The 60948-nt window shown below is 37.2% G+C and overlaps 1 protein-coding gene and 3 pseudogenes across 1 annotated transcript; all 4 read right to left on the bottom strand.

Annotated features, from left to right (window-relative positions):
• Positions 1-10317: 10317 nt before the first annotated feature.
• LOC110348308 (olfactory receptor 4C11-like) lies at positions 10318-11208 on the bottom strand (annotated as a pseudogene).
• A 9422-nt stretch (positions 11209-20630) lies between these two features.
• Positions 20631-21583, bottom strand: LOC101718344 (olfactory receptor 4C15-like). Its single transcript, XM_004852588.3, is given in 2 exon segments — positions 20631-21223; positions 21226-21583. Coding segments are annotated over 2 exon segments (933 nt in total). The 5' UTR covers positions 21566-21583.
• Positions 21584-38123: 16540 nt separating this feature from the next.
• LOC101719674 (olfactory receptor 4C15-like) lies at positions 38124-39071 on the bottom strand (annotated as a pseudogene).
• A 14594-nt stretch (positions 39072-53665) lies between these two features.
• LOC101720029 (olfactory receptor 4C15-like) lies at positions 53666-54623 on the bottom strand (annotated as a pseudogene).
• Between the last annotated feature and the right edge of the window lie 6325 nt (positions 54624-60948).

The raw sequence follows: 60948 nt of genomic DNA, 5'->3' as shown, positions 1-60948 counted from the left end.
CCAGAGAGAACAGCCCAAAACAAAACAAAATTGAGCAGAGATTGATTTGAAATAACTTGAATCAGCATCGGGATCTGGAGTGAAGACATGCTCTGTATAGCACCACACACCACACAAGACATGAGACTACACCTATAATATATTTTTAGCAAGCATTTATTAAAACATCCATGAATCCCTAGCCATTAATGCTTGCAAAGAGAACCTTCACATTTTCATATCCTCCTGCCATGTCACACAGTTTTGTGGGTGTCTGTGTGTATGACTCTATCTTAATTTTTTTCTCTAGAAAAGTAATTACAACTTTCATCAGATTCTCAAAGGAATCAAACACAAAAAAAGGGATTATAATGATCTGGAGACAAAGACAGCACCTGTGATACAGCACATGTCCTGGCAACTACTGTACTTACTTAAATTTCCCAAACATGAGGAGCCCCCTGTACAATGGCTACAATGGAGGAAACAATAATGAACAATATGTTGGTGTTGGAGCCAATAGAGAGGAGCTGCAAGAAAAGAAACAGATGGAAATAGATGAGTATCAGGTGGCTCCTTCTCTGCTTCTATGTTATGTTTCAGAAGATTTCCCCTTCCAGACTCTCCTTTACAGGACCCAGATCTCCTTAAGTCAGTTACACTACACTTACACTCCCGGAGGAATCACTACTTCCATGTCATTTCTACGTAGACGTTTCCATGCTCAGGGCTGTACCTCGGAAAAGATTAAAGAGAGAGATAATCAACCCTTGTTGAGCTCTTCACTGCATGCAGCTGCATGTCTCAGGTCCCACAAACTGGTCAAACACTGGAAAACAGACTAGAATGAGAACATAATCATTGTTATAAAACATGTCTGTTTATTTCACTTAATACTATGGTCTCAAGGAGCATCTATATACCTGTAAATGCCTCAAGTTTATCTTTTTTTATGGCAGAGGAGTACTCTATTGTTTGTAAATAGATTTTCTTTATATATAAATCTGTTGATGAGCATATAGATCATTTCCAAGATTTAACTCTTATAAACTGTGCTGCTACAAATATGGGTATGCATACATCACTGGAATTTCAGGTCTTTAATTCTTTTAGGGCAGTACCTAGAAGGTAAATAGATGGGTCAAATGAAAGTTCTTTTTCTAATTTTTTTTTTTATCAATCGCCATACTTTTTCTATAGTGGTTGATATTTCCTCCAACAATATATAAAGGTTTCATTTTCCTCTCAGCCTCAGCAGCAGCACTTATGATCATTTGATTTCTCTATGGTAACCATTGGTTCTGAAGCAAGAAGGAATCTCATTGATGTTTTAATTGGCATTTATCCAATGACCAGTGATGCTGAACATTTTTTTCATGTATTTATTGGCTATTTGTACTTCTAAGAAGTGATCATTCATTTTGGGTGCCAATTTTTATTGGGTCTTTTATTTTGAGGAGGTATCATTTTTTGAATTCTTTATATATACTACATGGTAGGGCTCTGCTAGAGGATAGCATGCAAAAAATATTTTCCCATTCTGTAGGTTGTCTCTTCACTCTGGTAGTTATTCCTTTTTTATTAAAAATAAAAGAAACCTTTAAGGTTTCTATGTAATACACTAAATTATTTAAAATTCAAAACCGGTAAAACTAGAAGTATACATAGAGGGAAAAGATATTTTTCTTTTCAGAAGCAAGATAATTGTATTCACTTCTAAAGTCAGAATAGTGTTTACTCTTGCAGGTGTGAGGATAGGGAAAATGTTAGAATGAATTTAATTATTGATAATCATTTATTCTTGATATGAATAGTACATTTACATTTTTGTTTTGTTTAATTTTAGAAAACAATAATATAAAGTAAAATTTAAAATGATGATAAAATGGTTTGGAAATCTATGAATTGCAAGTATATAATTTCATTGTAAGAAGAAACCTCTATGTGAAAAGAATGCATATACTCTTGTTATGGGACACAATAAAAGCTTTTAAGAGGTAATTTTATAGATGTGAATGCTCTTCTTAATAAAACAGAGCAAGCCCACATAAACTAAATGTGCCCCTCAAGGTCCTAGGAAAGCATGAACAGTCTAAATCCAGAGCTAATACAAGGAAGGAAATTATAAAGATCAGATCCAAAATCAATGAAATGCAGACTTAAAAATCAATACAAATAATATTGAATTGAAGAGCTGGTTCTCTGAAAGAATAAACAAAATAGACAACCCCTAGACAATCTAACAAGAGAAAGGAAAGAAAAGAGATAAATCAATGTAATTATAATTATTATACAGTGCTATTGTCATTGGTATTGTCTCTCTAATTTCTTTCACAGTGAGTTCATTGTTGGTGTTGATTTTGTATTCTGTTATAGTACTGAACTTGGATAATAATTCTAGGAAATTTTTGGTAGAACTTTTGGTTCTTAAATGTAGAGGATCATGTCCTCTCCAAATAATGTTGTTTTGACTTGTTCTTTTTATACACATATCTCTTTTATTTCTTTTTCTTTCCTGGTTGTTCTGGCTAGAATTTGCAGCATTATATGAAACAGGAGGGGTTAGAGTATCATCCTTGTCTTGTTCCCAAATTTAAGGGAAAAATTTCAGCTATTCCCCAATTAATGTCATGTTGGGAGTCGGATTGACATGAAAAACTTCTATCTAGTTGAGGTAAGATCTTACTATACCTATTACAGTACAGTTTTTGTAATGAACAGAAGCACTGGGAAGTGGTTTCCACAGGTTTTGGAAAGACTTGCCACCTACAGAAGCCCTAGAATGCTCTATGCTGCACTTGATTGGAGATTCTGGCTGGAGCTCAATAGACCAAAGTACTGAAAGAAATACAGATGGTAAAAGTCAGACTCAGGAGGTTTTACTTGGGAACAAGAACTCCATTGGCCAGTGGATTAGAGGTCATGTGTGTCATGGCAGAATAATTTGTCTGTATTTTGCCCATGACATGCCCTGCTATTTTCCAGGAGATTTAGATTAAGGACAGTGGAATAATGAATCAAGGAAAGGCAACCCAATATTCTGGCTGTTCATGGGTACTGCTGGCAGTATTTAGACAGATTTGCCATGAAAAAATTGCCTGTGAAGTTGGAGCACAGGTGAGCAAAGGTTGGAGGAAAGGTTGCTGACAAGATTAACATTTTTAAAAAGTCAAGTACTTTGAATAAGGAGTAGGAGAGATGGTTTGAAAGCATCTCAGAATTCAGCATGACCCAACCCTTTGCAGGTTCAAGGGTTTAAAACTATAAACTTTTATTTGAGAGAAGATGCCCCATCCTCCTTTCTAGAGAGGGCCTACCTAGTTTCATTTCACAGGGCTCAGCCATTTCAGCACTCAGAGGCCTCTGCAATTATGACTTAAGGCAGTCTGGCTACTGCTTGACCTTGTCATAGACCTTGCTGTCATCCATCTAATGCTGACTTCTCAGACATGCAGACTGCAGGGCTTATGGGATCATGGAAGCATTCACACAAATGTCAGAAAACAGCCTGTGAAGGAGTATGCCCCTGAGAGGGCAGTGTTTGAAGCTGTGAGGCTGAAACTGAAAACACAGTGAAGAATCTAGGAATTTGGAGATGCCAGGAATGTGGATGTATGCTGAGGAAATTTGCAGAAAGTGAGTGAAGCCACCATGGAAAAGAGGCCATGAAGGCTGCAACTGGTAACCCTGTGGGAGTAGATCTACCCAACCTCTTTGTAGTTCAGAACTCACCACAACTTCCCTTGGGTACTAGACATGACATAGGATTGAATGTTTCCCCTGAGGTTTTGCTTTCATCTCACTACTTCCTATCCCATTTCTCCCTTTTGAAATGGGATTGTCTACCCTGTGCCATTGTAGGTTGGGAGTATTTAACTTTTATTTTGATTTTTACAGGGGATCAGTGCTCTGAGTTTGCCTTGAATCTCAGAGGAGACTTTGACCTTGGACTTTTCAGCAATGTTGGAACTTTAAAGACGTAGGTAACTCTTAGAGAAAAACTCAGTTAACTTTTCATAATGACATAGACATCAGTATTTGGCACTAAGGAATGGAATGTTACAGTTTACATCCAAAAATCCTGTCAAAATCTCATATGTATGGAAATTGATTGGATCCCAAGGTCACTATACTCATCTGTTGATTCACCCAGGGATGAATTCAATTCATAAATGTGCCCTTAGGTGGTGAGGCCTGATTGGCAGTGGGTCCGTAAGTGCAGGATCTTGAAGGGTTTATTTTCATCTCCAGCTCTTCTCGTCAGTCTCTTCTTGCTGCCTGACATAGGTGAGCACCTTTTCCTTGACCATCTCCCTCTGCCAAGGTTTTTCTGTCTTAGAGCTGGCCCACCACAGACTGAAACTGTGACCCAAAATTATCTAAAACAAGAAAAGTCTCAGGCCATGAGCAAAATATAGACAACCTCTTTGCCAAAATATAAAATGCATTGCTTCTAGTCCAGTTCCCAAGAGTCCCTCTCTTTTTCTCTCTCTCTGAAACCTCCCGAGTATTGAATTAACTAAGTATATTTTATCAGCATTCTGGTATTCTGACCAATCAAAAATATCTGTTAGATCTTGGAGGCAGTACATATATGTCTACCATCAGATGACTAGATGGGGAAAATGTAGTATTTATGCACAATGGAATACTATACTGCCATAAAGAAAAATAAACTTGCAGCATTCATAGGTAAATGGATGCAACTTGAAAACATAATGTTAAGTAAAATAAGTCAGACACATGAGCTCAAGTATCATTTCTCTTATATGAGAAATTTTATGTAGAGAGAATTTACATATATATATGTACAAATGATGAGCAAAATAGAAGAGAGAAAAGTAGAAAGTAGGAAGTTCATATACTTTTCCAAATTACATTGTTTCAAAAACATTTTAATATATATGCAATTTTCATTTATATTACTAGCTTATCTTCATTCATTGAAAAGAAAGTTTTGTGCTATTATCTGTTTTTCTTCTTCTTAATAAGAAGAAAATGTCAATATTGATTCATTTTGCCTTATCATAAATTGTAAATTTTGTCATAAAATAAAATAATTTCCATCTCAGTATTTTTCATATCCCAAATCTTGGTTCATGTCTTTTACCCTAAGTAACTATGTTGTTATGAGATTTTAATTATTCATAAAATTTTAAAAAAAGAAAAAAAAAAGAAAAAGAAAATCCTACTAAGATTCTGCTTCTCTAGCATTCTAGGGCTTCTCTAGCACTTATCTCCTAATCTTCCCAAATTCCTGCCTCAGAACTGTTCCAAAGGCTTGGAAACAACATGTCAGATATAATTACAGCAAAGACCCCACTTCTCTGGCACCTACTTTCTGTATTAGTTAGCAGGACCAGTTCCGGACACCCACAGCTCACAGCAAGAAAGCCTTGTCTGGCTCTTGGTTTTATAAGACTCAGTCCATGTTTGCCTTGCTCTAACGGAGCAACACCTTAGAACAAGACAGCGGTGGAACAAAGCTGCTTATTTCATGGCAGGTGGGGAGCAGAGGAGGGCAAGAGCGCCAGAGTGGATGGGGCCACTTCAGTGACACACACAGACAACCCCGGAAGTGCGCTTTACTGAGCTCCTAAGCAGTTCTACAGGCAGTCAGGCAGTTGGTTGACAATCCAGCTCACTGCTTGTGGTAATTAGTTAACTGATGGTCAGCAAGCATGGGACGCCCAACTGAACTGTATTAGCTGGTTCTGGGGAATGGAACCAAAGGAGAACAGGAGGCGGGGTTGAATGCTGATTTCCTGTGGAGAGGCTCTATTCTCTTGGAAAGAGCTCCGGTCCTCGCCTTCCCCTGGAGAGTTGTCTTCTGGCCCTGGCACTTCAGCTGGGAGCTCTGGTCTTCACCTCTGCCCTGGATGTCGTTTCCTGGTTCTTAGCACAGATTTTTCGGCATCCAGCATGGGACTTTCAGCCTGCCAGCGCCAGCCCATGGACTTTCCGGTCCAGATCCTCCCGTCTTCCGTGCAGGTTCCTCAGCCTCCTGGTGCAGACTTGCCTGGAACATTGCCTTGGGATGCCGGCCCCTGGAGGATTCCTCGGATCTGTAGCACTCAGATAGATCCCTTGTACTCTTCTACATTTGACCGTGTGGGCAAACATCATAAGCTGCCCTTGTAAATCTGCGGCCTGCGTTGAATCTGTCCTTTTGCAAACACGGACTAGTACACTGGTGTGGTAAAAATTGCAGTGGGGTTCTCACAAGAAACAGTGCAACCCAGGAGAGAGAGGGGCAGCAGCTTCACAGAAACCAAGTCAAACAAATCAGCAGCCTAGAAGCAGTTCTTAGCAAACATATCTTTCATTTTCAAAGACAAAGTCAAGTGATGCTGGCATACAAAACTCAAGGAAATCATGAGCACCAAGTAGCACTATACGAAATGTTTCAATGAGTCCTTTATTAAGAAGAAAAATATTTCCAAAATAGAAAATTGTACTACCAAATGGAATAAAGGACATTGCCAGAATTGAATGAATATGTGCATACAAATATTACAATTTTTATGTGAGCAAATGTCAATATTGATTCATTTTGCCTTATCATAAATTGTAAATTTTGTCATAAAATAAAATAATTTCCGTCTCAGTATTTTTCATATCCCAAATCTTAAAAACCCAAATTAAATATGCTATTCCTTTTAATACAGTCTCAAGCCAGGGTAATTATTGTGCTTATTGTCATTTTAAAATATTTTTTCTTTTAAACTGATGAAGCTATGCTTTGTATATTTATGAGGTATACTGTGATGCATAAATTGTGGAATGATTAAAGCAAGCTAATTAATGTATCTATACCTTTCCTACTTATTTTTTCTCAGTAGTAAGACCATTTAAAATTCATCCTTTTACCAATTTGTTAATACAGTGGGGGTTCACGAACTTAATTTATTCCACAATTCTGGTTGTGTACACTATCCGAGGTGGAGTTCACAAACAGAAACAAAATTTTGTTGAATGCATCTGTTCACTGAGGGTATTGTTGTATAAGCTCTACTAACTAAACTACCACACTGAGCAATAATTGACCAGAATGCTTTCCTCCTGTCTTCTTGAAAATTTCCATCCTTTGTCCATCATCTCCAACTTCACAGACCACTCCTGATCCCCCAGGGGCCCCCCAAACCATCTGCTCTCTGCTTCCGAGTTCAGCTTTTTGGAATTTACTTTTAAGTGAGATTGAGTGATACTTATGTTTTCTAAAGCCTTGTGAAATATTATAAATAGCATCAAATTGTCAAAATGGTATTATCTTTTTTTTTCAGTACCAAGTATTGAACTCAGGACCTTGTGCTTGCTTGTGAGACAGGTAGCAGAAACACTGAGCTAAATCCCTGGCCCTATCTTAAAGAAAGAACAGTAAACTATGAGGAATAGTTCCATACTATAGTAATTAGGAGATCTCCATCAATTTAGATACCCACCCTGGCTGATGAACTTGGAAACATTGTTCTCCATGCACAGAAGCTAATGGGCCAGCCTGCAGTCCTGGAGCTGTAACACGCTCTGAGTGAAGATGATTCCATGAGCATGACTCGAACAATCTGTTCCGTGAAAACTGATGGGAACCACAATTTCAATAATAGGTATGACAGGGAGAAATTTTGTGTTTTGAAATCTATTGGGGATGATGAAGCATAGGCCATTTATATTACTCTCAACTGAAACACAGCACTGTTTGGATATTTCACGGAACAATGGAGACATAGAATGAACCTGAATGGAAAAAGCATTTTATTCAGAAAGCTATCAATTCATTTTTTAAAGGGGAAATTTATCACGTCCGTGGAAATATAAGCTAAGACAATGCTATTGCAAATCCTCAGATTTCGTTTTGTAAGTTGTTACTGGAACAAACCACGCATTCTAATCTCTATCCAATTAGGACCACCCTGTTGACGGCTACTGTTAATTTCCGTATTAACAGCATTTATTATTAATGCAGCCTTTACACGATTGTGCCACTAGTTGGTGCCCAAGTCAAATGCCAGACCAAGTTTTGCCAAATTTCAGCGTGTTCTGGGGATTTTGTTGATTTGCTTATGTACATAGAAAACGTTAATAGACTGTGTATATCTTTACTGCACGGAGTTTAACCCTGTATCTCCCCACTATCACACTAACTGCTCTCAGTTAAATTCATGACCTGACTCTCCTGTGAGCTCTTTAAACTGAGAACATTGCTCTGTAGGTCTAGAATTCTGTTCCTTCTATAAACCTTCTGGAACTGTCTAAAGTCACAAACTCCACTGTGCTCTGTCACATTTCCTCTTGTCTGCAAGAAAGCAACGTTCTGATCATTTCTTCCTCTCATTAGCAACTTTCTCCTTTCTAAAGATTCATCCAGAAAATATCCTATTATTTTCTCCACCTTACATAGTCCTTTCTCTTAACAAAATGTCCAAGATGTTCATCCCTTTTATCTCAGATGACAGAATTGTCTTTTTTCAAGGCTCTCTACTGTATAGTATATAACTATACTCTGTAGTTATATAGATAGTATATAACTATACTATATAGTGTAGTATATAACTACAATACAGTCTTCATCCATCCATCCATGGACATTTAGATTGTTTCCATATCTTGTCTCTTACCAGACAAAATGAACATTGTTATGCTTTGTGTTTAGATGTCACCCCAAAGCCTCATGTGGTCATAAATGGGGCTTTTTCAGAGGTGCCTGGATAGAGAGAGCGTGACGCTGGAACTGATTCATGGTGTAGTGCTAGGGTCAATGGCACTAAGATTAACTAGTTTGGATAAGATAAAAGGGGCAGAAAGACTGTCAAGGTCCCTTGCTTTTGCTACCTTGTGTGTGCCATGAACTGTTTCTCCTTTGCGATGCCTGTCTGCCATCCACCCTGCCTTGGAGCCAGCCAATTATGGACTGAAACTTCTACAAACTGTGAGCTAAATAAACCTTTCCCACTTTAACTTTGAGGAGCCCGAGCTGAGCTGGGGCTGAGCGCTGAGGCCAGAGGCCTGGCCCTTCCTGCCACTTCCCTTCTTGGCGACCCCCCAGCCCTGGCCCCTAGCGGGGTCCCGCAGAGCCCCGGTGTCCGAGGGGGACTGGTCTCCTCTCTGCTCAGCGCCGCCCCACCCCAAGCACCCAACTCGGCCTCTCCAGGGCCCGGAGGAGCCAGCGCGACCACGAGGTGCCGGGCGTGTGGAGGGGTGACGCCAACCGGGGCAGCCCGAGGGGGAGGCTTCACTTAAAATTATTTTAAATGAAAAATAAAAATTAAAAATTTTTGCATAAAAATAAAATACTTTAGAAAAATTTTATTTAAATTTTAAATTTAAAAATTTTAAAAGAAAACATTTTAAAATGTAAAAGCACGTGTATTGAAGCAAAGGCTGGAGGGGGCAGCCGCGGTTCACACCGTGACTCTCGCACCCTGACCTGCACCCTGACCACGCACCCCACCTTGGGTTGTGCCAGCGCCGCGGAGCAGTGCGCTAGCCTCCCCAGCAGAGGGTGCGCGCAGGTGGGCTGGGGTCCTGGGCTGCAGCACCTAGGCCTGTGGGGTTCTAACTTTGGGTCTCAAAAGTAGCGCAAGGACGAGAGTTCGATCCCCGGTAACAAAAAAAAAAAAAGTGAGCTTTCACTGCCCCCCACCCCCCATCACAGACAACTCTTGTGGTCTAAACCCATTAGTTATGTGCATTTGATGAGCAACACATACAAATTGAGAACAACGAAGCACTTATCTTGATCATGGGAAAATAGTCTCAGAAGGAAACTGGAGTATTTGCAGTTTACACCAGCCAGATAGATCAATATTCTGAATGTGTGCATTATAACCAGTGCTGTATTTATGTGAACATAATGAATTCTCTCTCCCTCTCCCTCTCTCCTTCTCCCCCCACCAACATTCATGTGCGTGAGAGGAATATGAAGCCATTTTGTAAGTCTGTTACCAAAAAAGTCGAAGAGGGCTTTGCTAGCTGATATTTATGCTGCTTGGAAAATACACGTCTTAGTTATTGACTGTTGAGCCAGAAAATATATGATACAGATTCAGTAGTGCTGGATCTTATTTACCAAAAAATGAGTGTCATAAATAGATGTTGGGAGGATAAGGATTTAGTTCAGTGGTTCTGCTGCCTGCCCTGCAAGTGCAAGGTTCCAAGTTCGATCCCCGGTACCAATACATAAATAAATAAATAATGTTGGAAAAGAAACATGGAGAAGAAAAATCTCAACCAGAATAGTGTACAAAAGGAGTACAAGTATGAAAAGCCAGGGTCTGGCCCACAAACTTCAGAAAGACGAGGATTATCATCAGCTCTTTTTCATTCTGCTTCCACCTCAGGTCAGAGTTTGTGAAGCCATAACTTTTTGATGGCATTTTTGACTTGTGCATTTCTCATTGTGTAAATCAGAGGTTGAGCGAGGGTGTCCCAAGGGTGTAAAACATGGCCACCATCTTGTCCATGGAGAAGGTGATGGGAGGGTGAGTGTAGTGAATATACAAGGGACAAAGAAAAGGACGAACACAATGACTTGGGAGGAGCAAGTGGAGAGTGCTTTCCTTCTTCCTTTTGCATTCTGGTTCCATGTAAAACAAATGTGTACAAGACAAGAAGGAGTACAAAACTCATGGCTCATATGGCCCCACTATTATTACTACCAGGAGATTGATGACAAGTGTCTATGTAGGAAAGTTTCATCAAGGGCTGCAAATCACAGAAATAGTGATCAACACTGGGGCCACAAAAGGGCAATCTCAAAGCCAGGAAAATCTGTGCTAAGGAATGGATGCAAGACCCCACCCACAGATGCGCTGACTCATGATGGTTGTGTACTGCAGATGGCTACAGATGGTCACATAGCAATCAAACGCCATGAGAATGAGCACAAAGATGTCCATGCACACGAAGAAGTGGGCTGCAAACACCTGCTTTATGCAGTCCTTGTAGGAGATGAATCTTCTGAGACACAGTATCTATAATTAATCTAGGAGCCATGGTTGTCGAAAAGCAGGCATCTGCAAAGGATAAGTAGAAAAGGAAGAAGGACATGGGACCCCTCAGCATCTGACTACATCTAATCGTTATCACAATAAGTGAATTTGCCAACAGAGTTGCAATCTAGAGGACCGAAAAGACCACAAACACTGTTTTCTCTTCCAGAGCATCTTGTGTTAACCCAGATAGAATGAATTCATTCACACTGTTACTCAGCTCCACAGCCACAGGAAACATAGAAAGGACACAGCTGAGAAATGGTTGACCTTCAAAAAAAATTGGAAAAGAGATGATTTGGCAATAGCAGTGGACTTGAACTCAATTAAATCTTGCAGTTGTAAATACATCCACATACAGAAGACAGTGAATCTCAGAGTTTTGCCCTATATAATAATCACTTGGGGAACTTACTCAAAAGCTGCCCATATGTTAACCAGGAACATTGATCCAAAGTCTTCCTGTGTGGAAAACAAATTATTTTGTTGGGATCTGTGGGTGGGAAAATACTAAAAAATGGTGTATCCCTTCTGCCAATGTCTAAGAACCAATGGGTGTTTTACATGATATTAGTCAAGTCAATGTAATGTCTTGAAATTATTCATATGAAAATGAAAGATTCCAGTGGACACTTTTATGTGTATACAAATCTATATATGTGTCAATACTGTATATGCTTCTAAATTATTGCAAAACAATATCCACACATAATTTAGAAGTATGAAATTTTAAAACACCCTTTGAAAAAATACATTTCTTGATTTGGATACCAGTTTCAACTCACTATTTCCCTTTGGTAGCTTGGCTGGATTATGGTTTAAGAAGAAATTATTTCCTCAACTTTTGGCTCAGCTTGGCCATAACTGTACCTTCATTTTTGATATGGACACATGAAACATTTGAATAAATCATTGAAGATGCCCTCATTGAGGAAAATCATTATATATTTGAAACAATCCAGGACTCATGTTAGATCTTTAGCAATGAACCTCATATCTTATGGGTCATATTTAATGTGCCACTTATTATACATCTCTAATCTGAATAATGACTTAACTGATACATGATATTCTTACCCTTTTTCCAGAGGTTTTTGTATTGATCCATTTTTTTGTCTCTTAAAACACATTTTTAAAATTTCATTTCACATTTCAACATGCAGATGTTTTCCCATTGCTCTACACTAGTCCCATTTATGTGCATATATCTATAGAATTTCAATCAACCTGTAATATGTTACCTCTGATTTTCACAGACTATGCATAACACCATTATCAATTTTAGCCACTGTAAATTAACATATCAGCTTTTCATAACTTTTACTATTTTTATTTTTTTTCAAATTTCTATTGTCATAAGAATTTTTGAGTAAATCTTGTCTTTTAATGTTTTTCACTTTAATAATGTCACTAAAATAAGGTATGAGGATTGCTGAAGCAATATATATTTGTATTTTCATAATTTTGACTATTAGCAAATGTACTTTCAATTTCGTTGAGCCAATATTGACTAAAGATACTTTAGTTTTAGAAAAGACATTTTCACAATAAAATTTCCAAAGTTTACAGTGGATTGCAGGGTTATAAAGTAGCCTTCAAAAATACACAATTTTCCAATCTCACTTTCCAGTGGTAACTGCTAATTCCTCACATAGTATCCTAGATTTTTCAGAATTATATATGTACATATGTCTGGTTAAATATCCCTTTTATGTACAAATTGGATTATTATTTCCCATAGTTTCTAAAACTACAATAATATGGAGCATATTTTTAATAAAAATATAACCTGAGTCAATGACTTACTTGCTTGGTTTCTAGAATAAAATTTAGGGCACACATTTCTTTAATTACTAATGACAGTATAAAATTTTTGTTTATTTTTACTTCTTATAAATTATCAGTTTTGAATTAGGTATCTCTTGACAGCTTATTTTTATCTATTTTTTTTTGTTTGTTTTTTTAGTACCTGGGATCAAACTCAGGACCTTGAGAGGCAGGTGTGGTGGCACCAAGCTAAATCCCCAGAAGACAGTTAAATTTTTGATATCTTTACATTTCGAGATCCTTATTGTATATGATCAAATCTATTAATTTTTCCCTTTCCAGTATAATCTATTACTTTAAGTAGTGAGTTATTATCTTTAGTCTATCTCATAGTATTTCTAGAATGTATTTATTTATTTTTGTGTGGATTTGGAAATATTCTACCTTTTTCTGATTAATGAAAATTCCAACAATAAATCAATAGCATTATTATATCAGTTACTATGCATGTACCAGAAACCTACTGAACTATGCAGCCACTAGAATAGGCCATGGAAACATATCCTTAAGTGTTTTACCAGCAAATTGGATGGATTACATATACATAGATAATATTACAAATTCCAGGCCAGATATTTAGCTCAGTGGCGCCATGTGTGCCTTGCAACCACAAAGTCCTGAGTTCGATTGCTGTACCAAAAAAAAAAAAAGTAAAACAAATTCCTCACAACCATATGTGATTATACCAAGTGATTTTCTTTCCCCCAAAGTGCAAAGAGCCCAAGATGAGTCAACTGGTCAATGACATTCCAAAAAATAAGTAAGAGTTCGGCTATAGCTTCTAATGCAGTAAACCAAAGTTTCAAACAAGTTTTTCTGAAACACCCATACACAAGCAAGCTCATGCTAGATTTCTCTAAGTAGAATTAGTACTTCAAAATTAGTAACTTAGTTTGTTTATTTACTTGTAATAATGTTACATAATCTAAATAAACTTTTGTTTCTTTACCATCTAGCTAAAATAGTATTAGTCCAGTATAATAAGCTAGCATTGTTATGAAGAATTCAGACTCCAATTATTACCTTTATCCTAGCTCAATATTTCTAGATTTATTGATTTATTTTTATATGAATCTTGAAATATTCTTCCTTTTTGTCTGATTAATTATCCCTGACAATTCCAATTACCTCTGACAAATACAAAAGAGAAAATGAAATATTGCTTCATTTCAATATACTGGGTGTATTTCAATGCACTGATGAGGGATCAAGAGAAAGAAGGTATAGAGAAAGGAGTTTACTAAAAGTAAGCAATCACAAAGAAGTGGAGATGTAGCTCAACCGTAGAGCACTTATCAGAGTGTCCAAGGCCCTGGGTTCAATCCCCAGAACTGCAAGTAAAATAAAGTAACACTAATGATAATAACAAAAAGGGTGCATTGTTTCAGGTAAACACAGAAACAATTTTCATAAAAACTACATTCTCCATAAAGTAAAATGCTGTAAAACATGAATTCATGGCACATACCAGACTACCATGAAAAACCAGGTCTTACAGTTTTATTTTGTTTCATTTTCCCTAAGCAAAGAAAATACCTGGAGATGTGAAGGCAAGAAAGCAGCAGTTTGACAAGATTCAAACATTAGCCCAGATCAGCACTGCCCCTGAGTTTTTCACTGAATCTAGCCATTGTTTCCTAGCACTTCCAAACTACCCAACCTCACTGATGTGGGGAAGCATTAGGCAGCGATGCATTGTCTGTCCTTTTATTTCCTCTTTAAATTTTATGTTGACCTGTTGGAATTTTAACAGTCCAAATGAGAATTGATCAAAATCATTTCTCTATTCTCTCCAGAATTAAACATCTGTCTCCATTCTCATTGCACCTGATATTACTATATGTTTTATTAATAGTATATAATATATTGTTCTTGAGCTATGATCTTATTTAAAAGGGTGTTTACATTTGTTGTCTCATTTGATGTGAACATTTTCTTGTAAGCTAAGAGTTGCTGTTTAAGTGGCTCTTTTTCATGCACAAAGTTTGACACATAATACAGAAAGAGTTACTTGATACAGTCGGGCCAGAATGACAGTGAATGAAATGCTAAATAACCTCTCTCTCTCTAAATAAACTTTCTCTCTTCCTCCCTACACATCACATAAAATAGCAAATCACAAGCCTCCATTTAGATTTCATCTTAGAAAAGAGAAATTCTGAGTCATCAGAAAAGATGCCTTTTAACTTTCTGAACTGATCCCCAAATCAGGATCTGGACATTTCCCGGAGTGCCAAGTATCAAAGCAGAAAAGTAGACATCTAATGGACAACAGCAGAAGGGCAAATGGCAGAGACTCAATGAGTCCAACAGCAGAGATGAGTCTGATCGTGAGCAGACAGCAGCATGGCTGGGAATAAGAGAGAGAAAGTCCTACAGAGGGAAGGTGAGCATGGAAGGTAGAAGGGACTTGATCCAAGGATTTTATCAGAGTTTAGCCTCTTTAGCCTGACCAGCTGTAAAATCTCCCCAAACCAGACAGGGGATGTGCTATGGATCAGGAACAAGGAATCACCAAGTTTCTGGTAACCCAAATATATAAAGATCACACTTCTACCTTACAACCTGACCCAGAAATATCAGCACTGACCTTACGAGATAAAAACTTCTGGTAGACTGGCCTTGGTTCCGTGGTGTAAGTTCCAACATCTATAAGCAAAGAGACTTTAGAGGGAGGCTAGAGCTTTAAGCTGAGTCCAGGGAAGGCACAGGAGCCCTGGCTACTGCCTCATATGCCTTCTTTAGTGGAAACACTCCAGGAGCTCCAGCGTTTCTAGCAGATGCACGAGGTACACCCTCCCTCAAATCAGTCTCTAGGAAGGAATGTGGAGAAAGTACTTCTGACAGATAAAAAATTGTACCTCTTTTCTTATAAGCAAACAGATGACTTCCTAAGTACTTTCCTATGCATTTACTTGGAAGATGAATCATATGAATCCTAGGTAAAGGACACAAACTCTACTTCATTGAGGTCCATTGAGGGTGTCAGTGCCAGTGGCTATGGGATGTGTGTGGTTTATCTGCAGCAGGAAATGATGTGCATGAACACATTGTGCGTGTTCCTGCAGAAGCACCAAGCTGCACAAGTTCAACACTGGAGGAAAGATGATTGTAAAAAAACACAAGCCACTTAATTTGGTTCTTGTAATCATTACAAAAGGAACTATTCCTGTGCTCTATGAAACACCTCTGAAGCCAGTTCTCTTTCTAGTTGTTCCTTTGTAAAGGTGGAAGAAAAATGTTTTTTCATATTAATACATGGGATATTTATAGTAAAAATTTGAAGGTGCTTATGGCTTTCCACTGCAAGGGTGCTAAAAAAAGCCATCACTCCAAAGCCAGATCCAAAGGAGGTCCAGTGAGCTACCTATGTGACACAGGGTAAGACAGCAAGGTAACCTTAGGGAGAATTAGACTCCAGCTCACTCTGAATTGGAAAGGTGGAAGCAGAGTCCCCTTCTCTGTGTGACTGGCTGAGACCATCTCTCCTAGGAGAGTGAAAGTATCAAAGTGCAAGGAAAGGTATGTGCTGGGGGTGACTGGGGCCCCACTTCTTACCTGCTGTGTGAACTGCTGTGACTGGATTCCTGATCTTTAAATTTCAATTTCCTCTTTTGTAGAAGGAAACTGCTACTGTTAAGTACTCATTCATCCCATTTGGACTCCCACTTATGTTTTCAATAGAAAGGAGGGAGAAGGCAAAAGAAAAGAGACAAGAATTATTAAATTTTTCTTTTATTTTTCAAGATGTATGCTTCTTCATAGTGGAAGGAAAGCTGTATTTTTGCTTTTAAATATGCTTGTAAACTATTAAAAATGGGGCAAATTACCTGACAGATTGTCTTTCCTACCTTGGAAACCGTGCTACTCACTGACACCTGCTAGGTGTGTCATTAGCTTCAAGGTGTCCACAGTGAGGAAGAGGTGGGAGGTCCGGAAGTGGGTAGGGGAGAAAGAAATCGATAGCAGAAAATGCCATGAATAGATTGCACTGGGCCTTACACTTTTGCTGAAGGGCATAAGGGCAACTAACAACCCCAGTGTCTCAGAGAAACATCTTACAAAAAATAACTCCCAAGCCTGTCATGTTGTTGTTGTTGATACAAATAGGCTGGAAAAATCCTGAGAAATACTTTTGTTATCTCTTAAAGTTTTGAACTACAGCTTCCTCATCCCTGAAATAGGAGTATGAAGAGGTTCCATTATAAACACACCAATATAAAACTCTGTAAATTCTAAAGATATGAAAGAAAGAATTCTTGGCACACAGAAAGTACAGAAGAAATGGTTACATGTCTTAGTCCTTTTTAGGCATGAGGATTTGAACTGAGAGAAGTGGAAAAATTCACCTAAATTCACACAGTTGATTAGGAGCAGAACTAGGCCAAGAATATCAATGTACTAATTACAGACTTTTATTTTAATAATGTATTACAGTAATGTCACAATATCTCATGGCTTGGGAAATAGAACAACCAATAAAGCAAGAAGCTGAGCCAGGGCCCTCATGCCTTTCCATCACACTCATTAGCTCAGGAAAACTGTCTTGTGAACTGCGTGGCTGCATTATCCAACCAGACTCCACTGGAGGTGAGTCAGTGCTAGCCAGGGTTTGATGGAAAGCAATTGACTCTGGCCATTCAGTCATGCAAACTATGGAGAGGGGTTAGATGACAAGGCAAGCTATTTTCTTTTGTGTTTGACTCAGCTGTGCCTCGCATGTAACCCCAGGAAGAATTAGGGATTTTCTTTAAACTCTGTCCACATAAAGATATATTTTAACTTGGGTGAGGTTTCCATTGAATAATCATAAAGTTTAATTATATCATATTCAACTAATAAATTAGGAGTTTGAGGCAATAGATGATTTCATTGGGATCTGAAATAACTGCAGAATAAAAGATTGCTGAGAGCTATGTTTATTTTTGCAGGGGTTGGAAGGAATGTATGAAGAACATAAAGTTTCATAGATAAGAATGTCTATTTCCTATTTGAACTTTTAGTTTAGTTATGAGAAATGTAACTAAAATACAAAGTTCATTTCAAATACTCCATTCTGTACTGTTAAAGTTTGAATTGTAATCATTATCAATATCTGTGGGCTGTCATCCATAAATATGTTCACATTGCCAAACAACATTTTAATGGGTTAATAGTAGGGATAGGTAGAAACTTTCCTATGGGAAGATGTATCATGTATTCATTCAATCAACAAATGTTTTTTAAGCAAGTGATATATCAGTGAACCACAGGGGGAAAAATCCCCTGCCTCACAGCTAACAGCCTATAAGAGAAGATGAACAGAAAATGCAAGTGTATAAGTATATAGTAGATCAGAGAGTTGTAAACATTCTAAAAAACATGTGAGGAGTGAGCTTAATGAAAGCCAAGTGAGTGGGGCATTTTTAAAAAATAGGCAAAGTATGGGCCAGGGATTTATCTCAGTGGTTCTGCTGCCTGCTTCACAAGTGCTAGGTCCCAAGTTCGATCCCTGGTACCCCCCCCAAAAAACCCCTCCCAAAACCCCAAGAAACAAAACAAAAAAGGCAAAGTAGGAAGTAGAAAGAAGAGAGTAAACCATGCCCTACGAGGAAAGAAGAAAGGCCTAAGCCCACAAAGATGGGTAAAGACTTTACTCAATGAAAGAAGACCTCAGTGTGACAAGGGATGGAAGGTTAAGAAGCTGTTATCAAGGTCACAGGGACATGAATGTTACCTATTGCCAGTTTATGAAGGGCCACATTTTTATATTACTTATACATTAACACAACAGTATTCCTGGATTATTTTATTCTTTAGTTAGATGTCAGTTATTTTTTATCTTCTTTAAAATATCCAAGGAAAAATTTTTAATTCCCAGTTTTTATATTGACAATGTGTTTCTGTCAATTCTTTGAATAACTACAGTGACTACAAGCTGATTTAGTGTTAACATATGTTACAAAGCCTAATAACCAGAAACACTAGATTGAGCTTCACAATGCTTAAGCAAAATCAAAATTGAAAACACTTGACAGCTAAATTAACGAGCATTATTTTGAGAATTTTGCAAAATTCTGTTCATTAATACAGAGAGAAAAAAAGTTGGTGTAGATATGTTCCAATATTTGTTTAGTTATCTGATGAATATTATAATTTTCTACTTTTACAGAGTTCACAATGAGATATTCAGAGTTCAAATAATGAAAAATGTGTTTTTATTTGAATGTAAGATGCAAGAGACAAGAAACTGTGCTAAACACAACAATCTGACCAGAATACTGTTTCATTTTATTGTATTTCAAATCTTGGATTTGTAGATTCATAAGATGAATGACCCTAATTTCTTTAGCTGGTTCTTAGGAATAAATGATTTACCAAATATCAAAACTCACTGTGTGAAGGGAAAGGACATTAAAAAGTAATTACTGCTTTGAGGACAGACATATGATGGAAATACAAGGAAAAGGAGTGGAAATACTCCCTAGCATGTCTCCATGCTTTTGTTACAAAATTGGCCTTATAAAACATGCACATTTGGGGCAGATTATATTTTAGAACCTAATCTTAATCCGTAATAAATTTCACCAGAGAAGATAATGAAATCTTACCTATTTTCTGCCACAATTGCTCTGAGGAAGAAAACTAATAAAATACACTTGTTAACTTTGCAGTTAGCATGGAAGCAAAGAATATAACATCATTTAGTATTTTGATCCACACTACACAATTGATGGACATTCTATTAGTGTTGATAGAGTAGACAAATTGAAATTTACTATAAATAAATTTATTCCAGAAGTTACTTGCCAATCTGAGGATTACATACCTTAAGTACAGCAATGATGTAGAAAATGTATCTAAATTTAAGTGATCTCTTAAAAATTGATCATTGTTCAAATAGAATTCATTTCAGGTGGGTAGTCAAAGTCAAGAAAAAAAGAAAATCACCAAGTAAATTGAAGTGTGATCCTCTTTTAAAATCTACTTTGTAATGGGACCAGGGATTTAGCTCAGTGGTTCCCCAGCCTGCCTTGAAAGCACAAGGTCCCAAGTTCCATCCCTGGTACCAAAAAAAAAAAAATCTACTTTGTGATTTCTGGTACCTCTGGTTACTCTTTCTTCTATAAGGGGAAAAAGGGTCATTACATGGCAGCTTTAGTGTGGTGCTACTGCTATAATGTGTCTCAAGAGCTCCCTTTTACTGTCCTGGAATAAGAAGTACTGACACCTACTCCCTTATCAAATCTGCACCCACTTCCTCTCCTTTAGTCCATTAGAATGGACAGGAAATTACCCAGCACAAGAGGAATTCATGCATAGCCAGATCACCTTGTGTCTCTAAAGAAATTCAACAAGGAAATCAAAGGTGGTAGCCCAGGATGACTGGTCAGCACTAAAAGTCTCTTCATACAGGAACACTTACAGCTGTCCTGAGTCCTGCTTGCTTTTCCTCAGTCACGGAGATCCCCACCCTCAATCTGGTCACTTTCTCACCTGATGAAGATCAAATCAATTTCCATTTCTAAAGCAAAACTGTTTTAGTCTGCTCACACAAAGCATGGAACAAAAAGTAAGCAGTCTCTTAGGTAATTTACTTTTCAATTCTTTGGATTATAAGTTTCAAAGTAAACAAAAAATTCAATTGTCTTTCATTTAGATATAAGAATATCCACTTACCACCTCAGAAGTAATGCCTAATGTGAAAATAAAAACATTTCCTAACAACCACAGGATGACTGTTTCTCTACACATAGAGTTATACACTCTACACAGAGGAACTCTTATAAAGTTTTTAATCTAAAAATCTTTTGAATGCTTTACACATAACTTCATTATTTGAAAGAGGATTAATTTTTATTTTTCATCAGAAACTACCACCAATCTGTTCCAAACTTTCCTTATAGCATTTTTCACATCCTTATTCCTAAAAGTATAAATCAAAGGGTTGAGCAATGGAGTTAAAATGTTGTAAAAAATGGCCACCACTTTGTCAAAGGAGAAGGCAGAAGGAGGCTGTGCATATATAAATATGCATGGGATGAAGAACAAATCCACAACAGCGATGTGGGACCCACAGGTGGACAGAGCCTTCCCCTGGTCTTCAGAACTGTGCTTCCTCAGAGAGAACAAGATGACACAGTTGGACACAAGCAACAGGGAGAAGATTATAATGCAGATAGACCCACTGTTGGCAACCACCAAAAGGCCAAAGACATGAGTGTTAGTGCAGGCAAGCTTCAGCAACGGGAAAAAGTCACATTTGAAATGGTCAGTGACATTGGGGCCCCAAAAGGGGAGCTGAAAAGTGAAGAGAATTTGGATGATGGGGTGCAGGAAGTCCCCTGTCCAGGCTATGCTCACCAAAACACAGCAGAGCCTCCTGTTCATGATGGAGAAGTAGTGCAAGGGCTTGCAAATGGCCACGTAGCAGTCATAGGCCATGGCATGAGGACAATCACCTCCACCCCAGGAAGGAAGTGTTCAGCAAAGAGATTCATCATGCAGCCTTCAGAGGAAATGGTTTTCCTCTCACAGAATGAGTCAGCAATCATCTTCGGTGTGATGACAGAGGAAAAGGATGCATCAAGGAAGGACAGGAAAGCCAAGAAGAAGTACATGGGGGATTCCAGCAGAGAAGGGCTGCCAATGACGGTCACCACGATCAGCATGTTGCCCCCCATAGTTGCAATGTAGACTGATAAAATCACCACAAATACCATTTTCTGAACTGTTGGATTCTGTGAAAGTCCCAGAAGAACAAATTCAGTCAAAAAGCTCTGGTTTTGCATGATTTTCAAAGGAATGGTGAAAAAAACAATCAAACAATGAACATGTAAACCTTAAATTATGATAAAAATTACTTCAAACAAATGTAAAACTCTACAGTCATCAACAAATTGGTAGAACATTATGCAAACTTTTCTTGAGTGTTTTAATTATAATTGAAAACACAAAATTAGAAGTTTGTTGAAGGCAGTAGCTGGAGATCAGGAAGAATTCAGGTGGAAACGAATTACTGAATACTTGAAAAGAACTAGATTTTCAATATAGGTGGAAGAGAAGAATGCATGTGTGGCTAAAAAGAGAAGAAGGTTTCATTTTAGCCACAAGCTCTGATCATTGCCTAGTGGCCTCCTGATCTCCATTATTGAAAGTCATCCTGAAAGATTGTTACTTATTGAACATGTCTATTGTAGGTGTGGAATGCATTGGGGATAACCAGTCTGCCCTCCTTTTTCAGAGCACTGTCTTACCTAGCTACCAACAGAAGAAAAAGTAACAGGTACTTTAAGAAGCACTAGAAAATTATGTCTACTTTTCACAAATTTCTTTAAAGCATTGAAAAGGGTTGGGCCTTTAAATGTATTCATTCATTCTTTACAAAAAAGGAAGGCCTATGGGAAGACTTGGTGCTTGCTTGATGCCAAGGTGCATGCACATTATTGACTTTCTATTTCTTAGTCATCATTTAAGAAGTGAACAGAAGTTAATAAAAACATCTCTGTCTTGATGGCTAAGAGAAGTAATAGCAGGAAAACAGTTGCTTGGGACCCACTGCTTCCAGAACAGTCTGTAATAGTTCTTATTATCTCTATTATGTTGGTGGGAATTTTATACTTCAAACCATCAGAAGATGCTTGAGATTTTAACACAGAGCTTCCTGTGTCAGCAATCATGTCCTTTCTACTGGCCCAACAAGGAAAGGAGTTGAGATTTTTCTTTTCCAGTAGGAATTTGAGAGGAGAGGTGGTCCTTCTTCAGTCTCCATCCATCTATAAGAAGTCGAGGCTCTGGTTCTTTGGTTCATGTGTAAATGAGGCCACTGGATGTAGGTAAGAGAGCCAATGACATGGAATCAGAACCGATGGTCACTCACCAGCACATGAAAATTGGCAACAACTACACTATATGGGAGAGGTAGAAAGACAACAGGTTAAACATACTTTAGCATCTTCAGACTTCATTCTTCCAAATTAGTTATACAATATGACCCAGTCTGAACAAATACAACTCATAAAAGTATGTACTATATTATTATAAAGTCATATTTATTTGATTTTAAGGTGAAAGAGAAATGTCCATTAATGGTGTCACTGTCTCTCAAGATTATATAAGGGTCTTATTTTAAAATGTGAGAATATTACTCATGATAAAATGCCCTTAGCAATTGTAGTTTTAATTCACTTACTTAAAAGCCCAGCTACCTTACAAATGGAAAGCTTTTCTATGAGTCCTCCAGACAAGTTCTCCAACTTTGAGTTAATTTTCCACAGATAGACACAGCTTCAAAAAGTGGTTGTCCCCTCACCGGTTATATGAAATACACCAGTCAAATAGTGTTTTTGTGTGTATTTTATGGGAAAACAAGTGTGTGTGTATTTCTTGTTAAAACAGGTAAATAAAAGAATAATCAGGTTTATTATGAGAATAAAAATAGGCTGACTTTTCATGACTGTCGCTTAGAATTAACAGAACAACTTTACATGTTAAGAAAATTAATATATACAAATGTATACATTAGTATCTGTCCTTTTTCTACTTTTTTTTTTATTAGTTTTTTGGAAACAGAGTCTCACTATGTATCTCAGACTGGCCTCAAACTCTCACTGTCCCTCCTACCTCAGCCTCCTGAGTGCTGGAATTATTACAGCTCTGTGCCACCACACCCGGCTTTCCTTTTGGTTGCTTTCAAACAACCACTTCCATTATATTTTCAGGTTCATCACTTGCAATGTCTGCACCATGCACAATGTATCCACTCACAAGCTATCACCGAGGACACCAGACTAAGCACAAACCCTGTAAGGTCATTCTGTCACACAAGAACTATTTATTTTAAAGAAGATCCTTGTATACTGCAGCAGCAGACAACTTAGGATACAGTCGGGGCAGGCAACACAAACAAGGAAAAAAGAGTAAGAACTTGGGCTTCAGATGCAACCTCTGGTAGATATTCCACAGCATGGAGCTGGTTATATAAGGTTCTTAAGATTTTCATATTTTCTGGGTTCACTTTGCAAAGGCTGTGGGAAGGGCTCTCAATCAGTTTCTTGTGAGAATCAGACCAGGCCTTTAGGAAATCTTGAAAATATGACCGTGACACTGAATCTGTCCATATCTATTCCCACTCCCTGTAGCCTCACCATCCAGAGGAAACCAAGCAACTTGATTAATCTAATTTTAAATAATCATTCTCTCTCTGCTTTCTGACTCATAACAAGAGAAGTAAGAGTTTTGAATTAAAATACTCATTAGATAAAAGCAAACCAATCTTTTTTGTTCCACAGGAAGGAATTTCCAAAATCAGTATTAAAATACTGATGAATGGAGAAACACTGTGTTTGTAATTTATGATCACAAGGTTTATGATTTTAAATCATTTAAAAAGTAACTGTTCTAAATGCACTCTGCTGTGGAGCAGTGAACCCTACCATGTCAAAAAGACAGTAGTGGGAAAAATTCAATAAATGTAAATAAAACCTGGTGCATAGTGAAAAGCATTGTATTTGTGTTTTCTACATAAATTTGACAAATGAACTCATGATAATGTCAGATGGCAATATTAAAGCCAACTGAGTGAGTAATAAACAGGAAATCTTGGTACTATCTTATTTCTGTAAATGTAAAATTAGTCCAAATAAAATGTTGGGTTGAAGGAAAATTTGTTTTTAATTTTCTACCATGTAAAAAGCTAGCAATTGCAGTGGCCGTGTCTGATAGCCATGTGTCACTGGACAGAGCATCACACACTGAGGTTTCTCATGCACGAGAGAATATAGTGTTGTTATGAACATGCTCTGCAAAGTATAAAAGAAAGACGTGAATACTAATGCCAGCATTCTTTTAACACTGTCAACATCACAAAGTGAGGTGAAAGTTTGTTATTCATAAGAATAAAATATCTTCTTTAGTCATGCTTTTAAAAAAATTCTAAAATTGCACTAAAATTGATTCTTTCCTACAATATTTGGGAAAATATATTGGTAAATAATTTTAGAAGTATAAAGAGGTTTTAATTTATTATAGTAACTCCAAACCTAAATATTTATTTTAAAAAGTGAAGAGATGGGAAATGGCTTTCCTGTCTTTCCAGTGATGCCCTTCCCGATAGAGATCTGAGCTTTGTTTTCCACTGTTGTCTTGTAATTTAGCTCCTGCTAAGGGAGAGGTCAGGCCATGACATCTAGCACTAAGACAGCTCAGGGTTCCAGCCACTAAAGTTTTCTTCTCAGTTCTGAGGCAGGAACTTAAGGACTTCATGACACCAAATGCACTTAGGGAAAAGTAAGTGGACTTAGTTACATCAGAAGATTCCACTCTGTGCTTTGAACCACTCTTTCTTACCAGCAACGTCCCTCCCAGTGCCACTTGTTAGTGCGTGGTTGTAGCGAGAATAAATTTTATGTTCTATCAATAACTATAAATAAATACAAATTTCAGTCCTCAAGTTCACCTTGCTCTTATATCAGTATTGTTTATGCAGCTTCAAAACATTCTGCTTTTCAACCTAAACGTGAGGATGGGGAGATCTTTTTTTTTGGTACCGGGCATCGAACTCGGGTCCTTGCACTTGTGAGGCAGGCGGCAGTGATGGGGATATCTTTACAGGATGAAAGAGATACCTTTAGAAAGAACTAATAAGATACTACTGGGGTGTTTGGATTTTCTTTTTTTGGTACTGGGGATTGAACTCAGGACCTTGCACTTTCAAGGCAGGCTGTAAAACTACTGAGCTAAATCCCTGGCCCAACTACTGGAGTGTTAATAGCAATATGCTTGTATGACATCTGTAAATTACTTCATTTTAATCTGAAAATAAAAAACTGACAATAGTTATAATTTCTTTGGAGTTGAAAGAAAGAAAAGAAGGAAGGAAAGATAAAAGGAATGAAGGGGGGGAGAAAGGGAGGCAGGGGAAGGAAGGAAGGGAGGAAGGAAAAAAGGAAGGAAGGGGAATAAAGGAAAAAGGGAAGAGAGAAAGAGCAGGCAGAAGAGAGGAAGGAAAAAAGAAGGAAGAAAGGAAAGAAAGAAAAAGAGGGGAAGAAAGGAATTAGGAAGGAAGGAGAAAAGAAGGTAGGAAGAAAAGAGAAGGGAAAAAAGAAAAAGAGAAAGACTTGCATCTGTAACAGCTACTACCTACTGGGCACGTATTACAGGTTAAGTGGTGTTTTCTGGGCTCCACATTCATTATTTCTTCACTTACCTATTCATCAGTCTGGTAACAAAATCCTCATTAAAAATAAGGAGTCTGAGGGTGAGAAACGTGTAACTAGCTCGAGTGTGCACAGCTACATGGAGCCCCATGCACAAGAGTAAACACAGCAGCCTGAGCACAGCACCCACACTTGCAATAACGTGAATTACACATCTTACCACCATTCGATTCTGTGAGTGTCATGAGGGTGGTGATGTCTCGCTCTCTACTGAGAAAAGTCATTTCAATGTGTGACAAAGCATCATGCTTGTCTGCAACCTGTCCTTCTCCATCTAAAAGCCAGAGGAAGACACTCCCTGGTGGTCATAGTGGAGGATGCTGCCAGGCTGTGCATATGCTGCCTCCATCAGGGCTCAGCAAAGTCACCTCCTGGTTCACCAAGTGGAGTTTAAAGGGGTTTCTCGCACAGGTCCTGAGCATGTGCAGTTCCTTCTACTCTCCCAGGGTTTGGCAATTTTCTAGCAGAGTGATTTTCCAAGACACAATTTTGTGTGTTTGTGTGTGTGTATTTCCTTGTTTGAGGTTTATGAACTTTCATGACCCCAAACAATCTGAGATTTTTCTTGTCTTCTTTTTTAAAATCTGCTTTTCAGTTTCTGTTTAATGATGCCTCCATTTTCTAACATATTAAAGAATAAAACACTGTCCATATGGAGATGCAGCCGAGGGCCTATTGACAGAACTCCGGAAAAAAAATTGTGTACTTATTAAATGAGAAGCAACATCCACCAACCTATAGAGAAAATATGCATTGTTTTTGGGAATAGCATAGGAAGAGGTACTTATTAAAGAAAAATATTTTATGTGAAAGTATACAAAGAAGCATACATTAGTTGAATGTTATTTTTTTTCCTCAAAAAGTGATCATAAAATCCATCATTTTACTGACACAATTTCTAGAGATTAAAGAAATTTCTCTCTTCATTTTATCTGGAAGATGATATGATGGATTTGTTTAACTTGAAGGAGGAGTTCAGCTCAGCACCTCAGACTTCTTAAAAAAGAGCCAAAAACAAGATTAAATAGAACTTTGAAATTTAGGATTTTGAAAGATAAGCTATTACCCAGGCTTCCTCATGTTGAAAGGAAGACTTTCACCGCCAGCCTGAGCACCTAGAAATTTTCAGCAGAACCAGATTTTCAGCAATTTTCTGGGCCTGCTGAATTTATTGATGCATATTCCTGGGCCTCTGTCCTTCTTGGCCTCTAAGTCTCCTTCATTCTGAGCATTCCTGCAGGGCACATGATCTGTCCTCCGAACTTGGTCAAGTTGTGAATAAACTCAGTTTTCCATTTTCGTGGGCTTTTCTCTTACATTTGATGATAGGCTGCTAAATGAATCCAAATAGTTGAGGCCCAGATGCAAGGCTCAAATCAAACAATGTGTATGAAACAACAGGCTGGGTTGTGTCCTACCTATTTTCATGTCTATTCGCACCTCACGGAAAGATGTAGAATTTAAGTGCTTTGTTAGAAAAGTTAATGCCCCAAAACACCATCACCTTCCTAAGTCTATACAATTAAGAGAGAAACACGATCCACTTTAATTAAAATTTTAAAGGAATCACATTGCCACTGGATAGAATCCTTCAGAGGAGATGGGGACCTGGACTCAGGCCACCCAGCACCAGGTTGTGCATTCAGTGACCTTCATCACAGGGAAGAATTTCAGGACACACAGGGGAGATGCAGGAGAGCAGTTATTAGGCAGAAAGAAGGGTGCACGCAGAAGGAAGTGTGGGTGCTCATAGTGTGGGGTGCATTATATCCTGAGGATGGGACTTTTACTTGGTGTTGGGGTGTACTCAAGATGAGTTATCCAGGATGGAATCAGCTGTCGGGCTGCCCATTTCTGGGTTATGTTCTGATGCAAACCATTTGTGTGTGTTTGAAGCTCACAGATATTCTGCTACCATTTCCATGTGTCTTGTCAAATTCTTTCTTCAGGACACCAAGAACTTGGAAAGAATCCCTTCAGGATATAAAAGGTGCTAATAAATGCATTCCATAATGTTATATTTTTAAACAAAGACTATAGAACTACCTATGAACAACTGCTATCAGTAGGGAGAACAGAGTGGCCACACTTCAAAATCAGGTAAAGCAATGAAATACAGCAGCAAGTAAAGAAAGTCATGTTTCATTTTTTTTTTCTTAAATTCTTTTATTGGTACATTTTAGGTATACAACACAATTACATTTCTCATTGGGAACTTGTACCTTTACATGATGCATCTTGGTTCTTATTTTTTCTCCATTCCTAGCCTTCCCTTCACCCCCTCCACCCTTTGCTATTTACAAAGACTTTACTTCCACTTTTTCCATTTCTCATCATTTTTCCTTTCCCTTCTTTCCTTTCCCCTGCCCCTTCCACTACCCCTACCTCTTTGGACCTTTTCTTCCGATTTTGCATTATTGATTATTCATTCTAATCATTGGTACATTTTAGGTATACAAAATAATGATATTCATCAGTGGAAATTTGCACCTTTGTGTAATGTCTCTTGGTTCTTATTTTTCATCCATGCCCAGCCCTCCCTTCCACCCCTCCATTCCTATTTACAAAGATTTTGTTCCTATTTTTCCATTTTCTCTTATTGATTCCATTCCCTTCTTTCCTTTCCCCTCCCCCTCCCACTTCCTTCCCCTTTGCCCCTTTTCTTCCTATTTCACATTACCTATTATATATTTTAGTCCTTATTTACAATTTCAGTCTCTCACACCAGAGAAACTATTTGGTATTTATACATGTGTGTCCTATTTATTTCACTTAAGAGTATCACCTCAATGTGCATCCATTTAGCTATAAATGTCTCTAATTTCTCATTTTTTATGGCTGAGTAGTACTCCATTTTATATAAAAACCACATTTTCTTTATCCAGTCTCCAGTTGATGGGCATTTGGGCTGTTTCCAAGTTTTAGCTATCACAAACTGTGCTGCTATGAACATGGGTGCACATATATCACTGTGGTATGATTCTTTTAATTCTTTGGGGAAGAACCCCAGCAGTGGAATAGAGGGGTCAAATGGGAATTCCAGTCCTAGTTCTTTGAGGTATCTCCATACTGATTTCCACAGTGCTTGAACCAGTCTACACTCCCACCAGCAGTAGAGCAGGGCTCCTCTATCCCCACAGCCCCACCAGCATTTGTTACTGGTTGATTTCATGATAGCAGCCATTCTTTCTGGAGTGAGGTGGAATCTCAGCATTGTTTTCATGTGCATCTCTCGAATGACCAGTGATGTTGAACATTTTTCATGTATTTATTTGCTATTTCTACTTCTTTGTCTGAGAAATGTCTGTTCATTTCAGATGCCCATTTTTGGACTGGGTCTTTAAATTTGGGAGGCCTGTTCTTTTTAAGGTCTTTATAGATTTGAGATAGTAGAACTTTGAGGAAAAGCAGATGAAGATTTTTTCCCACATTGTGGGTTGTCTCTTCACACTGCTCATGGTTTCTCTTGCTCTGCAGAAGTGATCTCACTTGTTAATAGTTTGTGGTAATTCACGGGCAACTGAGCTTTTGTTCATAAAACCTTTTCCTACACCGATGTCTTCAAGAGTTCTACTTAACCTCTTTTCCAACTGGTTCAGCATTTCTATTTTAATATTTAGGTCTTTAATCCATTTCAATTTTAGTTTAGTGCATGGAGAGAGATATAGGTCTAGTTTTAATCTTTGGCAAGTTGAAACCAAATTTTTCCTGCACCATTTTTTAAAGAGGCTATCTTTCCTCCAGTGAGGGTTTTTGGCTTCTTTATCAAAGATGAGATAGCTGAGTGTGTCTGGCGTTGTTTCTGCATCTTCTAATCTGTTCCACTGGTCCTCAGGTCTGTTTCTTTGCCAGTACCATGCTGTTTTTATCACAGTAGCTTTGCAGTATAGTTGCAGGTTGGGGATTGTGATACCCTCTGCCATGTCTGTTACTTAGAATTGGTTTTGCTATTCTGGGTCTCTTCTTGTTCAAAATGCATTTTTGCATTGTTTTCTGAAGGTCCATGAATGATCCTGTTGGAATCTCAATTGGAATTGCATTGAATCTATATAGCAGTTTTGGAAGTATGGCCATTTTCACTATATTAATCCTTTGTAGCCAGGAGCAGGGGATGTCTGTCCATTTTCTGATATCATCTCCATCTCTCTTTTCAGAGTGCTATAGTTTTCAGAGAAGAGGTCTTTGATTTCTTTCGTTAGGATGATTCCTAGGTATTTCAGTTTTTTTGGATGCTATTGTGAAAGGAATTATTTGCCCTATTTCTCTCTCAGTGAGTCTGTCATTGGTGTAGAGGAAAGCTATTGATTTTTGTGTGTTGACCGTGTAACCAGCTACTTGACTGAATTTGGTTATTAAGTCTAGAAGACTTCTGGTGGAGTTCTTGGGGTCGTCTATATAGAGTATCATGTCATCTGCAAATAATGACAATTTGACTTCTTCATTTCCTATCTTTATTTCTTTTATTTCTTTCTTTTGTCTAATTGCCATGGCTAATGTTTCCAAAACTATATTGAACAAGAGTGGTGATAGTGGACATCCTTGTCTTGTTCCTGATTTTAGTGTGAAGGATTTCAGTTTTTGACCATTTAGTATGATATTGGCTGTTGGTTTTTCATAGATGGCTTTTATCAGTTTGAGGTAGAGACCATCTATTCCAATTTTTTGTAGGGTTTTTATCATAAATGCATGTTGGATTTTGTCAATTGCTTTTTCTGCATCTATGGAGGTAATCATATGGATTTTTTCCTTGGCTCTATTGATATAGTGTATTACATTGATTGATTTGCATATGTTGAACCATCCCTGCATCCCTGGGATGAATCCCACTTGAGCAGGGTGTATGATCTTCTTGATGATCTTCTGCGTTCTGTTTGAGATTATCCTATTAAGGATTTTTGCATCTATGTTCATTAGTGAGATTGGCCTATAGTTCTCCTTGTCAATTGGGTCTTTCTCTGATTTGGGGATCAAGGTGACCCATGTGCAACTGAGAAGAATGTGTATTCTAATTTTGTGGCATGGCACACTCTGTATACATCTGTTAAGTTCATTTGTTCAAGAGTTCAATTGAATTCTAGTATTTCATTACTAATTTTTTGTCTATGTGATCTATCTATTTGTGACAGTGGGGTATTGAGGTCCCCCACTATAATTGTATTAGTGCATATATGACTTTTCATGTCCGTTAGTATTTGTTTTATCTAGTTGGGTGTACTAGTGTTTGGTGCATAGATATTTATGATTGTCATCTCTTCTTCTTGGATTGTTCCCTTTACAAGGATGTAGTGTCCTTCTTCATCTCCCTTAATCAGTGTTGGTTTGAAATCTACTTGATCTGCAAAGAGGATATCTACTGCTGCTTTTTTTAGGGCTCCTGTTGCATGGAGTATTGTTTTCTACCCTTTAACTTTCAGTCTATGAGTTTCATTTTGAGTTAAGTGTGTTTCTTGTATGCAGCATATTGTTGAATGTTGCTTCTTGACCCATTCTGCCAGTCTATTTCTTTTGATTGGTGAATTGAGACCATTAACATTGATGGTTATAACTGAAACATATTGAATTACCATTGCCATGACCTTTTCTTTTTGTTGGATTCTCCCCTTTTACATTTAATTTCTTGTCATGCCAGATGTGTTCATTCTGCCTTACTTCCTGGGGTTGTGATCCTTAATGTCTGTTCCTAGGATTTTGTATAAAACTTTTTGGAGTGCTGGTTTGGTATTCACAAAGTTTTTAAAGTGCTCTTTGTTATGAAAGTATCTTATTTCTCCATCAATTTTGAGAGATAGTTTTGGAAGGTACATCAGTCTGGGTTGGAGGCTGTTTTCTTTTAGGGCTTGCAATATGTCCCTCCAAGCTCTTCTTGCCTTGATGGTTTGTGTTGAGAAGTCTGCTGTGATTCTGATGGGCTTTCCCTTGTATGTGATTTGTTTCTTTTCTCTAAGTGCTTGTAGAACTTTGTTCTTCTGTTGAGTTTCTGGAATCTTAGATATTATTTGCCTATGTGTAGATTTTTTTTTTGATCAAGGCTATTTGGAGTCCTATATGCCTCACTTATCTGTATGTCAAGTTCTTTTCCCCTGCTTGGGAAGTTTTCTACCATTACTTCTGTGAAGAGATTTTTTTATGCCATCTGCACTCTCTCCTTTTTCTTCATTGACTGCAATCAGTCTTATGTTATTCTTCTTTGCATTGTCTAATAGCTGCTGGATTGATTTCTAGTGTTCTCTGAAAATTTTGAAATGTTTTCTTTTCCTGGTCATTAATTGCAATCTTATCTTCTGCATCTGAAATTCTGTCCTCACATTGGCTCATTCTGCTGTGTAGACTGTCAATGGAGTTATTCATCTCCTGGAAATCTATTTGCCTCTGTTTTATGGATTCCATTTGTTTCTTATGTTGGAATTCCATCATGTTCCTGAGCTCCTCTCTCAATTTATTAATCATGTCTTACACTAGGAGCACAATTTCTCCTGTTATCTGAGAAATCATTTCTGATTTCATTTTTTCCAGATCCCCTTCTGTTGCCAGTTCTGTGGGTCCAGGTTTTTGAGTATCAGAGTGTTCCATCTCATTTCTGTTTGGGGTTGCTGTAGGTGATCTGGAAGTCTGGTTCTGAGACTTATTTATGTGTTTTCTCATTTCAACTGGGGGGGTCAGATGGGTGCTGTTGGCGTCCACGTGGGTCACCTCCTCTGAGCTGGGAGAGGTGGGCCAGGGGCTGGGAATGGTGGTAGGGATTGTGGCCTGGAAGCTCCTTCCTCTGTGCCAAGAGCAGCAGGACAGAAGGCAGCCCAATAGCCCTTTCCTCTGGGCTGGGAATGGCAGGAGGGATGGTGTCTGGGCAGCCCCTTCCTCTGGACCAGGGGCAGTGGGATGGCAGATCAGAAGCCCCTACCTGGCTGGGAGTGGCGGGACTGATTGCAGCCCAAAAGCCTTTTACTCTGGGCTGGGAGTGGTGGGACAGATGAATGGTGGCCCAAAAGCCCTTTCCTCTGTGCTAGGAGTGGAGGGATGGATGGTGGCTGGGAATCCCCTTCCTCTGGACCAGGATCAATGGGATGGCGGTTCAGAAACCCCTACCTCTGGGCCAGGTGAAAGTCATATTTTCAACCAGGTTCTTAGAGCTACAAACAAAACCAGAGTCAAACAGCAGTGAGAGACACTTTCCTAGCCTGAAGCCGCAATAACTGGCCTCAGTCCTCCTCCAGCTGCACGTTAGTGGTCTGACATTTACCAAATCCCTTGAGATTCACTTTTGGCATGTAAAAAAATAAGAAACCCACATTTTAGTATAGCTGTAACATTTAAATAATTCAATATTTTCAAAATATATGAAGGTGTTGTTATACAATATGTACAGTTAGAGTGCTTGCTTTCATTATGATTATTAACACTAGATTTCCAAAATATTTTTTCATTATTCAAACATAGTAACTATAACTTTTTATTACCTGTAGTATTGAAAAACTACCATGGTGGAAAGGGCAGGTTACTCCTGGGCCCTTCACCTGTTACTCCTTGAAAGGATGATTTGTATTTTCTTCTGAAGCAATCAGAAACTTAAAAGCATATTTTCTTTGAAATAATAAAAACTGACTCTCTACTTGAACCTATAGATGGCCAATGTGTAGCTAACAGCAGAACAAAGCCTGACCTTCATTTCATATTTGTCTCCTTTATTGTCTTAAAACTTTGTGTCAGATCGCTGCTCAGTTCTGCCTATAAGCATGTTAATGACATAGAAAATGTCTTTCTAAAAGCTGGCATTTCAAGGTTAATTAACCCTAAATTTATATATTTATCAGCCCCCTTTAGGATGGGAAATTCAACTACTAGTGGCTGCCTAGAAGTCTCCAGTCGTTTACCCAAACCTACAATCACCTTGGATTGCAGCAGAGCTTTTACTAAATTTGGGGTGCCCAAGCAAGTGGAGACATTTGGCTAATAGAGACTGGACAGTCCCTCAAGTGATAAGGACTTTTCCAAAGCCAACGTGTACAACAAGATCTGAGATAATCAACCAGACCAGAGTCCTCCCCAACAAATCTGCAGAAGCTGGTTTGAGTTCACTGTTAATGGGCCAGTCTGCTCTTCTCCATGGGAATGAGCTGCTTTCACTCTTCAAGCTAAAATTTGCTCCCACTTTTCTCTTACCTTCTAACTCTACATAAATCAGCTTGTGCTGCTCACTAACATGTCTTACCATGCTTTTCTGGAGTGGTCCATCAATAACCTGTCTAGGCCAAGATAAGATCCCCATCTCCACTTTGGGGGGACCTCCTTGCAGCCAGATGTATGAAAATCAGAGGAGTAAAGGCAGGTTGGGTAAGAGAAACAAAGACCAATTTTAATGGAAACGAGAAGGAAAATACTGTGAAATGAGATCAGTATGAACACTCTTGTTAGCCAGAATCAAATATCATGGCAGGAAAACTTGGAAATAAGTTGTCCTCCAAACTGTAGTCCTTGAAAATAAGATTATGGAAACAGTATCTCTTCATTGGTGTAGTATAAAATTTGGATACAAAAAAGTGACAACAGTTTTTATTAAGAATAAATTCATGAGCCAAGAAGAAAAATCACTGAGTAATTTAATCAAATTTATCCATCTTTTTAAACTAAATTTTACACAATTGGATTTTGAGCTTACACATATTGAAGTGACTACTCCCTCAGGAAGTCAGAGGCCCACTGAAAGCCCACATCCTTTTAAATACAACAAGTGTTGGTGGGCAAAGTTTGCAAAATTTCATTCATTAAACTAGTGGGAATAAATACAAATGTCTTTCACTGTTTATTTTAATGAATGTTATTTGGCTTTTCTACCTATATATCATGACCAGAGTTTACAAAGAAAGATTAGAAGTAAAAATATAAAAATGTGCTTGAATTTGGATATATAACTGATCAGATATGAATCTGTATTGAACACCACAACCTAGACAGAGTAATGATTAATCATACAGCTTTATTTCAAATCAGTGGATTCACTGATTCAGAAATTGATTCATTGATACAAGACATTTATTTCTTGAGCTAGTCCTTAGGGATAAATGAACTACAAAACAGGAACCTCTATTTGATGAAAAAGGACGTTAAGAAGTCATCATTGCTGCAAGGCAGGTGGATGATGCAGAAATAAGGAAAAACAGCAGGAAGAGCACCCAAATGTGTTTATTCTTTGTTACACACTGGCCTGCTTTAGTGTACACATTTTTCCAGATGATAATTTCAACTCAAAATTTAATCTCTCAGTGGCTTCCCATTGGAAGATCAATGAAATCTTATGTGTCTTCCACATTCCTATCATGAGAAAGATAACTAACTAATAACATGTCCTGGCATTTGTGATTAATGAGACAGAGGGATATGTGTTCAACATGTTATTAGTGTTGATTTGTGAGGGAAATTGAAATATCTGCAAATAAATTGGCTGCAGATGCCACTGGACAAGCTGAGACTAATAAAACATTTCCACTGGACAGACATAAAATGTGTCTAAGTTCAGACTTATTTTGACATAGCTACACAGGGTCAGGAAAATTAAAATCACCCAGTAAAATTAAAATAATTCTCTTCTAGGATATAAGAAAATGGAAAGAAATAGCTTGCTCCTGGGTAGGAAGAACCAATATAGTGAAAATGGCCATACTTCCAAAACTACTATGTAGATTTAATGCAATGCCGATTGAAATTCCAATGTACTTCACAGAACTAGAGAAAAAAATATAAAAATTCATTTGGAACCAGAAGAGACCTAGAACAGCAATAGTAATTCTAACCAAAAGAGACATGGTAGGGGATTTCACAATCCCCAACTTGAAACTATACTACAAAGCTACTGTGATAAAAACAGCATGGTACTGGAAAAAGAACAGACCTGAAGACCAGTGGAATAGATTAGAAGATGCAGAAACAACTCCAGACATACTCAGTCACCTCATCTTTGACAAAGGAGCCAACCACCATCATTGGAGGAAAGATAGCCTATTTAATAAATGTTGCTGGAAAAACTGGATTCCAAACTCCCAAAGATTAAAACAGACCTATATCTATCACTATGCACTAAACTAAGATCAAAATGGATTAAAGATATAAATATTAAAACAGAAACACTAAACTTGATGGAAGATAAGTTAGGTAGAACTCTTGAAGACATTGGCATAGGAAAAAAACTTTATGAACAAAACCTCAGTAGCATGAAAACTAGCAGAAAGAATCAACAACTGGGATCTTATCTTATTAAAAAGCTTTTGCACTGCAATAGAAACCACCAACAAAGCTAAGAGACAACCTACAATGTGGGAAAAAACTTTAGCAGCTGTACCTCAGACAAAGGACTACTATCTAGAATATATAAAGAACTGAAAAAAACCAGACCCCTTAAAGACCCAATTCAAAAATGGGACTCTGAAATGAACAGACATTTCTCAGACAAAGAAGTAAAAGCAGCAAATAAATATATGAAAAAATGTTCAATAGCTCTGGTCATTAGAGAGATGCAGATGAAAACAACACTGAGATTCCATCTCACCCCAAAAAGAATGGCTGCTATCAAGAAATCAACAAATAACAAATGCTGGCAGGGGTGTGGGGAGAAAGGAACCCTTCCCCATTGCTGATGGGAGTGCAGGCTGATGCAACCACTATGGAAATTAGTATGGTGATACCTCAAAGAACTAAGGCTAGAGGTCCCATTTGACCCAGCTATTCCCCTGCTGGCTATCTTCCCAAAAGAGCTAAAAGAATCATACAGCAATATATGTACACCCACGTTTATAGTGGCATAGTTTGTAATAGCTAAAGCTTGGAAACAATCCAAGTGCCCATCAACTGGAAACTGGGTAAAGAAGATGTGTTTTTCTTTATAAAACAGAGTACTACTCAGCCATAAAGAACGAGAAATTAGAGACATTTATAGCTAAATGGATGCATATTGAGGCCATACTCTTAAGTGAAATAAATAGAACATGCATGTGTAAATACCAAATAATTTCTCTAGTGTGAGAAACTGAAAGTGTAAATAAGGGTTAAAATGTTTACAGTGAATAATTGATAATTTGAAATAGGAAGAAAGGTTCAAAGGGGTAGGAGTGGTGGTAGGGGAAGGGGAAAGGAAAGAATGGAAAGGAAAAATTATGAGAGAAGAAAAAAAATGGAAATGATGTCTATGTAAATAGGGAAGGGTGAAGGGGTTGAAGGGCACACAGGTAATGGGGAAAAAAGAAGAACCAAGGTACATCATGTACAGGTATAAGTACCCAATGATAAATGTAAACATATTGTATGACTAAGATGTACCAATAAAAGAACTTAAGATTAAAAAATGATAATAATCCTCTTCTGACATCTACCTTAAAGTTTCTGGTTCACCAGGGTTCTGTTCTAGGGGAAGGGATGAGTAGGATCACTACATGTGCAGTTGGAGATGGTGAAGCCAGTGGTAAGGGCTCCAAGAGTTCCCTTTGGTGGGACTGGAGTAGGAATCCTCACTACTGAGTTCTCTGTGAGATCTGCTCCTCCTTCCTCTCCTGCAGAAGACTGGGATTGGGCAGTCACCTGATGCAAGAGCAAATCACTCATAGGCAGGACTGGACCACTTTGTTTTGTCTGTCAAGTAATGCAAAAAGTGACTCAAATTCTACGCCAGATATGTATAGGCCGCCTTAAAATGAAATCAAATGATACTAGAAGACCCACATTTGGAGCTCTGTGAGTGCTCTTCTCTCTGCTTTGCTTACATCCTGATGCTTATTAGGGTCAATGAGTTTAATGTCACACATATAAAAATATTTCTTCATTTGAAATGGTTGGGATACATGTCTTTCTTTAATTTCTAATTTTCTTTTTCAAGGATTTTCAACACATGGTGTGAAATGTAAGCATTCTGATAGGGAAAATGCCCTCCCCTTTTTAAATTAGAGTTAAGAATATGCAACAGAGCTCTGTTTAATTTACATATGATGAGAAGGAGATACCCACTCAGAGTGAAAGTCAGGTCTCAAATGAAACACAGAATTTTCTGACTCCCCAATAATGCTTTCTACAGGAAATTGGGTTGACTTCCTAAAAACCACAGTCAGTGAAGTATTTTCTAAATAAATATTGTTGTCTTCCTTCCTTATGTTTTTTATAAGTGTAACATTTTTGTCTCATGAGACATCACCACTAACCTGCTCTATACTTTTCCTCATGGCATTTTTCACTTCCTAAAAGTATAGATCAGAGGATTAAACAAAGGGGGCACCATGCAGTAAAATAGTGCTACTATTTTCTCAAAGAAGAAGGCAGAGGGAGGTCATGTGTATACCATTAAGCAGGGGACAAAGAACAAAATCATGACAGTGATGTGGGACCCACAGGTGGACAGAGCTTTCCTCTGGCCTTCAGAACTGTGCTTCCTCAGGGAGAACAAGATAACACAGTAGGACACAAGCAACAGGGAGAAGATTATAATGCCGATAGACCCACTGTTGGCAACCACCAAAAGGCCAAAGATGTGAGTGTCAGTGCAGGCAAACTTCAGTAATGGGAACAGGTCACATATGAAATTATCAATGACATTGGGACACAAAAAAGGGAACTGGAAGGTACAAAGAACTTGTGTGGCAGAGTGCAGGAAGTCCCCTATCCAGGCTATGCCCACCAGAGCACAGCAGAGCTTCGTGTTCATGATGAAGGAGTAGTACAAGGGCTTGCAAATGGCCATGTAGTGGTCATAGGCGATGGCTGTGTGGACGATCACCTCCACCCCAGCAAGGAAGTGTCTAGCAAAGAGCTGCATCATGCAGCCTTCAAAGGAGATGGTGTTTCTTCCATATTAGGAATCAGCAATCATATTCAGTATGGTTTCAGAAGAAACACATGCATCCAGGAAGGACAGGGAAGCCAAGAAAAAGTACATGGCGGATTTCAGCAGAGCAGGGCTGCCAATGATGGTCACCACAATTAGCATGTTGCTCCAGACAGTTGCAATATAGACCAACAAAAAATGCAACAATTCTACCTTCTGAACTGTTGGATTCTGTGAAAGTCCCAGGAGGACATATTTAATTACAGAAGTCTGATTTTGCATGACTTCCAAAGGGAAGGTGAAACTTAAGTACTGATCATGTAATTTTGGTATTATGAGAACAATTCACTGCAAACAAATTGATAGTACTAAAGTCACCATCGTTCAAACTCATTTTGAGTGCTTTTACTTTCATTGAGCACACATAATTAGGAATTTGTTAAAGGAGTATTTAGAGCTTGGCAGAACTGAAGCATAAATAAATTACTGGAAACTTTAAAATAGACAGAGATTTAATATGGAGAACAGCTCACCCCCACCTCGGTAAAGAAGAGAAACAGGTTCCGTTTCAAATGTCAGCTTGATCACTTGCTAGTGAATTCCTGGAGTGAATTATCGGGAAGCATTCTGAAAAGAAAGGAAAGTTATGAAAACCAAAGGAATGTAAATTATTAATGTTGTGTGCCGTTGACATCAGATAATGTTGACTAGTACACCATACTTAATGTAGAGATAGTCTTGGGCACAAATAGAAGGAAATGGTCCAGTTGAAGAAGTGCTTGAAAATCATGAAATGTCTTCAAAGTCCTGAACTGAATTGGGCTTTAAATGAATCTATTCATTGTTTATGTAGAAGAAGCATTAATGGAGGCTTTTCTACATCTATACCTACCACATGACAAGTGTGAATTTTGCTGAGATTATTTTTAATTCATCATTTGATAAATGGAAACAGAAATCCTTAAAGACAATAATGTGTACTTCTGATTTTTCTCATGGTCACTGAAGGAAATATTGTTGAGGTAAGCAATAGCTCAGGGCTCAATTTCTAGAAGCACTTATGTTAGGTCTCATTACCTTATCTACGGATGGGAAATTCCCACTGCAAGATATTAACTTCAAGCAAACAAGATCTGCTCTATGACACAGGAATTCTGTCTTCAGATTCAAGTTCTTTCTCCCCATCAAGAAAAAATGAGTGGGATTTTTTCACTTCCAGCAATGGTCTTCTGCAAGTGGTGACCTTATTTGAGGCTCTGTGCAGCTGTAAGGAGTGAAGCCTCTGATTTTGTTCATGTGTGAAGAAGACACCATGAGAAGGAAAGGGCAAATGAGAACAAATCAGAAGTGATCTTCCAACCACCTACACGAGGGAATTGCAAAACAACCATGTAGGTAAGGAAGAGAAACAACATATTGGGTACCAGCCAGAGTCTTGGGGCTTTATTAATCATTTGCCAGTTATTCATACCATGTGACTCAGTCTGATGGAGTGTGTTTCCTCAATGGATGTGTTTTGGATTCACAGGAGCTTCATGGAGAGCAGAGATGTTCATATACCTTTAACCTGCTTATCTCCCAGGACTATGAAGTTCACATTTAATTATGTAAAACTGTTGCTCATGACAAAGTGCCCTCATTCTCTCACCTATAAAACCAGCTTCCCTATACAGGAAGGTTTTCCCATGAGACAACTAGTTAAGTCCTTCAGTTTGTGATGTCATTTTCCACAGGTAGCCACAGCTTTCCAGGATGACAGTATCCTCACCTGTGTGAAAGAAATAGCACATATACTTGTATGTAAGTGTGTGCAATTTTCTCTCTATATATGCATATATACGTGCATTTGTTATAATAGGTAAATCAAAATATAATAGAATTTCTTATAAGAATTAAAATAATCTGATTTTGTGCCTATTTAGATTAAACAGAAAAAAATAGACTAAATTTTAAACATTTAAAATGTTAATGAAATTAATAAATATTCATTTGTGTACAACTAATATCTGCTCTTGTGCTTCCTTCAGAAAGTTCATTTTATGGCTCAATCATAATATGTCCATTGAAATCACGCTTTTACAAATTAAACCTATTCTTCATTGTAATTATACTCCTTCACTCAGGAGAAATTTTTAGAAAACATTAGTCTATTATTCCACAATCATTCCCATATTTGTATTCTATACCATTAACTCTGGCCCTAAAAATATATTGCAAAAGTAAAATGCAATGGAAAGCTTTATATTGGAAGATGTTACAGTGTGAAATGTAATAGTAAATTATCTAAAATATTCAAAAATAGAAAGATGTTATTTCAAATAAGAATTTTACAAATTATATCACTACTATTATGAAGGAAACATTACTATTATGAGGGTTTAGAAAGTGAAGCATTTTTGCAATATGTTAAGTGAGAAAAACTGAAGAATATTACTAATAACTCTTCCCACTTGTATGCATATTTAAATATGATTTTACAATTTGGAAGGAAATATATAAAAGGATTGCAACTAAAAATTTGTAATATATATAATGGTTATTATTTTAAGAATATTTAGAATTGAACATAAATTTTAAAATGCAATACTTGATTGTCTATTATCTAAAGTTTACAAAAAGGATGTAAAGTTTGAGGGAAATTTATTTGCACAGTTGGAACGCAGAAAACAAAACACAGAATATTAAATTAACAATTTCAGTCCTGTGTAGTGGTGCACGTCTGTAATTCCAGCTCTCATGGCCATAAATGGATCCATCCTTCTCCACCCACCATGCATTCACTTTGATATCAATTTTAAATCAACATTCTCCCACTGAGAGTAGCTTATGCTGTCTGTGTTTCCCATGAAATACTCCGTGGTCTTTCTTTTCTTTTAGTCGTGGTCTAGAACACTCAGTGCTGCAACTATGGTTTCTCAGGATCTCCTCCACAGGTGAGTCATGGGCCCTGGACCATCTCCTGCTCACGTGATCTTCACATTGTTCTCTCTGGACCCCGCTATTCACACTGCCCTCTACTTCCATCCTTAGTTTTAGGAATAAGTAATGAGGAAAAAATAAGAACTAAGATACATCATGTTCAGGTACAAACACCCAATGATAAATGTAAATGTATCATATACCTAAAAGGTACCAATTAATATATAAATAAAATAAAATTAATTCTAGCACCTGTCCTCTAAAAAATAGGTTTTCTTTTCAACTTTAAAAATAATATGTATTTATAACATTTAAACTTAAAAAATTATTAGTAAGGTTATCATTTTAAGTAACATTTTGTAACTATATTTAAGAGTAAAATGTATTTGTGTATATTATTCACATTTGAGTGTAATTTTTAAAATAACTACTGTTATCATAAATAGAAATGATAAGTTAAAATCCTTCTTCTAATTACCTTTCTCACAGGTTTCTTAAATACACGGTATTTTTTCATATGGGATTATTATTCAGCAATAAAAGTCCATTAATTCTTTAATGTTAGCAGAGCATATTCCTTTCCCTGACAACCTGGAAATATTTTCTGATCAGCCTTCAAATCATTTTCACCACTCGTTGTCACTCGGCTGATTTTTATAAATCCTTAAGACAGATTAGATAGATAATTATAAGTTCTGGAATTTATTAAAAAAATGCTTTCTCTTTTTTCTACTGTTGTCCTTCTGGACGCGTATTTCAGCCTTCTTTCTCTTTTCTGCTGTGTTAATAATCTATCTAGTTTTAAGAGACAAACACACTGAAATTTTTCTAACTAATTCTGAGGCAGGGACCTGAGGCTATTTAATATATGAAATGCACATAGGAAAAATTAAGTACATACAGTTATGATCAGGTGTCTCTGTTATGTGGCCTGAGTCACTCTTTAGTACCTTGAAATTTTCTCCTATGTCTCTTATTGATATGTTGTAGTGGAAATAGAAAATTATATATCCTTCATTAATAACTCTATAACTGGCACTCCAGTTCTTAAATTCATCATATTATATTGCTATTCAAACACAGCCTCAGAAAAATAGCATTTGTATATCCTGCCATAGTGGGAATGTTAGAGAATAGATGATAAATGAAAACATACCTGGAAAAAAAACTTGCTCAAATAAGTTAGGCACAGATCAACAAATACCACATGTTGTCAGTGGAAGCTAAATGCGTTGATCTCTGAGAAGAGAGTAGAATAATGATTACTAGAGGCTGGGAAAATTTGATGGGATTAAGATCTATGTATTTGCAAGACTATTCCATATTCATGGTGGGAAGACTCAATAAATTATAAAGTCTCCCCTTCACACAAAAAATACACGCACTTGCTCTATTTTTAAGTTATTTGGATTTTCCCTTGAAGATGAAAAGCTAAAAATAAGTTTGATTTCATGAAGCTTAAATTAATAGGTATGCCTAAACATTCTCCAAAACAAACAAGGAACACTGTATTAGAACAGCTGCTGTTCACTGAACATTTATTATGTGTGGTCTATTATTTGTTTCTATGTCTCTTAGCCTTTTTAACATTACAATACTCATTAAAATTGAAAGGTTATGTAATTAGCCCAAGTGTACATGGTTCCAGATAGACCCATGCATTGCCTTAAATTTGGTAGCCTGAGCACAACATCACATTTTTAATCACTTTATCAAAATTTAACATCTTCTCTGAATGTGAACAAGTGACTTTGTGAATTATAAATCTCACCATGCAGCACTTGTTGCACATTGTAATGACATCATGTACTAGCCTCTGCTGAGAAAAGTGTCCATCCAGAATGTGAGATTTCCACCTTTTCCTCTCCATGCAACAGAGAAATGAAGAGAAACTTTGGCTGTGGAGATAGAGAATTTTCCTAGTGCTTATGAAGCGCTTTCAATGATACAGTCTCAGGAACAAAGATAAATGAAGAAGCCAGTTTCTTCTTCAATTTTCAACTGAAAACACCCTCCCTGAGAGATCATATACCTCCAGAACTGCTTCCCAGCTCTCCCCAGGGTTTTGAAATTTTCCACCAGCAAGATTCTCCAAGATAATTTTCCGTGGTTTTGTTTTCTCAAGTGTTCACAAAATGTTGTGAAGCCAAACAATTAGGACAATCAGAAGTAGTACTTTTTTAGTGTTTTACTTCTCTTGGGTTAACAAAAGATGTTTTCATTTCCCTCATATCCAGGAATTGAACTGTGTTTAAAGAAAAGTAAATTCTTGCATACTTGCTAAATAATGAAACTGAATTATATGATAATAAATTAATTTACCGATTTATAAGGAAAATATGTATAGTTTTGAGCCTGGGGTAGCAAGGACTACTTAGCAAAGAAAAATATTTGATGTAAAAATATAGAAAGAGCTATATTCTTTTTATGGTTGAATCATACTCCATTCTGCATAAACACTGTATTATATTCATCCATTTATATGTTGCTGGACACCTAGGCTGATTCTGAATCTTGACTGTTATGAATTGTGCCTGAACAAACACAGATATGCAGGTGTCTCCATGGTGTGCTGATTTTAGTTGACTTGTCTATATACCAGAGAGCTGTATAGTTCAGTTGAAAGGCAGTTCTACTTAGTTTTTTGAGGAAACTCCATACAGATTTCCATAGTCGCTGTACTAATTAGCATTCTACCAACCTCTGCAGATGGGTTTCCCACAACCTGTATACTCACCAGCATTTGTTGTTTCCTGTATTTGTGATGACAGGCATGTTGACTGGATGAGATGGAATCTTAATGTAGTTTTCATTTGTATTTCCCTGAGAGCTAATGTTGTTGATTTTTTCATATAATGTGGGAACTGTCTGTTCAGTTTATTTGGTCATTTTTATTGAATTATATGGTGTTTTGGTACTCCTCTTCTGAGTTCTTTATATATTCAAGTTACTAATCCTCTGTCCAAAAAGTACCTGACAAAGATTTTCTTTCATCCTATAGATTGACTCTTCACTTGTTTTATGTCCTAAAGTATCGTCTATTTTGCAAAAACCCAATGAGCTTTTGAAAAGAACATGAATTATGTAATTGTTTAGGCATCTATTAAATCAACATCATCTATGGTGTAGTTTAACTCTAGTGTTTATTTTTTTGAATTTTTTTGGTGTAGTTGACCTACATATTGATAACAGTGTAGTACTGAAGTCCCACAGTATCGTTGTATTTCAGCCTATCTGTCCCATTAGCCTAGTAGTGTTTGTTTTATGAAACTAGGCACACTATGTCTAATGAATGCATATTTGTTATACCTTCTTGGTAGATTTTTCCTTTACTAATATGTTGTGACTTTTTTATCTGTTCTAATTTTGGCTTGGCATCTGCTTTGTCAGATACAAGTATAGCTACTTCCTCTTGCATTCAGGCTTCATTTTCATCTAATATCATTTTCCATCCTTTCACCTTCCATCTGTTGCCAGCGAGGTGTCTTTCACACAAGCAGCAAAAAGTTGTGTTTGTTTTTAAATCCAATATGACAGTCTCTGTCTTTAAATTTGAGAATTTAGCCCATTTATAACCAAAGTTGTTATAAAAAGGTATGTAATAACTCCTGTCATGTTGTCTTACTAATGTTGATTCTTTCTGCATTCTTATTTGCCTACATATTTTTCCTCTTTGGCTTGTAGGATAACTTCAAGTATCTTCTGCAATGCTTTCATAGTGCTTATGAATTTCTTTATATTTTGCTTATATTGGAAGGTCTCTATTGCTCCTTTGGTTCTGAAGGATAGTTTTGCTGACTATAGTATTCTAAGTTCCCAGTTATTTTCTTTTAGGGCTTCAAGTCCTTTGGAGTTTCTGTTGAAAAAAAAAGTGCTATTTTTCTGATGGGTTTATCTTCATAAACTACTTGGTGCCTCTCTCTTGCAGCTTTAAATATTCTTTCCTTGTTCTGTAAACTTGATATCCTAACTAAAACATGATTTGGGGAATTTTTATGATCATGTCTTTCTGGGGTCCTATATGCCTCCTACACCTCTGTGTCCATATCTTTCCAAAGATTTAGAAAAATTTCTCCTCTTATTTCACCTAATAGGTTTTCTGTGACTTCAGTCTGTACATAGGTCCCTTCATCTAATCCATTGGTCATAGATTTGGTCTCTTTATTTTATTCCATAGGTTTTGTATCTTCTGTTAATAATTTATCATTACTTTTTGAAAGCCATCATCAACTTTTTTCTTCAAGCATTGGTATTCTTTCTTCTATTTGATATAATGTATTCATAAAGTTCTCAACTGAGTTTTTCATTTAATTTATTGAGCAATTCATTTCCAATACTTCTGTTTGGTTCTTGTTCAAAATCTTTGCATGTTTATTGAATTATTATTTCATATCCTGTAGTTTTCATTAATTTATTCAGTTTATTTATATATTTTTGAAGTCTTTGAGCACTTGTAAAGCCAATCTTTTGAATTTTTTGTTTGGCATTTCATCCAATTCAGTAACTTCAGATTTAATTACTGAAGATTTATGAAGTTTTAGATGAGACATGTTGCATTTGTCCCTTATTTCTTGTGGCTCTATGAAGATATTTGTGCATCTATTGTGATTTATCTCTCTTATACTTTTATATGAGGCTCTTGTTGGCAACCTTCTCTTGCATGCTTGATCCTTAGTATCACTCAGAGAGGGGAAAATACCCACAGTAACAACACAAAGACAAACAGCTACATAAGTAGGGTAAAACCCAATTAAAACCAACAAATATATCACCAGTAACAATAGAAAAGGATGGGTCCAGAATGACATAGATTGAATTATAAGGATGTTAATAAAAATAAAAGTAAGCAATAAAATAAGTTTAGAAGGAGCCAGGAAAAAAGAAAAAAGAAAGATAAGTTAGATAAAAATGAAAATAAAATGAGAAATAAGGAGAAAAGAACAATAGTTGAAAATCCAGTTAAGGAATTAAAAATATAAGTAAATAAAATTAGATTATATTAAGGAAGAACATAAAGTTGAAAAGAAAAGAAAACTGAGTAAAAAATTCTTCCTAGCCAATGTGCTTGGATCAGAGAAACTTTGTTTTGGTTTCTCTCACACTGGAATCTACCAGTGTGTAAGGGGGAGTGAGTTAATTCTAGGGCCTGTTGGGATTCCTCTCTGCTCCCACTGAACAGCTTAAGGATGTCTGCATTACACCTTGCCCTTCTTTCAGCTGGCTAATGGTATGTTATCTGCTGTAGGGATGTATTTGCTCCTGAAGCCCCCTTACACACACACACACACACACACACACACACACACACACACACACACAGATACTGCTCACTGCAATGAGCTTCGAGGTATTTGGGGGCAATAAGTACACACATACTCCAGAGTCCCCCCAGCCCATGCACCCAGAGGCATGGCTTATGTCCAAGCTGAGGTATATCCACAAAAGTGTCAGAGTGTGGGGTAGAAACAGACTGTGGAGTCATGCACTGGAGGGGGGAGCCACAAGAACTGAGCAGGCCAGCAGCTGGCCTCAGTCTTGGTACTCTGCAGATTCAACATGCTCAGTAAACCACAGATGACTGAACCCACTACTCACCATGGAGGGCAGAGCCATTCACCATCATGCTAGGCTTAAACTTCTCAGTAGACTTGCAGCAGATTCTGCCCATCTCCATGACTGTTCCTTATGAATATCTCTCAGTCAATTACTGCAACAGCTTTACCCAGGGGGATTCAACGTTGTGATTGTTATGTATTTTTTATCCCCAGAGTAGCTCAGTGTCAAATACTAGAGCTCCTGCAAGCTGCTACTGGCTATAGCTCTCCAAGATACAGTGAGCAATGCAACAGATTTTTTTTCCAAAGCCAGCCTGCCATTCAAACAGATCAGTTTAAGATTAAATTTTAGTCCTGAATTTGAAGCTTGCAAGAGCCATGGGCTTCTCCTGCAGCTGGAACTGACAGGTGTTGTCTATCATTAGAGCTGCAGACCTGGCCTTCTCCAAGATTACCTTGTGTTTGCCATGTCGGGTACCCCTCCAGCCAGGGAGTCAAGGTTGGAACTGCACATTGCTTTGCACTTTTTCTCTGTGTTACATTTCTGCTCTTCCATGCTTTTTAGTTTTCCTTCACTTCTTTCTTCATTCCTGGAACTATTTTATTTCTCTTTCTGTCCATAGAATATATTTCTTTTTTGTTGACCTAAATCTTCTCACTCTCAGTATCACAGTTTTCCACCACCTTTATCCAAAACCTTTGATTGAGATTTTACACATGTGTCCTGACACAGAAGAATCACCTGACATGGACCACATCTGACATGGACGACACTCCTGGTCACAGTGATATTTTTGGAATATCACCCAGCAATAATATTCTATCAGTATGTTCTACAACCCTACTGGGTTCTCATTTCAAACCATTCTTAGCCTTTTTTACTTTATTTTTTGTTGTGTTTTGCTTAATTCTTTATTATGTTTTAATGTTAGAAAACAGAGGGAATAATACATAAATAAGGAAAGATAGTAAAGCAAAATGCTATTTTTTTTGCACCACTGTGGAAAAACTGATTTTTTAAAAAACTGATTTTTTAAAAAAACAGTAAATAGAAAAATTAGTAACAAACAAAGCACATGTAAGAAATGAGGGGTGAGGGGCTAACAATTTACTTTTCCAGAATTTATTCAATACCACATTTTCCCACTGATTTAAAATTCCATCATTATCATCATTTCTTACAAAATTTATAAGTTGAGAGAGAGAAAGAGAGAGAGAAAGTTTGGGTTCAATTTCTGGATAATTTCCTGTTATTTTGAATTCTTTACTACTGATCAGCCTGCCATATTCATGGCTTCCAGTGAGAGTCTCAGGACAGTACTTTCTTGATAATGATCATAGACACAACTCTGATGACCTTGTAATCAAGAAAATATGAACAATTCCTTTCTGAACCAGGTAAAATTAACCATTTGGACTTTTATCACACAGGTAAAGAGACACACAACTTCTGATGACATCTTCCCTTCAGCTTAAGTGTAATCAGTATTGCAAAGGTGAAATGTGAAGTCCTTTAGCATTGTCCATACCCCTGCCTGCCACATACTGTCATTAACAGAAGGAGTAGATACTTCAAGACAGGAAAAAGATGTGTAAAGCAATGAACTATAACTTTATTAAAGGAATTCAAGTTCCCATCCGAGTTTTAAGAGAGACAAATGTAAACAGATGATTGCAGAGACCTGCACATAGTGTGCAGTCATGCTGCTATCCAAACCTGGCCACATTGTCACTGGTGGGCTGACCTTTAATGACCCCCTTGATGCTCACAGTGAAAGATAAATAATTTTTTAAATGTACTTTTTGGAGTTGTTAAGATTGGTAAATAATTCCATATGTTTAAAGTGCATGATTGCATTGTGATTATTAGTACTGGCTTTCCAAAAGCTTTTTTTAAAAATCATTCAAAAATATTAATTATAATTGTTTATTTACCAATACTAAAGCTGCATAATTGTTAAAAAACATTAGATTCCTTTGTTGAGTGGCTGAAATTATACCAGTACTGTGGATAATACTAGTTTTCTCATGCTGAGGCAGGAGAAAGGCAAGTTTGAGTCCTGCCTAGGCAACTTAGTGAGATCCTGTCTCAAAATAAAAATTTAAAAGGGCTGGGGATGTAGCTCAGTATGAAAGCCCTAGATTCAATACTCAGTACTGAGAAAAAATAAATAAAATAAAAAGAATCAATCTAATGATGACAATTCTAAATGTCTTTAATAAATATAAAAATAAAATGAATAAAAAAATCATAATACCTTAAGTGTATGGAGCTCGTGATAAAAGAAAGTAGAAATAAAATAAAACTTTGGTCGTGAACAAGTTGAAATACAGCTAAGAAAATAAGAGGAGAGAGGGTATTTGAGACCAGAGAAATAAAACAAAATACAGTGTAAAGGAAAGAAAATGCTTTCTCAGTCACATAAAATATCAGTCTAAAAACTCTACTTAACCAGGCCTGGTGGTGCGTGCCTGTAATCCTAGCTCTCAGGAAGCTGAGGCAGGAGGATCACTGAAAGTTCGAGGCCAGCCTGGGCTACATAGTGAGTTCAAGACCAGCCTGAAATGCATAGTGAGACCTTGTCTCAAAAAACAGAAACAAAAACAAACAAACAAAACCAAAACAAAACCTTCTACTTAGCCAGATTCCAAAGTTTCTTTTAAAAAAGCTTGAAAAAGCAAGTGGTTCTCCTGGCCAAAGGCCCAGAATGCCAGGTTATAAAGTTTGGATATCCTTTCAGTGGCAAAATTCCTTCTTTTCTACCTCTCAAACTTTGGGTGAGACACCTATGTGTTTTCATTGTGGGAATTATTGAATCTGACAAACCAAAAATTCAGGCTGAGGTTTCATGAATTTCAGTATTACTAACGGCCAATTCTACTGTCCTTGAAGTATACCAGGCCTTCATTGAGATGACAAGTCTGTTTCTAAACAAGGAGAATGAGCCAAAATAAAGATGTTCCCAATTATCACTTTTTCAAGCTGTTACTTTTCACATCCTTTCCATCATTTGAGAAGGCAAAGTAGGATTTTTTTTTTTTTTTTGGTACTGGGGATCGAACTCAGGACCTTCCACTTGTGAGGCAGGCGGCAGAACAACTGAGCTAAATCCCCGGCCCAAAAGTGAGGCTAAGAGAAATTTTTTTTTTTGGTCCCAGGGATCGAACTCGGGTCCTTGCGCTTGCGCAGCAGGTGGCAAAACCACTGCGCTAAATACCCGGCCCCCTAGGATTTTTAAAAAATATGATGATTTGTGAATATAATCACATCATTACTATGCTCCTGAAATACATTGGTTGAGATACTCACTGTGACTCTCAAATTCTTAACACTGTACCTAAATTTACCTTCCCATTTCCCTCTTAAGACTTGTGCTCATCCACAATCTAGCCATGCCTGACATTCTCTGTCTCACATAAATATACCTAGACAGTTTTATTTCCTGATTTTTTCATATCTCACAGAGTTTGATAACTGATTTCTGCTTTAACCTCAACTCCCCCTTTCTATTGAGGGCAGAGCACCCAGTTCAAACACTAGATCCTCAGAAAATTCTTTCCAAATCACCATAGCCAAATAACCTCCTTGTTAATACCGCTCAACTATTAAAGTGCACGTGTATACTTATCGAATCATGTAGTTTGTAAGTATATTTTTCTTTCACTTTTAATTCAACTTCTTTCATTTATTTGATTTTGCAATGTATTTCAGGTTAAGTCGGCATTCTTCTGCTTCTTGCAATTCAGGCTACACCAAGAGATGTTTACTAGAGAGCAATCACTTTAGGTCAAAACCCAAAACTTCAAACTTCATGGGAATCTGTCTCATTCTCTACCCCTCTTGTCATCCAAAGCATCACACTCAAAGGATCTAGATGGAGAATCATAAAACTGAGAAATTGTAGAGGAGGAACAAAGGAAACCACTGACGTATTCTGAACAATTTCTATTAAATGTTTGCAATTTTCAATAGGCATCAAGGACATAGACATTTTATGTGTATATTTGAAAACTAATAGTGAGGAAGACACACAAAGGTTAAAAGTACCAACATCTCAGGATGAATATATTCATTATGTATTCCAAACATAGGCTAATAAAAAGAAATGCTTAAAAAATCAAATTTTATGGATGAGGGAAGAAGTCAGAACTTAGCCAGAAAAAAAAAATAACATTTTAATCAAGAGTCAGAGAAGGAAAAATAATAAGGAGATTGGGCAGCATAATTATCCCAGGTCAAAGGCCCAGGGTAACAAAAAAGAACACATATTCAGGGAGAGAAAGTCCCTGCAAGATTTTAGCAAAGTCATGATTTTAGGGCTGGGGATTTAGCTCACTGGCACTGCGCCTGCCTGGCAAGTGCAAGGTCCTGAGTTTGATCCCTGGTACCCCAAAAAACAAACAAACAAAAAATTCATTCACCCCTGGCAAAGTTATGGTTTTATCTGACGTGATTTTATAAAACATCATTTCTGAATCATTTATTCTTTAAATTAGAAACCACTTCTCTATCATTCTTTTTCAGTAACTAGAGATGGCTATAAAAATTTCCCTCTTTTTCCATTAACAAAGAATTTCTGAAAATTATTTAAGTAACTACAGTAACTACAACAAGTCAATTTAGTGCAACAGATACATTGTCTAGTAACTAAAACCATTGGCGTGAGTTTTATAATGCTTAAGCAAAAGCAACATAGAAAATAAAATGGAAAGCCAAATCAACAACTGGTGTTGGGAGAACTTTGCATGATTCTATTCATTAAAATAGTAGAAATGAAAAATAAATAGACTTCTTTCCATATTACTTTTTTCCTCAGCTAAATATATTGTAGCTTTTCTAGTGGTATATCATTACCAGAGTCCACAATGAATTTTTTGGAGTTGAAAGAATAAAATATGTTTTAATTTAAGTGTATATTTGATGAAGAATTAATCTTTGTTGGAAAGGACTCTTAGAAGCAACATCTCTGATGGCAGACAATGGTAAAGAAAGGTAAAGGGGATGAAAAAGTGTCCTAGCATGTCTACACTTTTAGTTACACATTCAGTCTGGAGTAAGGCAAATGTACAGAGCATGCTTCAGCCCCCAAATTTAGTTGTTCATGGACTTCCCAGTGAGAAATCAAGGAAATCCCTTGTATATTCTGCATATCTATTATTACAAAGAATATCAATGACATATACTTTGCCACTATGGGGCTAGGATGTAACTTTAGGAGAAAAAATGTAATTCTTTTGCATTTTTGCTCACATTATTAATTGGAATATTAATGTTGGTTTGCTTGGGGAAATCAAGAACTTTATCACAATTAATAGAATCACTTGACAGTCTGAGGCTAATAAAAATAACTACAGAAATAACATGAAATATGTGTTAAATTTGGATGATGTATAAATAAATCATTTGAATTGAATTATTTTATAATAGGTACACAAAGTCAAGAAATTAAAAATCATCAAGTAAATTAAAATGTAATTCTCTTTTGAAATCTACTTTTTATTTATTTATTTTTATTACATGTTTGCAGTATATTGTTTGCATTCCTTGTTGGTAGAGTTGGTACAAGTACATCTTAATTTGGTTTTTCATTCCCTTCCCCTCCTGCCCCCATCTCTTGATCTCCTTCTCATCACAGAAAAGTTTATCTCCCTGCTTTCCATTAGCTAGTTTTAACCCATTTCCCTTGAGTTCCATTCTCCATGTGTGATGGGAGAAACAGACTCGCTACACCTGCAGCTTTGGTCTGGTACTGTGGTACAGTGTGGTGCAGTAATGTGGTGTTTGCAGAGGTCCCACTGATAGCACTGAAGGTAGAGATGGACCTTATGGGGTTGCACCCTCATCATCTCCTGTAGATGGTATGGAATGGAGCTACTCCATTGTGAAGAACGGACCAATCTGGCCAGAAAGTGAAAAAGAAACTGAAATTCTATACCAGTTGTTAATGAAGGCAACTTTCAAATGATGTCAAATGTTTCAGAAATGTATAGTTGAGATTTTATATGTGTTCTTCTCTCAGTCTTTCTTAAGTCCTGATTCCTTTCATCAGTCACTGAGATCAGTGTCATATACAAACGTCTTGTCTCTTAAAAATTTTCAAGTTGCTTTTCGAAATTTCTAATTTATTTTCGTCTTCTTCTAAAAGTTTTTCAAAGCCTAGTCTAAAGGGCAAGAACATTGATAGATAAAAATATCTTCGATTTTTATTATAGAAATGAAATTGTTAAGAAAGAATTAAATTTAATTGTCTTTACATTTGATGATGCTGTGTTGTCAACTCAGAATAAAAGTATGTCCTCAAACAAAATATCCTGACCATCATTAATACTTTATAGAATTATTCTATCTGTTTTTCTTCAAGAAATATTCCATAAACTCATATCTATATCAACACTGAATACTTTTCACGTTTTTATAAGTGTAGTATTCCAATTTTTACCAGAAAACACCACCAGCCTCGTCCACTGTTTCCACATGGCATTTTTCACTTCTATATTCCTAAAAGTATAAATCAAAGATTGAGGAGTGGTGTTAGAATGGTGTAAAATATTGTCACCTTTTGTTAAAGAAGCCAGAGGGAGGTCGTGCATATTCAAATATGCAGGGGACAAAGAACAAAATCACAACAGTGATGTGGGACCCACAGGTGGACAGAGCCTTCCTCCCACCTTCAGAACTGTGCTTCCTCAGGGAGAACAAGATGACACAGTAGGATACAAGCAACAGGGAGAAGATTATAATGCCGATAGACCCACTGTTGACAATCACCAAAAGGCCAAAGACGTGAGTGTCAGTGCAGGTAAGTTTCAATAATGGGAACAGGTCACACATGAAATAATCAACGACATTGGGGCCACAAAAGGGGAGCTGGAAGGTACAAAGAACTTGTGTGACAGAGAGCACGAAGCCCCCTATCCAGGCTATGCCCACCAGAACACAGTAGAGACTCCTGTTCATGACAGACCAGTAGTGCAAGGGCTTGCAAATGGTCACATAGCAGTCATAGGCAATGGCTGTGAGGACAATCACCTCCACCCCAGCAAGGAAGTGTCCAGCAAAGAGCTGCATCATGCACCCTTCAAAGGAGATGGTTTTCCTCTTACAGAGACAGTCAGCAATCATCTCTGGGGTCATAGCAGAGGAGAAGCATGAGTCCAGAAAGGACAGGAAAACCAAGAAGAAGTACATGGGGAGCCCAGCAGAGCAGGGCTGCAGACAAGGGTCACCATGATCAGCATGTTGCCCCCCATAGTTATTATGTAAAGAAACCAGAAATACAGTAAATTCTACTTTCTGAACATTTGGATTCTGTGAAAGTCCCAGGAGGACGAATTCAGTTACAAAGCTGTGGTTTTCCATGATTTCCAAGGAAAAGGTAAATGTGATACAACAATTATGAAAGTTTGCAATTAGGAAAAAGAAAGATTTGCTTCAAACCAGGATATCATTTCATAGTCATCTTTAGCTAGGTGCATCTAGATGAAAAATTAATTTTATTTTTATTTTTTTCCCCATTAACTTTATTGGTACATTTTAGGTAAACAATACAGTTACATTCATCATTGGGATCTTGTACCATTACATGAGTCTCTTGGTTCTTATTTTTTTCCCTTTCCCTTGCCCACCCTTCACCCCCTCCACCCTTCCCTATTTGCAAAGACCTTGTTTCCACTTTTTTCCTCTTCTCATATTTTTTCCTTTCCCTTTTATCCCTTCCCCTACCCCTCACAATTCCCCTGCTCTTTTAGACCTTTCTTCCTGTTACACAATATCAGTTATACATTTTTAAAATTACAATATTAAGATCTAGGAGACATTACCACAGATTTTACAGAATTTAAAAGGATATAGAAAGCATATTACAAAAACCTTTTTTGAAATAAATTTGACAAGTTCTAAGAAGTAACTTAGAAGACAAATTAATGAAACTAACTCTGGAGGAAATATAAAATTTGAATAGCACCTATTAAAGAAAGTATATTCCTAGCTTGAAAACCTACCTATATGACAACAGCAGGCTCATAAAGATTTTAACTGATAAATTATATCAAACAATTAAAGTAGAAAAAAGAAGGAACACTTCTCCCCTCATTTTAGGAATTCAACATTGTGCTAATCCTAAAACTGGATAAAGATAATAGAAGAAAAAGTATGAACAAAGATAGAAAATTGTTTAACAAAACAAACTATTAGAAGTCAGATCTGGCAGGATGTAGAAAGTGGTTTTGTTATAGGGATGGCATTGTTGGTTCAGCATTGGAAGATCCATCCCCCAAAGTCATCATTTTAACAGAGGAAAGGAAAAAGCCATATGATCCTGTCACTAGTTGGAGAAAAAGCACTGGACCAAATTCTACAGCTGTTCATGGTAAAAGCTATCAGGAGACTAGAAGTAGAACAGAAACTTCTCAACAAATTAAAGACATGTACTCCATACTTCCAGCGAGAATGCCTTGTATGAATGGAGAAGATACAATGCTTTCTCCTTAAGGTGGGGAACAAAGGCAGATATGCTTACTCTTTATCTGTCCATTAAACTTTGAAACCTAGTCCCCACCAAAATAGTCTGGCAATAAAATGACACAACTAGGATAGGATTGGCATGGCAGAAGAAAAATCTTTATATGTAGATGAAATGATCATCTACAGAGAGAATACTAAGAAATCTCTAGGAGCCCCTAGAACTTGTACTTGAATTTAGCAGGATTAGAAAACACAAGGTATATATAAAAATTCAGGTCTGTGTATACTTGCTATAAATGAAGAACTGGATATTGAAATTTAAAAGTTATGTAGGAGTACAAAGGACCCAGAAAAGCCAAAAACAAAAACAAAAACAAAAACAGTGTTGGAAGACATTTATCACCCAATTTTAAGGCTTCTTCTAAAGCTACAGTAATCAAGGCAGTGTTGGTGTAAGGAAAGACATATAGATCATTTGAATAAAACAGAGAATCTAGAAATAGAACCACACATATATGGTCCACTGAGTTTTGAAAGATTATTTAACATTACCATTTTGTAGAATATAAACTCAATTCAAGAGCCAAGGAAGAGATAGTGTCTTCAGCAAATGGCACTAGAACACTGTATATAAAAAACTAACCTCAACCCTTTTTCTCCATACATGAAAATAACTTGAAGGGATCTATGAACCTAAATAATGAAGCCTAAAAGTATAAAACTTTAAGAAGAAATTATAAGGGAAAATATTTATGAATTCAGGGTAGGCAAGAACTACCTAGGATACAAAGAACATAACGTATAAAAGAAAAATTGATAAATGAGATTCCATCAAAATTCAGAACTTTAAATGACATAATTAAAATGAAAAGTAGTCCTTAAACAGACCATATTTACAATGTATATAACCTATGTGTAGAATATATAAAGAATTCTTACAGCTCATTAATAGACAACCCAATTAAAATGTAGACATAAGAAGATGATAAATAGCCAGTATAGCACAAGGAATGGTGTGCAACTCTAGAATCAGAAAAATACTAATCAGTACAATAATAAGATTGAATTATACCCTCATTAGGGAGATGAAGTCAAAAGTTTTAAAAGCCTTGTCATGACTTTTTCTTTTTGTTGCATTCTCCCCCTTTGTGTTTAATTTGTCACGCCCAGTGGATTCATTCTGCTGGGTTTCCTGGGGTTGTGATCCTCATTGTCTTTTCCTAGGGTATTGTCTAAAATTTTTTGGAGTGTCAGTTTGGTATTCATGAAGTTCCTGAGGTGCTCTTTATCATCAAAGTATCTTATTTCTCCATCAATTTTGAAAGATAGTTTTGCAGGGTACGTCAATCTGGGTTGGAGGCTGTTTTCCTTTAGGGCTAGAAATACATCACTCCAAACTCTTCTTGCCTTGAGGATTTGTGTTGAGAAGTCTGCTGTGATTCTTATGGGCTTTCCTTTGTATGTGATTTGTTTTTTTTCTCTCACTGCTTGTAGAATTTTTTTCTTCTGTTGGATTTCTGGAATCCTAACTATTATATGCCTATGTGTAGATTTTTTTTGATCAAGGCTAGCTGGAATCCTATATGGCTCACTTATCTGTATGTCAAGTTCTTTTCCCCTCCTTCGGAAGTTTTCTGCCATCACTTCTGTGAAGAGATTTTTATGTCATCTGCACTCTCTCCTCTTTCTTCATTGACTCCAATCAGTCTTATGTTATTCTTCTTTGCATCGTCTAGCAGCTGCTGGATTGATTTCTCGTGTTTCCTTACAATTTTATAGCAATTTTTCTTTTCCTCCTCACTTATTGCAATCTTATCTTCTATATGTGAAATTCTATCCTCACATTGGTTCATTCTGCTGCACAGACTTTCAATGGAGTTTTTAATCTCTTGGAAACCTATTTGTATCTCTTTTACAGATTCCATTTGTTTCCTATGTTGGGATTCCATCATATTTCTCAGATCCTCTATTTTTTATCTGTGTCCTCTCTAGATTTATTAATCATATTGTGCACCATGAGCAAAATCTTTGCTGTTATCTGAATAATTATTTCTGATTTCATTTTTCCCAGATCCTCTTTTGTTGCCAGTTCAGAGAGTCCAGGTGGTTGAGTATCAGAGTGTTTCATCTCATTTCCCTTTGAGGTTGCTGTAGGTGATCCAGAAGTCTGTTTTTGAGGCTTGTTTATGTGTCTTCTCATTTCCACGGGGAGGGGAGGGCTTCTGGTGCCCACACGGCTCACCTTCTCTGCTCTAGGAGCTTGGCATGGTGGTGGGGGAGCTTCCTTCCAGGTGCTGGGACTGGCTGAGCTTCTCTGCCCTAGGAGACTGGGATGGTGGTGGGGGAGCTTCCTTCTGGGTGCTGGGACCAGCTGAGCTTCACTGCCCTAGGAGACTGGGATGGCAGTGGGGGAGCTTCCTTCCAGGTGCTGGGACTGGCTCGAAAAATTATTTTTAATATGTCTTTGTCATTGAGAATAGAAAATCAGAACTTTATTAGGAGTCATAGATAATGATCATCCAGAATAGAGGTGGAGATAAATTACTGGCTAGTTTAAAATAGCTAGAAATTTTATTTAGGTTAATAGAAGCAGCCACATGTTGAGGGAAGATTAACATCTCTTATCTTGACTGCTAGCTTTCATAATGTGCTAAGAAACTCCTGAAGAGAGCATTCTCAAGTGGCTTCCATGGAAGTGAGGTGGACCTGCCATTGTCATGGGCTGGTGGACAGGATGACTTTAGGATGACATGCAAGCTGTCTTCCATGTGGAGTCTGTCATATCTGCAAGTAGAAGAAGAAAAAACACACATATGAAAGGGCAGGTGAAAATCATGGCTATCCTAGAGACACTGTTATAAAAGTCTAAAAGTTTGATCTTTTAATGAATTAAATCATTCTAACAGAAAGATCTATGGAATGATGCATAGTTACCAACTTAACACAGCACATGTTCACTAAATGTTGAAGGTTTCTTTCTCAATTCATCATTTAAAAATTAGAAGAGAAGTTAACAAAGACAAAATTACCTACTTCACAATATTGTCATAATGACTAAGTGAAGTGGTACAAGGAAAGCAATGACACTGAACTTGATGTCTGAAGAACAGTCTAAATCTTATTGGCCCTGTTTTCCTGGAGTGAAATTCATGCTTCAAGAGGTGAAGCTCAAGCCTACAACAGTAGATTGGTCTGGGATCTGACACAGAATTCCTGTCTCTATGTCCAGGTCCTTCCCACTAGATCAATAAGAAAAGAATAAAGATAACTTTTCCATCAAGAATTTCAGAGCAGGGCTGGGGGTTTAGCTCAGTGGTTCCACCACCTGCCTCACAAGAGCAAAGACCCGAGTTCAATCCCCAGTAACAAAAAAAGAAGAAGAAAAAAAAAGAATTTCAGAGCAGAGTGGCTGTTCCAGGATTTCTGCCCACCACAAACATTAAAGCCTCTCATTCCTGGTTTCATATTTGGAGGAAACATATTGACAAAGGAAACAGAGCAAATGACGAAGAATCAGATGGTGAAAGTCTAATTGCTCACATACACAAGTTGACAACAACCAGATAGGTATGAAGGGGAGTAGCATGTGTGCTGTGAGCCAGTCTTGGGACTTTATGAATTATTTATACAGGGTGAGCCAGTCTGATCAAGTAAACATCCTCAAGATACATATGTTTCCTGTGAAACAGAGATTCTCATGTTCAGCTTACCAGCTCATCTCTCAGGATTCTGAGAGTCAAATGTGAAAATGTTACTTATGATACTATGCTCTTACAACTTTTAGTTATTTTGTATTCATGTAAAAAGCAATTAAAAGCAATTAAATTTAAAACATTTATTGAACATAAATTGAACATAAATTTAGTATAATACTAAAAAATAGTATAAAGCGTGAGGGGTACCATTTTTCTCTGTTTCCACCTTTGTCTTCCTAATGGATATGCAAACATTCATTTTTGTTGTCTAAATAATTAAGCCCCTTTTAGGGAAGAGACCAAGCTGTGACACCTACCACTAAAGCAGTTAAGAGCTTTGCCATTGCAATTTTCTCAAACAATTTTGAGACAGAAAGCTAATGCACTTTATGATAACAAACACACTTAGGGGAAATTAAGTGAACATAGTTATATCAGAAACTTAATGTATGATTTGAGTCACTCTTCTATACCTTAAATGCTGTCCCTGTCCCATATGTTAGTGTAAAGTTGTGAAATAGTAAATGGTGTATTTCACAGCAATAACTATGGATAATATAGTTGGACTTAAATTTATCATATTCCTGCAATGGTATTCTTCATACAGCCTCATAAAATTATACTTTTTAATCTTAAACCCGGGGAAAGCATCAAAGGATAAATGAAACATATATTTAGAAATAACAACATTCTGTTGAAAGATAGACAAAATGTGCACTTGTTGCATTTCTAAATTTTTTGGAAGACAATTAATTTGAAGACAAAAAAAATCAAGATAGTTCTACTAAGTCATTTTACTTGAAGGAATAGTGAGATTAGATTCCTTTTTTTTTTTTTTTTTTGGTACCGGGGATCAAACTCGGGTCCTTGTGCTTGCACAGCAGGGGGCAAAACCACTGAGCTAAATCCCCGGCCCAAGATTAAATTCTTTTAAAATAACTATTGTCATTTATTGGTCATTTATATTATTTTACTTACTCCCACACCCGTTGAGCATGAGTAATTCCCTTAAAGGTGAGGAGTCCAAAGTGTACACAGTGACTGACAGGCCCACATGGCATCACCTAGAGTGGCCTACATGGCATCACCTAGAGTAGCCCAATTACACACCACACTGTTAAGCACTACCTTACAATTCCAAATCCTCTCTGAAAAGTGCAGAACTATGGAAGGGGACTCTCCCTGCACATCAGTTTCTTGAAAGCCTGATGGAGGCCAACTCCTTGGTCCCTGCATTGTGGTCTGAACTTCAGGCCCTGCCCAGCTCTTCCTTCTCCTTCTGAGGGACAGAGGAGGAGCCTCTCTGGCAGTCCAGGTGGAGAGGGGCTCCCCCTGCTGCTCATGCGCTGCATTCAGCACGGGCTCAGGAATGGAAACGAGGAAGCCACATTTCCTCCTGGACTTTTAAGAGGAATTTAAAGAGCTTCTCTGCTAGTTCATGAACCTATAAATTTGCTTCTCAGATCCTCCAGGGCTCTCAAATTTTCCATCAGCATGATTTTCCAAGACAGATTTTGTGTGTTGATTCG

This window comes from Heterocephalus glaber, unplaced genomic scaffold, assembly GCF_053883595.1.
Source record: "Heterocephalus glaber isolate CG9 unplaced genomic scaffold, H.glaber_assembly_v1.0 deba00001673, whole genome shotgun sequence".
Lineage (NCBI taxonomy): Eukaryota > Metazoa > Chordata > Mammalia > Rodentia > Bathyergidae > Heterocephalus > Heterocephalus glaber.
Note: the sequence above shows the minus strand (reverse complement) of the source record. Positions and strands in the feature narration are given on the sequence as shown.